General features: G+C 42.6%; 1 pseudogene; it reads left to right on the plus strand.

Annotated features, from left to right (window-relative positions):
• The first annotated feature begins 20,753 nt into the window (after nucleotides 1-20,753).
• Nucleotides 20,754-47,794, plus strand: LOC139569751 (general transcription factor II-I repeat domain-containing protein 2A-like; annotated as a pseudogene).
• Nucleotides 47,795-72,089: the final 24,295 nt, after the last annotated feature.

Raw genomic sequence — 72,089 nt, forward strand, 5'->3', positions numbered from 1 at the left:
GGGTGTCCCAGTCTGGGCCAGGTATAGAGGGCTGTCCCAGTCTGTGCCCAGTATAGAGGGTTGTCCCAGTCTAGGCCCAGTATAGAGGGATGTTCCAGTCTGGGCCAGGTATAGAGGGGTGTCCCAGTCTGGGCCCAGTATAGAGGGGTGTCCCAGTCTGGGCCCAGTATAGAGGAGTGTCCCAGTCTAGGCCCAGTATATAGGGGCGTCCCAGTCCGGGCCCAGTATAGAGAGGTGTCCCAGTCTGGGCCCAGTATAGAGGGGCGTCCCAGCCAGAAGGCTGCTAGATTGAGAAGATATTACAGTGATTAGGCTTCATTGGATGCTTCCAGCGCCACAGCCACCACTGTCATTATGCAGCCAATTGCCCAGATGATAGCTGTAATATGAAATAAGTGCCAGTGAAAGAGATTAGTCCTGAGTGTACTGTACTGCTCCCTCTATGACGCAGGGAACCCAGCCAGTAGGGAGGGACCACAGCAGAGGGACTGAGGGAGGTGGTTTAAACTTGCCCAAACAGTGGTTCCTCAACTAAAACTTTTGAGATTATGCCGCGGGATTTAGAGGTAATTTGTGGTTTAGTACCGTACCCTGCGTCACTGCTTCAATGCTCCAGACCAGCGCAAAGGGGAGTTAGAGCGCTGATTATGCTTTTGAAAGCTGGAAAAATATATATATATATTCCATGACATTCTTAAGATATACAGTGGAAGGCTGAAGTTTACATACACCTTAGCCAAATAGATTTAATCCCAGTTTTTCACCATTCCTGACATTTAATCCTAGTAAAAATTCCCTGTCTTAGGTCAGTTAGGATAACCACTTTATTTTAAGAATGTGAAATGTCAGAATAATAGTAGAGAGAACGATTTATTTCAGCTTTTATTTCTTTCATCACATCCCCAGTGGGTCAGAAGTTTACATACACTCAATTAGCATTTGGTAGTATTGCCTTTAAATTGTTTAACTTGGGACAAACGTTTCGGGCCTCCATGCTCGCACACGCTTTTTCAGTTCGGTCCACAAATTTTCTATAGGATTGAGGTCAGGGCTTTGTGATGGGCACTCCAATACCTTGAATTTGTTGTCCTTAAGACATTTTGCCACAACTTTGGAAGTGTGCTTGGGGTCATTGTCCTTTGGAAGACGCATTTGTGACCAAGCTTTAACTTCATGACTGATGTCTTGAGATGTTACTTCAATATATCCACATAATTTCCCTCCTCATGATGCCATCAATTTTGTGAAGTGCACCAGTCCGTCCTGCAGAAAAGCACCCCCACAACATGATGCTGCCACCCCCGTGCTTCACGGTTGGGATGGTGTTCTTCGGCTTGCAAGCGTCCCCTTTTTTCCTCCAAACACAACGATGGTCATTATGACCAAACAGTTATATTTTTGTTTCATCAACTCAGAGGAGATTTCTCCCCAAAAATCTTTGTCCCAGTTGTGCAGTTGTAAACTGTAGTCTGGCTTTTTTTATGGCAGCTTTGGAGTAGTGGCTTCTGCCTTGTCTTCCAGGTTATGTTGATATAGGACTAGTGTTTTTTTTACCCCCTTTTTCTCACCAATTGTCTTGTCTCATCACTACAAAGAGGCGAAGGTTGAGAGCCATGCGTCTTCCGAAACACAACCCAACCAAGCCGCATTGCTTCTTAACACAGCGCAGATCCAACCCGGAAGCCAGCCGCATGTGTCAGAGGAAACACCGTACACCTAACGACCTGGTCAGCGTGCACTGCGCCCAGCCCGCCACAGGAGTCGCTAGTGCGCGATGAGACAAGGCTCTCCCTTACCCGGACGACGCTAGGCCAATTGTGCGCCGCCCCATTGGTCTCCCGGTTGCGGCCGGCTGTGGTCCATGGTGGGGCCCCGATATAGGACTTGTTTTACTGGGGATATAGATACTTTTGTACCTGTTTCCTCCAGCATCTTCATGAGGTCCTTTTCTGTTGTTCTGGGATTGATTTGCACTTTTCGCACCAAAGTACGTTCATCTATAGGAGACAGAACACGTCTCCTTCCTGAGCGGTATGATGGCTGCGTGGTCCCATGGTGTTTATACTTTATACTTTATACATCGGTACAAACTGTTGTGTGTACCGGTGAACGTGGTACCTTCAGGCATTTGGAAATTGCTCCCAAGGATGAACCAGACTTGTGGAGGTCTACAATTTTTTTTCTGAGGTCTTGGCTGATATCTTTTGATTTTCCCATAATGTCAAGCAAAGTGGCACTGAGTTTGATGGTAGGCATTGAAATACATCCACAGGTACTCCTCCAATTGACTCAAATGATGTCAATTAGCCTATCAGAAGCTTCTAAAGCCATGACATAATTTTCTTGAATTTTCAACAGTCAACAGTTCAACAGTTGAACAGTCAACTTAGTGTATGTAAACTTCTGACCTACTGGAATTGTGATGCTGTCAATTATAAGTGAAATAATCCGTCTGTAAACAATTGTTGAAAAAATTACTTATGATGTCTTAACTGACTTGCCAAAACTATAGTTTGTTAAGAAGAAATTTGTGGAGTGGTTAAAAAACGAGTTTGACTCCAACCTAAGTGTATGTAAACTTCCGACTTCAACTGTGTGTGTTGACTGAATATAAGCAGCAAGTGATGTTTGCTAAATTAGGAAGTTGATGGCGCAGTCAAATAGCAATGGCACCTACATAAAGCTGAGTGACTCACTCATTTATGGCTTTGGATCAAAATAAATAAGTACCATAAGTACAATATGGCCTTTTGGTTTCTGAAACTTGTCCTTAGCTATATGGCCTTATGGTTTCTGAAACTTGTCCTTAGCTACACGGCCTTATGGCTTCTGAAACCTGTCCTTAGCTATATGGCCTTATGGCTTCTGAAACCTTCTTTGCTTATTGTAGTGAGTTAAGCTAGTGCCAGTACAGTCTTCATTCATGCACTACTCTATCTTCCTGTCACACACATACAGTAACTCATATGTGCCCTGGATGTATCTGATGTGGAGAGGAGTTTTCTTCCTGTCTGTCTGTTGAGGTCTCCCAGCTGATTATAGTGTGTGACACAACATGTTGAGGTCATCCAGCTGATTACAGTGTTTGACACAACATGTGGAGGTCATCCAGCTGATTAAAGTGTTTGACAACAGATGTTGAGGTCTCCCAGCTGAATAGAGTGTTTTACACCACATGTTAAGGTCATCCAGCTGATTAGAGTGTTGGACACAACATGTTGAGGTCATCCAGCTGATTAAAGTGTTTGACACCACATGTTGAGGTCATCCAGCTGATTAGGGCACTCACACCATCCCACAAGTCCAGAGATATGAGAGAGTCTAGATGTTGAAGGGCAGAGACAGAGATGTTGCTCTCTGCCACTGCTTGAGGGAGACTGCAAGTACTGCGTGACCTGCAGAGTCAAAAGGATGCGCAGATGTCCGGACCCCTAGTAACCTCCCTAGCAATCTATCAGGGCAAAGGTCACACAGGTCAGGGAAATTTTGAGAGGCAGGTATATGGTTACCCCCAAGTCATTCTCACTTTCCAGAGAAAGGATTACCAACAAAGCGATGGATTTTTTCCATGGACTCTAAACTCTGAACCATCCCTCGCGTGGTGTGAATGAGTACAGTTCGGTCTCACGACCACATATTGAGTGTCTTAGTCTTGTCAAGGTGTCAGATACATTTTTACTCGGTCTGGACTCGGTCTCGGACAATGAAAACTTCCCGAGACCTGCAGAGTAAAAAACTCATAATTATCAGCTCCCATTCAGTCAGCGCATAAAACTGCTTGGTCAGGCCAATGTCCACACTCATTTCATGACAAATAAATATCTTATCTCCTATTGAACCTTTGCTTCTTACTTTACTTGTAACATTACTGTCCTTTTTATTCAATGAAAAATATCCTCAAACTGTCACACTCGTCAGAAAGTATTGTGCTCACTATTATTTGGGTGACCGTGGGGAGTTGGAACATATTTTGTCTCTCTATCTATTATAGACATGTTTGGGTTAGTAATCATTTGTAGATTGGCTCTCTATTTGCCCTCAGCATGCAATTCTTCACCATTCTGAATGTCTAAAGAATCCGTATGTTCTTCTGAAATATGAACACAGAAATGCATTTTGAACTGATTATGGTGGCGATTTGACACAATTACAATCATGGTCTTGAATTGGACTTATATTTTTCTGGTCTTGGTCTTGACTCGGTCTCGCACCCCTCGCCCCCTCCTGGTTTTGGTCTTGAATCAGTCTTGCTTTAAGTGGTCTCGAACACAACACTGCTGACTCAACTCTTTTTAATGACTCTGGTCTTTTGACTCGTTCAGTCAAAAGAACAAATCTTTGGACTAATTTTGTTCCTTCGATTGATTAATGTTCCTGAGCACACAGGACCCCGACGAACGATGAACTGAAAGAGTCATGATTCTACAAGCTTCTCGTTCTCATGTCGTTCACCATAAGGGGCTTATTGGAGCTGTCATTTGTGACCGAGTCTTGTAAAAGGGTGCTTTAAACTATGTACATTTATTGATTGCTAGTCATACAAACAATATTCTTTTCTTGATACATTTGAAACGAGGTCTAGTTGTGGCCGCAACCGGACTAGATTGTGAACGACTCTTTGCGGAAAGCATTTCTTGACTGCCGTGAAGGTGATAAGCACAATATCGTTCGCGAAATGCAGCACCCAGGCAGCATCCCCAAATTATTTGTTCTCGAGTTTGGGTTTGTTCTTTAGAGGCTGTGTGTGTTTTGATTCTACAAAGCTCTGTCCATCGTAACATTCTATAATCAATTAATTCCAGTCATTCTTGCACCATGCAATCAATTATCAGTTCTAAACTTGTATTTTTCTTCTCTGTGCTGCCTGCCTGCAGCACAATCTATTTGCGTGCATATACGGTATGACAGACAGTTTTTGGTCAGAGCCGCTGAGCTGGAGGAGCACGTATTTATCCTGCTGTACAATTCATTGCGGCCTGCAGGGCAAAATAACTACAAAAAATGAATGACAAACTCAGAAAAATTCATCATGACTCTCGAGTCAGTGAAAAGAGTCATTAAAAAAGAATGAATCGTTCACGAACCGCACATCACTAATCATTGTACTTCAGTAGACGCTTAAAGGGCAACCGTTTCTATGTACTGTGGTTTAAAAGATAAGAATAAAGAGCCTAAAAAAGTCTAACTCAATTACATTGTTGGTTAGGTTAAAAAAACAAAAAAACGGTGATTTTTAAACCTGCTATGAGTTTCTAGCCAGGGGAGGGCATTTTCCTTCTCCCCACTTCACCTCAACTCTCAATGTTTGAAAATCACTGTTTTTAAAATGTTATTTTTGATGATATCATCAAATTGCACTTTTTAATAGCTTCCCTTTTTTTATGTAGAAATGCACCGTTTTCAATATGTCCATATTGGTATAGCGCTGGAGATAATGAATATTAGGTTGAAAAGTGGGCAGTTGTAAAAATTTTTTTATTTTTTTTATTTTTTATTTAACCTTTATTTAACCAGGTAGGCAAATTGAGAACACGTTCTCATTTACAATTGCGACCTGGCCAAGATAAAGCAAAGCAGTTCGACACATACAACAACACATAGTTACACATGGAGTAAAACAAACATATAGTCAATAATACAGTGAAAAAAAAAAATAAGTCTATATACAATGTGAGCAAGTGAGGTGAGATAAGGGAGGTGAAGGCAAACAAATATATGTATAAATAAATAAAAATATAAAAGGCCATGGAGGCGAAGTGAGTACAACACAGCAAGCAAAAAAAAAAAAATAAAATAAATAAAATAAAATAAAAAAAATAAAAAATAAAATGGGGGAGACACAACATTCATTAAAACAATACCACCCCATACTGTTGCAGTACCCTAGCCCCCACCACACCCTCTACACCCAGGCCACACCCCCTAGCCCCAGGTCACACCCCCTACACCCAGGTGAGGGCTAGTGGGTGTGACCTGGGTATAGGGGTGTCCCAATTAAAAAAGTGAACATTGGCTGTTGATTACATCATTCTTTTTTACATGGTGAGGTCATGAATATTTTTTTATATCAAAATGGGATCACGGGCCAAAATAGTTTTGGAACCCCTTTGGGAACCACTGCCCTACACCCAGGTCACAGAGTGACTGCTCTGTGATGCTGAGAATCGTGCAACAATGTCAGATACGGCATTTCCCATTTCGAGAGGCCTGTACATATTCTGTACCCATTCACCAAACCACACAAGGCCAGCGCCCATTAATATTGAAACAAAGTTACATTGTCAACAAAGATTCAAACCTTTGGAGAGAGTACATAAAGCTTTGTTAAATAATGCAGGAATTTAATCATTCAACAATGGGGCTTCGACACTTGTGCCTCTCTAGCTAGCTAGCTACACCGCAATGAGGTAATTATTAATGTCTTTATTCAACTTTAAGTCTATAAACAGTGGTAGCGGTTTCTCTCCCCACTCCTTCTTCATAATGTTCAGAGAACATCCAAGTAACCTTGACATTTTCTCTATGACGTTAGTCGTATACGGTAGAGGTTTATATCTCATGTTGAAGCACAGCACAGAGGTATGGTGCTGAGTGACTTAAGGCTGGAACATCCCCACCTGGTCTAATTAGAAATAGGGATTCCATACTGTTCCCAGAAACCAATGTGTGTCTTCTGACCCAAACCAGTTTTGAACTGAACTTTGCATGTGCCCCATATTGGTTTGAATCGCATACATGTAGCAGGTTTACTATCAACGCAGCAAAAGTGTTGTCAGTATGTATGCAGATCAAGCACCGTCCCTGTAGTACAGTATAACCCTCTTTCTCACGACAGAATCATTCAATGCAACCCAGCAGACACAAGCTAATGTAAGTGGATCAGGAATGTGTTAGCGAGAGTGTCGACACACAGCGACCATACATGTCACACATCAGAGGAGAGGACACATACATCTCACACCAACTGGGCTAACTACCGTAGCACCAAGGCTAACTAACTAGACAGTTGCTATGGCGACCAGTGTCTTTTGTCACAATAATACTGTAGTAATCAGGCCTCTGTTCTGACAGTGAGCTAGCACTCTAGCGAGCTCCTCTTCACTCGGTTTGAGGGTTCCAAGTCACATGGATGTGAAGTCATTTACACATGCAGCTAGTGGGAAGGTCTCGACTCCACTTGGGGAATGAGAAAAAAAAGAGATGAACAGAAAAATAACACACACGAACGCATCTTTGGAGCCTAAGAATAAGTCAGTGGAAATTATTGAACAAAAAATGGAAACGGGTTGGGTGCTATATGCAATTATAGAAAAATAGAGGGGATGGGAAGGGAGGAGAGGAAGGCAGGAGAGGAGAAAGTGCTGCTTATGGCACACATACCGTAAGTGTGGAACTCAGCACTGAATGTAAGTGGTGTCGGTGTTAGGAAGACTAGGCATGGTGTTGTATTTCTCAGGAATACAATTTTTTCAAGATTATAAATAATTACTTAGAGTAAAATATGAGTTCAACTGTAAAAAATTTGCATGGAGCCGTAGACAGCATAGAGAAAGTGTGGTGTTTCAACCACCTCTATTCATTGGCATACTGAATATTACTCACATTTTAACATGTTTACTTGCTGCGACACCTCCCTCGGACAAATAACATGTGACAGGTTGGCACAGGTTAAAGAATCGCATGTCTATTGATGTTCTGTATTATGTTTCATGTTTTGTGTGGACCCCAGGAAGAGTAGCTGCTGCTTTTGCAACAGCTAATGGGGATCCTAATAATATACCAAATACCAAAACATTCAACATCAAAACAAAACCATTCGGGATTACGGAATATTACTCCTCATTACTCTTCCTAATAATGTAAACAGGAATAAATCAATCACATCTGAAACGACTTCCAACAGGTGTTTTGGAAAGTTCTCAGTCATGTTTTATCAGTGTAGCTCTCTCAGTGGCAGACTCACAGTTGTATGGGCGCTCTCAGTGTGAATCCAAAGCCCCCTGAAAGCACGCATGGGGCTATATTGGCAGGAGAAAACACCCCTCAGCGGTCAAATAGGCCTACAAACACAGCTGCAGGAGGGGCAGATGAGGGGGCTCTGGCTTACCTCAGCTCCCCTGGTAGTATGGATGCTGTAGGTGTGTAAAATTGACGTTTCACTTAACCCCGCCCCCCTTGGTTACTGTTGCAACCTCAGTCAACATTTTCCCGGGAAGCCCATTTCCCCATACGAACCTCTGGCAAAATCCCCTCACAGTGATCTCAATTGTATATATAATACACAATGAAATTTAACACAGCGTACCCCTTGCTAATCAGGAGACTCTTGGGTATGTTGTTGTGGACTGTCATCACAATTGCTTCACGGGAACATGGTAAAATGTCTGGTGTCCAATCAAAAATGTATATTTTGACCAATGGGTAAAATATTATGTTAATTGTGTAGATAATCGTCTAAGAAAACCAATGGTCCAAACCAATAGAGGCTGGTGGGAGGAGCTATAGGAGGAAGGGCTCATTGTAAAGACAAGAATGGAATCAATGGAACAGTATCAAACAAATGGAATGTTTGACTCCATTCCATTAGTGCCATACCAGCCATTACAACGAGCACGTCCTCCTATAGCTCCTCCCACCGGTTTCCCCTGGGCCAAACCTCATACAGTGGGGAGAACAAGTATTTGATACACTGCCAATTTTGCAGGTTTTCCTACTTACAAAGCATGTAGAGGTCTGTAATTTTTATCATAGGTACACTTCAACTATGAGAGACGGAATCTAAAACAAAAATCCAGAAAATCACATTGTATGATTTTTAAGTAATTAATTTGCATTTTATTGCATGACATAAGTATTTGATCACCTACCAACCAGTAAGAATTCCGGCTCTCACAGACCTGTTAGTTTTTCTTTAAGAAGCCCTCCTGTTCTCCACTCATTACCTGTATTAACTGCACCTGTTTGAACTCGTTACCTGTATAAAAGACACCTGTCCACACACTCAATCAAACAGACTCCAACCTCTCCACAATGGCCAAGACCAGAGAGCTGTGTAAGGACATCAGGGATAAATTGTAGACCTGTACAAGGCTGGGATGGGCTACAGGACAATAGCCAAGCAGCTTGGTGAGAAGGCAACAACTGTTGGCACAATTATTAGAAAATGGAAGAAGTTCAAGATGACGGTCAATCACCCTCGGTCTGGGGCTCCATGCAAGATCTCACCTCGTGGGGCATCAATGATCATGAGGAATGTGAGGGATCAGCCCAGAACTACACGGCAGGACCTGGTCAATGACCTGAAGAGAGCTGGGACCACAGTCTCAAAGAAAACCATTAGTAACACACTACGCCGTCATGGATTAAAATCCTGCAGCGCACGCAAGGTCCCCCTGCTCAAGCCAGCGCATGTCCAGGCCCGTCTGAAGTTTGCCAATGACCATCTGGATGATCCAGAGGAGGAATGGGAGAAGGTCATGTGGTCTGATGAGACAAAAATAGAGCTTTTTGCTCTAAACTCCACTCGCCGTGTTTGGAGGAATAGAAGGATGAGTACAACCCCAAGAACACCATCCCAACCGTGAAGCATGGAGGTGGAAACATCATTCTTTGGGGATGCTTTTCTGCAAAGGGGACAGGACGACTGCACCGTATTGAGGGGAGGATGGATGGGGCCATGTATCGCGAGATCTTGACCAACAACCTCCTTCCCTCAGTAAGAGCATTGAAGATGGGTCGTGGCTGGGTCTTCCAGCATGACAACGACCCGAAACACACAGCCAGGGCAACTAAGGAGTGGCTCCGTAAGAAGCATCTCAAGGTCCTGGAGTGGCCTAGCCAGTCTCCAGACCTGAACCCAATAGAAAATCTTTGGAGGGAGCCGAAAGTCCGTATTGCCCAGCGACAGCCCCGAAACCTGAAGGATCTGGAGAAGGTCTGTATGGAGGAGTGGGCCAAAATCCCTGCTGCAGTGTGTGCAAACCTGGTCAAGAACTACAGGAAACGTATGATCTCTGTAATTGCAAACTAAGGTTTCTGTACCAAATATTCAGTTCTGCTTTTCTGATGTATCAAATACTTATGTCATGCAATAAAATGCAAATTAATTACTTAAAAATCATACAATGTGATTTTCTGGATTTTTGTTTTAGATTCCGTCTCTCACAGTTGAAGTGTACCTATGATAAAAATTACAGACCTCTACATGCTTTGTAAGTAGGAAAACCTGCAAAATTGTCAGTGTATCAAATACTTGTTCTCCCCACTGTATCATAATCCGTTTAAATCTTATAGGATGGCAAAAATAAGGTTGACTAAATAAGGCCAGAGAAAAAAAGTGGTGAAAAGAAGGACATTTGCACAGCATCGCTTCAGCGAGGCTAGATGCTGTGTCAGAATGAAGGCTACCTGACAGGCTCACTTTCCCATTGAACTCGTCATCTTTCTTCTCGAATCCGCAGGATAAAAAACAATATAGAAATGAAGATAGATATCAATTTTGAGACATGACATACAGTATTTTCATATTTCAGTATAAGATTTTTATATTAATGCCACATTTCTGTTAATTTTCAAAGATTTCTCACATGAACAAGTGTATCTCTGCGAAATGTCAACAGAGTACTGAGTGTACCGCAAGCATTGTACTTTCAAAGTCTTTAACATTTAATTCAGCTCGTATCATGCTAATTTCGCTTTTTTGCCACCCGCGGAAACAACTTTGAAGACGACCACCACAACATGTAAAATCCTTAAAGGTTTATGCGAGAAAGCCGCACCGCTCTGTCAACTTTATGGATATGAAATGTTCGAAAAAAGACCCCACTGAACCAATCAGAATCAGAATATTCATATTTTCGTGTTGGTAACATTTATTTTATAACATAAGGAAGTGAAATATCATCACCAAAGTGTATTTTTCTGGGCAGAGTGGGTGGACACCCTATAAAATGAAGGTGGTAGTGTGTCTAGCCACTGGATGTCTCTGAATGCACTGTTAACCACTTTTGGAGCTAACTAGTGATCTCAAATCGTGTCCTGATGTCGACAGCAGATGAAAGTTGTATTCATAAGATGGCTAACTTAGCTAGTTAACATACTTTTAGAAAACACATTGTCATATTAGCTGGCTAGCTAGCTAAAGTTAGCAACATTTGGTGGTCAAGGAGATTGACAGCTAACCAGTTAAACTAGCATACAATGAAACAAAAGTATAATTTCAGATTCAAAAAATACTCCAAGAGAATCTGCATTTCAGGAATCACAGTAGCAAGTACTCCTGGTGCACTTCTCCAAGTATTTAGCCATTCAAACATTTAGTAGTTGGGTAAACATATTTTTGTTGTCATGCCCTCAATGGCTTCCAATGCGTTTAAAATGTGAGCTTGGCTGAGGTGCCGGACTCGACAACAGATGCTATCCATTGGAGTGCTGCGATTGGTTGTCCCAAATTAGGGGGCGGGGCTTAGCGAAGGGTCAATTACAATGAGAGGAACATTACAGTTCCATGCTATGCACTGTATTTAGTTATGGCTCGATGTGGCTCTGGTCACAAGTAGTAGAATTAGTTCCCAATCTAGGGTGGGTGTAGTGGCAGCGATACTAGATGTACAGTTTGGAATGTTTGACCTGTTGATGTCACATCATAGTTGGAGTTTTATTGCATTATGTACGCCGTACGTGGCATCTAAAAGCTGAATTGCAGTACACAGCACATACAAGGTATTAAACAAGTAAGCAAAAACAGTTAAAAGTAGGTCTACATGTAGCCGGTGTGCTGCGCCTATGTGTGATGGTGCTCATAAGAAGAGTCGTGCTGAGGGTCTGGCGGTCGGCTTTATTCTGACAAAAGGGACATCAGATGGACTGGACATCCGCTGAATACGTTAGCTGTGCCTCCCCTCTCATTCAGTTGGAAACAGCTCTGTATACACAGTATTGTAGAAACAAATATTCTACATAGGTATAGTAAATACCAATAGAATAGGACAGACGTTACAAAAAGTGAGGTTCATTATTGTTATTATGTTTCAGTTTTGTACAATGTCTATGGATGTGGTCCTAGAGTGCCTGTGGTTGGGTGTATACAGGCTTCTGTGGTCAAGTTCAGCCAGATTAGATTGAGTTACAGGGACCTGATGGATTTCCTGGCTGTGTTAAAGATGAATATGGCTAATTAAGTCATAGCTAAAAGCAGTCAGAATTTGAAATTATAGGACAGTAAATTGCTAGTGTAGCATGTGAAAGCTAACATGTAAAACTTAAATGTTACATCTTAAAATATTATACCATCCCCCACACATTTTTATAACAAAGTAATATTTGGCTACTCATAAACTGTTATAAATGAATATGCATCTGACAGTCTACTGTCTGTACTGTAGCTATGTATCTACTTGATTTACATATCGGTGTAGCATGGTGAATGAGGTCTCTATAGGCCAGAGCCTTACAAATGTATGGCAGCAGGTAGACTAGTGGTTAAGAGGGTATGTCTAGTTACCAAAAGGTTGCTGGTTTGAATCCCCAAACTGACCAGTTGCAAAATCTGCCTGTGTCCTTGAGCAAGGCACTTAACCTTAGTTGCTCTGGATAAGAAAGTCAGCTAACTGACAAGAAAATAACATACCTGCAAAAATTACAGCATTTGATCATGTAGTTAACTATCATAACTTTGCTAGATAGTGCAAATAACACATTGCTGCTGAAGTTGTTTGGTTTCCTTAGCAGAGGTGAAGGGCAGGCCAAGCATGCTTTTTAATTAGTCAGAGGAAGAACAGCTGCTGAGGTTTGCAGGAAAACAATTTTTAAAAAGTCCCTCGCTTTTCAACACCCTCGGTAGGGAGGGGGGAGAATTGTACACACACACACACACACACACACACACACACACACACACACACACACACACACACACACACACACACACACACACACACACACACACACACACACACACACACACACACACACACACACACACAAAATCAGAGGCATTGAGTTAGATATAATGATGTTGTTATAAATAATCAATTTATCGTCCTACCAGAGAGAGTGTCTCAGTAGAACATTTCCTTTGTCTCGGCTCATAGACGAAAGTAAGCACGACAAGTCACTAACCTATTTGGTTCTGAAATGTAGTTTGTTTTTCAAATGTTTCGACAAACTGGCAATCAAAGCCTACAGTCTTTGGCTAGATACACTGACATTATTACAGCTCAAGTTGTGGCAGGCCTTGTATATGTATATACCAGGAAGTTTAAACAGCCATAGAAAGTGAACTAAAGTTGAAGTCGGAAGTTTACATACACCTCAGCCAAATACATTTAAACTCAGTTTTTCACCATTGCTGAAATTTAAACCAAGTAAAAATTCCCTGTCTTAGGTCAGTTAGGATAACCACTTTATTTTAAGAATGTGAAATGTCAGAATAATAGTAGAGAGAAGGATTTATTTCAGCTTTTATTTCTTTCATCACATTCCCAGTGGGTCAGAAGTTTACATACACTCAATTAGCATTTGGTAGCATTGCCTTTAAATTGTTTAACTTGGGTCAAACGTGTCGGGTAGCCTTCCACAAGCTTCCCACAATAAGTTGGGTGAATTTTGGCCCATTCCTCCTGACAGAGCTGGTGTAACGGAGTCAGGTTTGTAGGCCTCCTTGCTCACACACGCTTTTTCAGTTCTGCCCACAAATTTTCTATAGGATTGAGGTCAGGGCTTTGTGATGGCCACTCCAATACCTTGACTTTGTTGTCCTTAAGCCATGTTGCCACAACTTTGAAAGTATGCCTGGGGTCATTGTCCATTTGGAAGACCCATTTGCGACCAAGCTTTAACTTCCTGATTGATGTCTTGAGATGTTGCTTCATTATATCCACATAAATTCCCTTACTCATGATGCCATCTATTTTGTGAAGTGCACCAATCCCTCTTGCAGCAAAGCACCCCCACAACATGATGCTGCCACCCCCATGCTTCACGGTTGGGATGGTGTTCTTCGGCTTGCAAGCCTCCCCTTTTTTCTCCAAACATAACGATGGTCATTATGGCCAAACTGTTATATTTTTGTTTCAACATACCAGAGGACATTTATCCAAAAAGTACGATCTTTGTCCCCATGCGCAGTTGCAAACCGTAGTCTGGCTTTTTTATGGTGGTTTTGGAGCAGTGGCTTCTTCCTTGCTGAGCAGCCTTTCAGGTTGTGTCGATATAGGACTCGTTTTACTGTGGATATACACTGCTCCAAAAAAAAAAGGGACCACTAAAATAACACATCCTAGATCTAAATGAATGAAATATTCTTATTAAATACTTTTTTCTTTACATAGTTGAATGTGCTGACAACAAAATCACACAAAAATTATCAATGGAAATCAAATTTATCAACCCATGGACGTCTGGATTTGGAGTCACACTCAAAATTAAAGTGGAAAACCACACTACAGGCTGATCCAACTTTGATGTAATGTCCTTAAAACAAGTCAAAATGAGGCTCAGTAGTGTGTGTGGCCTCCACGTGCCTGTATGACCTCCCTACAACGCCTGGGCATGCTCCTGATGAGGTGGCGGATGGTCTCCTGAGGGATCTCCTCCCAGACCTGGACTAAAGCATCCGCCAACTCCTGGACAGTCTGTGGTGCAACGTGGCATTGGTGGATGGAGCGAGACATGATGTCCCAGATGTGCTCAATTGGATTCAGGTCTGCGGAACGGGCGGGCCAGTCCATAGCATCAATGCCTTCCTTTTGCAGGAACTGCTGACACACTCCAGCCACATGAGGTCTAGCATTGTCTTGCATTAGGAGGAACCCAGGGCCAACCGCACCAGCATATGTTCTCACAAGGGGTCTGAGGATCTCATCTCGGTACCTAATGGCAGTCAGGCTACCTCTGGCGAGCACATGGAGGGCTGTGCGGCCCCCCAAAGAAATGCCACCCCACACCATGACTGACCCACCGCCAAACCGGTCATGCTGGAGGATGTTGCAGGCAGCAGAACGTTCTCCACGGCGTCTCCAGACTCTGTCACGTCTGTCACATGTGCTCAGTGTGAACCTGCTTTCATCTGTGAAGAGCACAGGGCGCCAGTGGCGAATTTGCCAATCTTGGTGTTCTCTGGCAAATGCCAAACGTCCTGCACGGTGTTGGGATGTAAGCACAACCCCCACCTGTGGACGTCGGGCCCTCATACCACCCTCATGGAGTCTGTTTCTGACCGTTTGAGCAGACACATGCACATTTGTGGCCTGCTGGAGGTCATTTTGCAGGGCTCTGGCAGTGCTCCTCCTGCTCCTCCTTGCACAAAGGCGGAGGTAGCGGTCCTGCTGCTGGGTTGTTGCCCTCCTACGGCCTCCTCCACATCTCCTGATGTACTGGCCTGTCTCCTGGTAGCGCCTCCATGCTCTGGACACTACGCTGACAGACACAGCAAACCTTCTTGCCACAGCTCGCATTGATGTGCCATCCTGGATGAGCTGCACTACCTGAGCCACTTGTGTGGGTTGTAGACTCCGTCTCATGCTACCACTAGAGTGAAAGCACCGCCAGCATTCAAAAGTGACCAAAACATCAGCCAGGAAGCATAGGAACTGAGAAGTGGTCTGTGTTCACCACCTGCAGAACCACTCCTTTATTGGGAGTGTCTTGCTAATTGCCTATAATTTCCACCTGTTGTCTATTCCATTTGCACAACAGCATGTGAAATGTATTGTCAATCAGTGTTGCTTCCTAAGTGGACAGTTTGATTTCACAGAAGTGTGATTGACTTGGAGTTACATTGTGTTGTTTAAGTGTTCCCTTTATTTTTTGAGCAGTGTAGATACTTTAGTACCTGTTTCCACCAGCATCTTAACAAGGTCCTTTGCTGTTGTTCTGGGATTGATTTGCACATTTCACACCAAAGTATGTTCATCTCTAGGGGACAGAACGCGTCTCCTTCCTGAGCAATATGATGGCTGTGTGGTCCCATAGTGTTTATACTTCCGTATTATTGTTTGTACAGATGAACGTGATACCTTCAGGCGTTTTGGAAATTGCTCCCAAGGATGAACCAGACTTATGGAGGTCTACAATTTTTCTTCTGAGGTCCTGGCTGATATCTTTTGATTTCCCCATGATGTCAAGCAAAGAGGCACTGCGTTTTCAAGGTAGGCCTTGAAATACATCCACAGGTACACCTCAATTGACTCAAATCATGTCAATTACCCTATCAGAAGCTTCTAAAGCCATGACATCAAGTTATTTTTAAGGCACAGTCAACTTAGTGTATGTTAACTTCTGAGCCACCGGAATTGTGATACAGTGAATTATAAGTGACATAATCTGCCTGTAAATAGTTTTTGGAAAAATGACTTCTGTCAAAACTATAGTTTGTTAACAAGAAATTTGTGGAGTGGTTGAAAAACGAGTTTTAATGATTCCAACCTAAGTGTATGTAAACTTCCGACTTCAACTGTATATTCATACATGAAGTGAACAATAGTAATCAAAGGTCAACTCAGGACACTTCTAGTGGTTCTGTCATCTTTCTTGTTGAATTTGTGTGGAGTGAGGGGGATGTGATAATCCCACCTGTGGCCACATGATATCGAGCTGCCTGCAGACTTTGTGTGAACCAGTGCACATGACAGGCATGAGATGGCACAGCACATAGAGAAACCATCTGTTGATTATCTACAGCTCAGAAACTGAAGCTCCCTCCTGGCATTCCGAGGTCTTGGCTCCAACACCTAAACAGCCCAGGGAGATACTGCAGTCTGTCTGTCAGTTGATCACTGCCCAAGTGGAGCCAATGATCCCACACACAATACCCTGATCACAACTCACCTGGTGATCATGTTGAATCAGCTGTGTCGCTCAGTTTCTCAAAGTCGTGTTTGTGCCAGCTAAAGACAGCAGTGAGACTGGAGAGTCTTGCCACAGAGATCGGAAAGGAGGGTGAAACTTCCAGGTTATGAAGTTTAGTAGATAACTTGTGGAGCTGCCGAACTGCCTAACATTAATTACAAAAAACATTGAGACTTATACCATTTAACTTTAGTTGCTATTGCAATGCCTTACTGACCATTCTAAATTGGTCACCAACTGAATAATTCTCAATATCTTCTAGACCAGGGTTTCCCAAACTCAGTCCTGGGCCCCCCCTGGTTTTGGCCCTAGCACTACACAGCAGTTTGATGATGAGTTGGTTATTTGAGTTTGGGAAACCATGTGCTCGACGACAAGCGACTGTAGCTCCTGTCTCTCCCTCGAACATTCAAAATGTTCAAAATCATTTCCCTGGTATGTCTGGTTGTCTTTTCACTTTGTTTGTTCACATAATTTTCAGTAAATTCACCCCTGCTTACTTCCCGAGAGAGAGAGAGAGAGAGAGAGAGAGAGAGAGAGAGAGAGAGAGAGAGAGAGAGAGAGAGAGAGAGAGAGAGAGAGAGAGAGAGAGAGAGAGAGAGAGAGAGAGAGAGAGAGAGAGAGAGAGAGAGAGAGAGAGAGAGAGAGAGAGAGAGAGAGAGAGAGAGAGAGAGAGAGAGAGAGAGAGAGAGAGAGAGAGAGATGGAAGAAAAACAACTGCCTTTTTCCAGATGCATCTCATTTTGTAGTTCTGGCTGTTACATCCCATCTACTCAAGACCAACAATGGGTAATAGCCCTGCTGGAGTAGCAGGATGTATTTCCCTGTTCCCGTGCCAGCTCCACCACAGGCCAATTGATATAAACATCTCCATTGCATGGTTGTAGGTTTCAGTTACTGTTAACATTCATTCTGTGGTTCAGGCTCAGGTTGCTGTGTCTCTATGCTGGGGTCTGTAGGTTGTTCATTGTTATTTTAGACATTGCATCTGTTCCCTCTCCCATTCAAAACACATTCTACTCTACATACCCCTATACTAGACTAGAACAATTATATTTACTGGCCTGAGGTAGCAAACAGCTACCCGAGGTTGCATCACTGTTCCAGGCCCCCTCAGTTGGTAGAGCACGGCACTTGCAACGCCAGGGTTATGGGTTCGATTCCCACTGGGGACCAGTGTAAAAAATTTAAAAGTATGCACTCACTACTGTAAATTGGTCCAGAGTGTCTCTTAAAACTAAACTATCTTGATAAACTGTCATCTTCAGGCAAGTCTGTCTTTAGAAGTGATATAAGTAATAAAACATGCACTCTTATCCAGAGCAACTTACAGAAGCAATTAGGGTTAAGTGCGTTACTCAACATCACATTAACAGCGGTTTCATCTAGTCAAACCAGCAACCTTTCAGTAACTGGCCCAACACTCTATACCGATAGGCTACCTGTCGACCTTGAACACGTGTGTTGTTTTTTGTCTCAGCCTAAAGCGTGCAGATTAGATTGTGCATGCAGTGTTGCTATTGGCAGGTGGCACAGTGCCTCTGCGGGCAGTCCAATCACATTTGCTTACAGAAAGTGTTGCTCAGCTAGCCAATGAGTTCCATAGTAGAATGGTCCAGAACCTTTGAGTTCCAGAACCGTAGCGCAAAAAATGCTCAGCGCCAAAAAGCTCCATAACATTCCACTGTCGGCCAGACCAACCATCTCTACCAGGACAATAACAAGGGAGGAGGATGAAAGCTTCTACACACAATAACTATGGAATAAAACAGGACAATCACCAACAAGAGACCCATTAGAGAAGGCCTGGGTAAAGGCCGGCCCAGGGCCCGCGATCTGAATCAATACGGCCCCTGGAATCATGCTCAGATCACATTCAGAATTTGCGATAGTAAAGTTTTGAAAAACGTATTTGTTATTCAAATTAAAAGCCAAATGAATACTTGCCTTTGTGTAATGATTTAACTCCCACCGCTTCTGGGATATTTATTTTGAAGGCACGTATAAATAACAACTGCATGAGGACAGAGAGTGACTGACAGGCTGACACACACGTCACAGTTACAAATAGTATCCAGCTAGAAATTGCGCAGAAATGTGTTTTTCAAAGACTTCAAAGAAAAGGAAAGTACAGTATACTATGAATGTAGGGTGATCCAGCAAGAGTGGACATTGAAATATGTATTTTATGAGGTACAGTTGAAGTCGGAAGGTTACGTACACTTAGGTTGGAGTCATTAAAACTCGTTTTTCAACCACTCCACAAATTTCTTGTTAACAAACTATTGTTTTGTGTAAGACACAAGTCATTTTTCCAACTATTGTTTACAGACAGATTATTTAACTTATAATTCACTGTATCACAATTCCAGTGGGTCAGAAGTTTACATAGACCTGTGGATGTATTTCAAGGCCTACCTTCAAACTCAGTGCCTCTTTTCTTGACATCATGGGAAAATCAAAAGAAATCAGCCAAGACCTCAGAAAAAAAATTGTAGACCTCCACAAGTCTGGTTCATCCTTGGGAGCAATTTCCAAACGCCTGAAGGTATCACGTTCATCAGTACAAACAATTGTACACAAGTATAAACACCATGGGACCACGCAGCCGTCATACCGCTCCGGAAGGAGACGCGTTCTGTCTCCTAGAGATGAACGTACATTGGTGCGAAACGTGCAAATCAATCCCAGAACAACAGCAAAGGACCTTGTGAAGGTGCTGGAGGAAACAGGTACAAAAGTATCTACATCCACAGTAAAACGAGTCCTATATCGACATAACCTGAAAGGCCGCTCAGCAAGGAAGAAGCCACTGCTCCAAAACCACCACAAGAATGACAGACTACGGTTTGCATCCCAACCGTGAAGCACGGGGCTGGCAGCATCATTTTGTGGGGGTGCTTTGCTGCAGGAGGGACTGGTGCACTTCACAAAATAGATGGCAAAATGAGGAAGGAAAATTATGTGGATATATTGAAGCAACATCTCAAAACATCAGTCAGGAAGCTTGGTCGCAAATGGGTCTTCCAAATGAACAATGACCCCAAGCATACTTCCAAAGTTGTTGCAAAATAGCTTAAGGACAACAAAGTCAAGGTATTGGAGTGGCCATCACAAAGCCCTGACCTCAATCCTGTAGAAAATTTGTGGGCAGAACTGAAAAAGTGTGTGAGCAAGGAGGCCTACAAACCTGACTCCGTTACACCAGCTCTGTCAGGTGGAATGGGCCAAAATTCACCAAACTTATTGTGGGAAGCTTGTGGAAGGCTACCCAAAACGTTTGACCTAAGTTAAACAATTTAAAGGCAATGCTTCCCAATACATTTTAAGTGTATGTAAACTTCTGACCCACTGGGAATGTGAATAAATAAATAAAAGTTGAAATAAGTAATTCTCTCTACTATTATTCTGACATTTCACGTTCTTAAAATAAAGTGGTGATCCTAACTGGCCTAAGACAGGGCGTTTTTATTAGGATTAAATGTCAGGAATGGTGAAAAACTGAGTTTAAATGAATTTGGCTAAGGTGTATGTAAACTTCCAACTTCAACTGTATCAGGGATAGCTGTGTGCTAGTATGCAAAGAGATAATCTCTGTCTTGAAAGACTACGACTTGTCCCCACACTTCCAGACGAAGCATGCAGAGAAATATAGGAATATGTCTTCTGAGCACAGGGCAAATTCTTCGAAAGAGTTGCTTTCTCAGCTGCAAAAGCAGCAAGGACTTTTCACAAAACAGCATTCAACAAGCGACGGAATTGCGAGAGCTAGCTATGTACTGTCCTACAAAATTTCTAAACAATGCAAGCCATTCGCTGAGGGCCCCAACAAGAAAGAGCTGTTTCAAAATGTTTCCCTGTCAAGATGAACAGTGACACGGCGTGTTGAGGACATCACAGAGAATATGGAACAACAGTTGAAAGACAAGGTAAAGTATTTCACCTATTTCTCCTTGGCTCTGGATGTGAGCAGTGATGCACGTGACACAGCGCAGTTGTTGATATTCTTATGAGGCATAACCCCAGACGTTGAAATTACAGAGGAGCTTCAGTGCAGTCAATGAAGAGCACAACCACAGGGAAATAAGTGTGTGGCAAAGCTGGGACTGAGTTTTGAAAAGTTATCCAGTGGGACCACAGATGGGCGCACAAACTTGACAGGAAAAAACGTTGGCCTTTTGAAAAGGATATAAGATCAAGTTGCTGAGCTGAACCCAGATCAGAAAATGATTTTCCTGCGTTGCATTATTCATCAGGAGGTGCTCTGTAAATGTGTTCTGAAAATGAGTCATGTTGTGGATACAGTCACTAAAGTGATAAACTTCATAAGACCTACATCTTTAAACCACAGGCAGTTTGTCTCACTGTTTGAAGAGACAGAGTCAGGTCATGCAGATCTCCCCTACCTCACAAACATGAGATGGCTGAGTTTGGGGAAGGTGCTTAAAAGGGTGTGGGACCTGAAGTCAGAGATTGCTGAGTTTTTGCATATTAAAGTAAAATATGTGGATTTTCCTCAACTGCAAGATAAAGAATGGTTGGCTGATTTTGCCTTTACCGTGGACGTCATGGCCCTCATGAATGAACTGAATTGCAAACTACAAGGGAAGGGCATTTTTGCACATCAGATGTACAGTCTTGTCAAAGCCTTCAAGGGAAAATTACTCCCCCTGACCTGCCAAGTAGAAGCTAACAATTTAACACACCTTCTGACACTACTAGTCTGTTCCCTATAAGATGACCAGTGGGAGAAGTATACAACGCTGCTGCGTGCTTTGAACTGTGAGTTTTCTTGTCGTTTTAAGGATTTCAAAGTGTTGGAAAACGACATGCTGTTGGTTTCCTCTCCTTTCACCTTCAATATGGATAACACTCCCACTGACCTGCAACTTGAGCTTATCGATCTTCAGTCTGATGCAGTGATTGAAGAACTATTCAAAACAATGTCACTGACAAGGTTCTATGCATCTCTCGATGAACAACATTTTCCAAAGATTAGGAGTCATGCTCAGAAGATGTTTGTACTGTTTGGGTCAACCAATGTATGTGAACAGACATTTTCAGTGATGAAATATGACAAGTCAAGCCACAGATAATTTCTTACTGACTCTCACCTCTCAGCAATCCTACGCATAGCGACGTCAGAAACTATACCTGACTTCACTGCTTTAGTCAATGCCCATCAGAGACTTCACTCCTCACACTGATTGACTAGTTTAAATGTAATGTTGAGCTCTCTCTCTTTCTTGAGTTTTTGTGCATACCTGTTAACAAGAGTTCTGTCTGTGATGCTAAATGCACAGTGTACTTTTCCCTCCGTGTAGTTCATGGCATGTTTCATAATGAAATCTCCTACCAAAAGGAGAACATGGATGTGGTTTATTTCTGTGCATGTTAAAAAAGTAAAATAAGTAGCATATCTGGATGTGATTTACAGTAGATATACAGTGGGGAGAACAAGTATTTGATACACTGCCGATTTTGCAGGTTTTCCTACTTACAAAGCATGTAGAGGTCTGCCATTTTTATCATAGGTACACTTCAACTGTGAGAGACGGAATCTAAAACAAAAATCCAGAAAATCACATTGTATGATTTTTAAATAATTAATTTGCATTTTATTGCATGACATAAGTATTTGATCACCTACCAACCAGTAAGAATTCCGGCTCTCACAGACCTGTTAGTTTTTCTTTAAGAAGCCCTCCTGTTCTCCACTCATTACCTGTATTAACTGCACCTGTTTGAACTCGTTACCTGTATAAAAGACACCTGTCCACACACTCAATCAAACAGATTCCAACCTCTCCACAATGGCCAAGACCAGAGAGCTGTGTAAGGACATCAGGGATAAAATTGTAGACCTGCACAAGGCTGGGATGGGCTACAGGACAATAGCCAAGCAGCTTGGTGAGAAGGAAACAACTGTTGGCGCAATTATTAGAAAATGGAAGAAGTTCAAGATGACGGTCAATCACCCTCGGTCTGGGGCTCCATGCAAGATTTCACCTCGTGGGGCATCAATGATCATGAGGAAGGTGAGGGATCAGCCCAGAACTACACGGCAGGACCTGGTCAATGACCTGAAGAGAGCTGGGACCACAGTCTCAAAGAAAACCATTAGTAACACACTACGCCGTCATGGATTAAAATCCTGCAGCGCACGCAAGGTCCCCCTGCTTAAGCCAGTGCATGTCCAGGCCCGTCTGAAGTTTGCCAATGACCATCTGGATGATCCAGAGGAGGAATGGGAGAAGGTCATGTGGTCTGATGAGACAAAAATAGAGCTTTTTGGTCTAACTCCACTCGCCGTGTTTGGAGGAAGAAGAAGTATGAGTACAACCCCAAGAACACCATCCCAACCGTGAAGCATGGAGGTGGAAACATCATTCTTTGGGGATGCTTTTCTGCAAAGGGGACAGGACGACTGCACCGTATTGAGGGGAGGATGGATGGGGCCATGTATCGCGAGATCTTGGCCAACAACCTCCTTCCCTCAGTAAGAGCATTGAAGATGGGTCGTGGCTGGGTCTTCCAGCATGACAACGACACGAAGCACACAGCCATGGCAACTAAGGAGTGGCTCCGTAAGAAGCATCTCAAGGTCCTGGAGTGGCCTAGCCAGTCTCCAGACCTGAACCCAATAGAAAATCTTTGGAGGGAGCTGAAAGTCCGTATTGCCCAGCGACAGCCCCGAAACCTGAAGGATCTGGAGAAGATCTGTAGGGAGGAGTGGGCCAAAATCCCTGCTGCAGTGTGTGCAAACCTAGTCAAGAACTACAGGAAACGTATGATCTCTGTAATTGCAAACAAAGGTTTCTGTACCAAATATTAAGTTCTGCTTTTCTGATGTATCAAATACTTATGTCATGCAATAAAATGCAAATTAATTACTTAAAAATCATACAATGTGATTTTCTGGATTTTTGTTTTAGATTCCGTCTCTCACAGTTGAAGTGTACCTATGATAAAAATTACAGACCTCTACATGCTTTGTAAGTAGGAAAACCTTCAAAATCGGCAGTGTATCAAATACTTGTTCTCCCCACTGTATCTGTCAACACAGTCATACACATGATGTATAATCCTGTAATATGATTCTGGCTCGCGATGGAAAAAATATATTCTAATGTGGCCCTCCATGGAAAATAATTGCCCAGGCATGCATTAAATTACACATACAGTGCATACAGAAAGTATTCAGACCCCTTGACTTTTTCCACATTTTGTTACGTTACAGCCTTATACTAAAATGGATTAAATAGTTTTTTCCCCCTCATCAATCTACACACAATACCCCATGATGACGAAGCAAAAACAGTTTTTAGACACTTTAGCAAATGTATTAAAAAAAAATACAGATATCACATTTACAAAAGTATTCAGACCCTTCGATATAAGACTCGAACTTAAGCTCAGGTGCATCCTGTTTCCATTGATCATCCTTGAGATGTTTCTACAATTTCCGAATGCACTGTAAATGATTCGTGGTAGGTTATCACAGCGTGTTTACATTGACATGTAGGAGCTACTGTATCTTGTTTTTGTGTAGTTGCTGCTCATTGGTTGTCACTTGACTCCAGAGGAAAGGGAAGATAATGTAAGACTGTTGCACACAAGCATTAGATGAAAAAACTATGCAGAGAGAAAAAGGGGAGAGAGAGAGAGAGATCCATTAAAGATTAATATCATGAGGCAGAGATGGGAATATCTCAGCTCAGAAAACAGAAAAAACACTATCGGTATTAAGGATTTTCCATCCCTCTAAATGCTTTTGAATTGCAGATTGTGGGCGAGGAGGAGAGGTAGACTGTCAGAGAGAAAACAGGAGCTCATATTAGACTGTGGGATTATCTGGGCACTGATTGGTCCCTCTGAGATTTCCCAGAGAGATAGAGAGCACAAAGAAACTTCTCGCCCTGTAAACTCACTCATAATGTTAAGGGATAAGAGAGAGCCTGGAGCAAGAGCTGAGGGAGGGCAGGCGGGAGGGTTATGATTGAGTAGCTGATGTTTTCTAGTTAGCCTATTTTTCTTTTTAGAGGTGTGTTTTTGCATGGATCTAGTGATTTAGTCGTCCGGTTGGACTTGTGAGGTTTAATTTGGCAATACTGCTGTTTTTGGTGGATACAACAGAGATTTAACACGTGCACATCGTTACGTACACACACACACACAAATGCACGCACACTGGCCAGACAAAACTGACCAGCTGGCTAACCAACTGTGAGCCCCTGAACATGCCCACAGCGTGAGTTGCGTCTGCAAGGCAATCATTATGCTAACAGTTAGTTATCTGCTGAGGGCTGTCATACTGCTTGATTGATGTCTTTTATTTGCATCTGAGTGATGAAGAAAAATAGAGATAGGGGCCTATTCCAGCGATGTGATTGAATGTGCCGGCAACCATAACCGTGTCGCTCCCCTGCATGCAATGCATGTCTATATTCACTTGATAAATTTGCCCTGTATCTCGGAGGAGCGAGCAAGATCGTTCATCTGCTGCCATGTTAAATGCAGATTGGCATTTATTGGGATGACTCATGTACTGGAGGCAACTCAGGGTAGTCTAGCTGGCACAGCCACAAAGTAATACAATCTGTTTTATAAACCTAACCACAGGAGGTTGGTGGCACCTTAATTGGGGAAGACAGGCTCATGGTAATGGCTGGACCGGAATGGGTGGAATGGTATCAAATACATCAAACACATGGTTTCCATGCAAAATCAAATCAAATAAAATTGTATTGGTCACATACACATGGTTAGCAGATGTTAATGCGAGTGTAGCGAAATGCTTGTGCTTCTAGTTCCGACCGTGCAGTAATATCTAACAAGTAATCTAACAATTTCACAGCAACTACCTTATACACACAAGTGTAAAGGAATGAATAAGAATATGTACATATAAATATATGGATGAGCGATGGCCGAACGACATAGGCAAGATGCAGTAGATGGTATAGAGTACAGTATATACATATGAGATGAGTAATGTAGGGTATGTAAACATTATATAAAGTGGCATTGTTTAAAGTGGCTAGTGATGCATTTATTACATCCATTTTTTTATTATTAACTGGCTGGAGATTTGAGTCAGTATGTTGGCAGCAGCCACTTAATGTTAGTGATGGATGTTTAACAGTCTGATGGCCTTGAGATAGAAGCTGTTTCTCAGTCTCTCGGTCCCTGCTTTGATGCACCTGTACTGACCTCGCCTTCTGGATGATAGCGGGGTGAACATGCATTGGCTCAGGTGGTTGTTGTCCTTGATGATCTTTTTGGCCTTCCTGTGACATCGGGTGGTGTAGTTGTCCTGGTGGTCAGGTAGTTTGCCCCCGGTGATTCGTTGTGCAGACCTCACTACCCTCTGGAGAGCCTTGCGGTTGTGGGCGGAGCAGTTGCCGTACCAGGTGGTGATACAGCCCGACAGGATGCTCTCGATTGTGCATCTGTAAAAGTTTGTGAGTGTTTTTGGTGACAAGCCAAATTTCTTCAGCCTCCTGAATGCCATTCCATTCACTCCGTTCCAGGCATTATTATGAACTGTTCTCTGAATTTTAGTTTAGTTTATTAATTCGACCATTTAAAAAAAAAGCACGCATAAAACTTAAAAGCCATACATGCACATGAATAAAATCATCGAGGATAACACACAATAAAGTCTGGGACTTATTTCCATTATGGTCCTCAATCTATCCCTAACCTTAACCACACTGCTAATCTTATGCCTAACCCTAACCCTAACCAAATGCACATTTGTGTTTTCATACATTTTTACTATATAGGCCTAAGCAAATGTTTTCTTTGCAGCTCGCCCATCTAGTGCAAAACGCTCAGCGCTGCCTCCAGGAAAAGATTCATCCCAATAAATGTTGACTTGTAAAATAGCGATGGTGTAATTCCTCAGCATGAGCAGCATAGGGGAACTTTAATCTAGTTTACAGTGAAGTGGGAGAGTCGAGTGTGGGAATTTACATATTGAACCTGCAGAGGAGGAGAGCGATGTGTACAGTATCTCAGAAACATTTGAATCTACTACCAGGCATGTAATGTAGATGGCTGCTATCATACACACAATGTACACAGTCATACAGTGCGTACAAGAATGCATAGGTATTTGTATTTCTTGGGGATCCCCATTAGCTGTTGCCAAGGCAGCAGCTACTCTTCCTGGGGTCCAAACACATTAAGGCACAGTACATTTTTAACATTGTTACACCACTACATATCAACAATACAGAATGTATAACACCACGATACAACAATGCGTGTGTCTGTACCTGCGTGTGTCTGTACCTGCGTGTGTCTGTACCTGCGTGTGTGTTTCTTCACAGTCGCCACAGTTCCATAAGATGTATTATCATTCAGTTTTTTTTACGACTGCTTGCATCAGTTACCTGATGTGGAATAGAGTTCCATGTAGCCATGGCTCTCTGTAGTACTGTGCGCCTCCCATTAGTCTGTTCTGGATTTGGGGATTTTAAAAATATATATATATATTTTACCCTTATTTAACTGGGCAAGTCAATTAATGAACAAATTCTTATTTTCAATGATGGCCTATGAACAGTGGGTTAACTACCTTGTTCAGGGGCAGAACAACAGATTGTTACCTTGTCAGCTTGTCAGCTTGTCAGGATTCAATCTTGCAACCTTTCGGTTACAAGACCAACACTTTAACCACTAGGCTACCTGCCGCCCCATTGTGAAGAGATCTCTGGTGGCATGTCTTGTGGGGTATGCATAGGTTTCCGAGTTGTGTGCTAGTAGTTTAAACAGATATTTTATTTTATTTCACCTTTATTTAACTAGGCAAGTCAGTTAAGAACAAATTGTTATTTACAATGACGGCCTACCAAAAGGCAGAAGGCCTCCTGCGGGGACGAGGGCTGGGATTAAAAATAAATAAAACAATTAAAAGATAGGACAAAACACACATCACGACAAGAGAGACAACACAACACTACATAAAGAGAGACCTAAGACAACAGCCCAGCAAGCCAGAAACACATGACAACAACATAGTAACAAGACAACATGGTAGCAGCACAACATTGTAGCAGCACAAAACATGGTACAAACATTATTGGGCACAGACAACATCACAAAGTGCAAGAAGGTAGAGACAACAATACATCAGATAGCTTGGTGCATTCAGCTTGTCAACACTTCTTACAAAAACAAGTTGTGATGAAGGTATCGGTAGGATACTATGGTAAACACTGATGATAGAGAGCACTGAACAGACCTGTAATTGTGTATGGGCTGTACAAATACCTACATTGCAGAGGAATTGGCTTTCTTTGCTATTATAACATAACTTAGACAGCAACTTCATAAATGATCAATCCATTGATGCTATCCATTGCATTCAAGCACATTTTGAATAGGAATACTAACAATTTACATTTTTTTTTAAATACACTTTTACATACTACATAAAACTCACGATCAGTCTTTGATTATTTACATTTACATTTTTAGTCATTTAGCAGACGCTCTTATCCAGAGCGACTTACAGTAGAGTGCATACATTTTATTACATTTTACATACTGAGACAAGGATATCCCTACCGGCCAAACCCTCCCTAACCCGGACGACGCTATGCCAATTGTGCGTCGCCCCACGGACCTCCCGGTTGCGGCCGGCTGCGACAGAGCCTGGGCGTGAACCCAGAGACTCTGGTGGCGCAGCTAGCACTGCGATGCAGTGCCCTAGACCACTGCGCCACCCGGGAGATCAAATCAAATGCCTTCTTCTTTCTTTTCTAACTGGAAGTCACATGGTCAGTACTCACATGGTCAGTACTCACATGGTCAGTACTCACATAGGATTCAGCAGCAACAGGCTCTCTGACGTCACCTCACGTGCCTCTCGGTAGGTCCCATTGGCAGTAAAACGTCCCCCTTGCTGCGTTCGATAAGTGATTTATTTGGAATCTGCTATCCAATAAATTCCTCAAACGTTTTATCATATAGTCTGAATGTTATTCCACTCATTTATAGCTGTATATTCTGGTTGTTATTCCACTCATTTATAGCTGTATAGTCTGAATGTTATCCCACTCATTTATAGCTGTATAGTCTGAATGTTATTCCACTCATTTATAGCTGTATATTCTGGTTGTTATTCCACTCATTTATAGCTGTATAGTCTGAATGTTATTCCACTCATTTATAGCTGTATATTCTGGTTGTTATTCCACTCATTTATAGCTGTATATTCTGGTTGTTATTCCACTAATTTATAGCTGTATAGTCGGGTTGTTATTCCACTCATTTATAGCTGTATAGTCTGGTTGTTATTCCACTCATTTATAGCTGTATAGTCGGAATGTTATTCCACTCATTTATAGCTGTATAGTCGGAATGTTATTCCACTCATTTATAGCTGTATAGTCTGGTTGTTAATCCACTCATTTATAGCTGTATATTCTGGTTGTTATTCCACTCACTTATAGCTGTATAGTCTGTTTGTTAGTTTTGTTGTTGGTCTTGACTAGCTAGCATTAATGCCGGGCTGGCTGTTAGCTTCACAGTTCCTATAAACTAGCTGGCTAGCTAATGTTGCAAAATGGAACACAAAGTTCGTAATTTCTGTTAAAAGTTCTGTTCACCAGCTGCTGCCACAATTTATATAAGGCGTGGATATTAAGATAAGAAACTTCTCTCTACAAAGACGAATATTACATATCCAACCTATAGCTTCACAAACAAACATGTGACTTCCAAGGCCAGTGCAAGGAGCCAATAAGGTGTAATTGCAGACCGCAGTTCACGGCATTTCTTGATGTGGGCGTTCCTTGATATCAGGATACGCACATTGGTGCCAGCCATTGGTCAGTTTCTGTGTTAAGAGACTGATGGTTTTCTACACGGATGATTTGTTTGCACAGCAGGTTAAGTAAATTAGCGTGGCAGGTTAGGATAATGAGGTTAAGGTTAGGAAAAGGGTTAGGGTTAGGCTGAGCAACAATTATACAGTTGTCAACAACTGTTGTCCCTGACGCGAAAGAAACGGCCATGGACAAATGACGAGCATCAATAGGTATAACTTGACATTAAGAAAGGCTGATATCAGAAAATACCACTAATTGCAGTCTGCTATTACACCCTTCTCCAAGGAGCACACATTGGCTCAGTTTGAATCGGGGCTCGACCCAAATCCGCCCATTGTTTCCCATCAGCCAATCAAATTCTAAATAATATTGTTTCATTTTGCCTTCTTCGTAGCTTAAAATAGGTAACATTGCATCTAATTACTGTTTCACATCAATTAGCCACGAAATCCCAAGTTTGAAAGCAACTTTTTTTTCTGGAAGCTTTGCTGCGCCATTTTCCTTACATTAATTTGGGTTCAACCAATGAGCTTCAGCCCCTCGCAATATGAGTGACAGCTAGCACCCACTGAAGAGTGAGAGAGAGTGCTGACATGGTACACATATCTGCACATAAGTGACATAGTACAGAATTTTTAGGGACCAGTTTAGTACTGCTGGCTAAAAAATATACAAAAGTACCTGAGAATACCTTGAATATAAGCTACACTAATTTGCTGGTGAGCTATTATTTTACATTAGCTAATTTAGCTAGCTACTGCTGGCTATTTAGCTAATGTTTTCATTTACTAATGTTACTAGCCGGTTAGCTAGCTATTTTCTCTGGAGCAACGAGCTAACAGTAAGCTGCATATAAACTGGCTGGTTAGGTAGTGCTATCTTATTATCTAACTACGTAACACAATGCAGGCTGGTCAGTGCTGCAAATCTCCTTTACAGGATGGGATAGGCTAGATAACGAAGGTTCCTCTCAGGGTTCAGGCTTCAGCGTTCAGCGACAACCCCGAAACATGCATGAACCCCAATAACCTTTTCCCCAGGTCAAGTATCCCCCAACGTGATTACGTCCTCTCATGGAAAAGAGACATTTAAAGTAAATCACCTTTTGCAGAGGCCCAAAACAACAAGGCGGAGAACCATCGAGACTAAGCTCCAACAGTCTCAGCGGAGTGGTGGAGAATATGGCAAGAGACAGACAAGTGGAGAGCCTTTGTTGCTCCCCTTATGCACCAGTCGGTGTGTGAGTGACCTATATAACTATGCCCGTAATAAAGCGCTGCTCTGCTTTTCTTGACATCGCTATCAACAAAACAAGTTGTACAGGCCCTTTCTTTATTGTACCTGGACTTTGTCATATGGTCAAGTGCCACAAAGAAGAGACATAGGCAAATTACAGTTGGACCAGAACAGAGCAGCACGTCTGGCCCTTAAATGTACAAATCAATAACATGCATGTCAAACTCTCCTGGCTCAAAGTAGAGGAGAGATTAACTGCATCACTACTTGCTTTTTGTGAGAAGTATTGACATGCTGAAAGCGCTGAGCTGTCTGTTCAAACGACCAGCACATAGTTTAGACACCCATGCATACCCCACAAGATATGCCACAAGGGGTCTCTTCACCGTCCCCAATTCCAGAAAAGACTGTGGAAAATGCGAAGTCATACATAGAGCCATGACTACATGGGACTCGATTCAACGTTAAATAACTCAAGCAAGCAGTAAAATCCCCCCAAAAACGGATAAAACAACACCTTATGGAACAATGCGGATTGTGAAAGGAGACACACACACACAGGCTAAAACATGCACACTACACAGATGTATACTGTAATGTTGTAGTATTGTTTTATTGTGGAATTATACATTTTGTATTGTAGATACACTATATATACTTAAGTATTTTGAAACCCCTTCAAATTAGTGGATTCAGCTATTTCAGCTACACCCGTTGCTGACATGTGTAGAAAATCGAGCACAGAGTCATGCAATCTCCATAGACAAACATTGGCAGGAGAATGGCCTTACTGCAGCGCTCAGTAACTTTCAATATGGCACCGTCATAGCATGCCACCTTTCCAACAAGTCAGTTCTTCAAATCTCTGCCCTGCTAGAGCTGCCACAGTTAACTGTAAGGGATGTTATTGTGAAGTGGAAACGTCTAGGGGCAAAACCAGCTCAGCCACGTAGTAGTAGGCCACAAAAGCTCACAGAGCACGACCGCCGAGGGCTGAAGTGCGTAGCACCTAAAAATTGTCTGTCCTCAGTTGCAACACTCACCACCAAGTTCCAAACGGTCTCTGGAAGCAACGTGCAGCCTAAGATCACCATGCACAATGCCATGCGTCAGCTTGAGTGGTGTAAACTCGCTGCCATTGGACTCTGAAGCAGTGAAAACATGTTCTCTGGAGTCATGAATCACGCATTTCCATCTGGCAGTCCGACGGACTAATCTGGGTTTGGCAGATGCCAACCTGCCCCAATTCATAGTACCAACTGTAAAGCTTGGTGGAGGAGGAATAAGTGCTGTTGGTTTTATAAGAGGTTGTATCACTGCCAATACTTTCCAACATTGACAGTATGTGGGTTTGCAATGTATTAATGGTAATACATGATGCAATCAGCAGTATGATCCATTTCAAACTCTTTTTGTTATAAGTTCCACTCTGACTATCATTCATAAGTGATTGAGTTTTCACAACTGCAATGCTTTTTTAAACTGTTAAAATATCACCCCATGCAATCTCACAGTAGAGCTGTGAAGTAAAGTAAAAATGTCTTGATGGTGTACTGTGTTCTTCCCTGTAGAGCTGCCCAGAGTGTTCACCTTAATTAACACCCTGTGCAAGTCTCTGTGGGACTGGTGGGATTTTTTTCAGTTCACAGTGTGGAATGAAGTTCCACCAGGCAGCGTCCCAGGTGGAGCAGCCTGCAATATTATAGAGTTGGAAGAAGTTGTATCCACACTCTAATCCAGTTTTGGATTGTTGTATTTTACTGACACACACACACACACACACACACACACACACACACACACACACACACACACACACACACACACACACACACACACACACACACACACACACACACACACACACACATTCACACACACACACACACACACACACACACACACACACACACACACACACACACACACACACACACACACACACACACACACACACACACACATACATACACATACACACACACACACCCACACACAGATATACACACACACACACACACATTCCCCTCCAACCACAAATACACAAACACACCAGACAACACCAGTGAACATAAGAAAGAAGAGAGAAGAAGACAAGAGGAAGTAAAACCCACGTTAGAGCAGCTCATGTGGAGTGTGGTTGGAGGGGAATTCCAGGAAAGGTCTTATTGAGCCTGAATCCTCCATAGAGCTCGGGGGAGCTGTATCCATACAAGGATAGTTAATAACAGAAACAGGGGCCAGACCCTGGCCAGCCCAGGGTTAAACATGGTGAGAGCCATTAGGGACCCAGGAGGCTCTGGTTGCATCTGTGGGAAAAAATAAATACATTATTAAATGGCCTGAACTTTGATAGAGGTCTCTCTCGAACACACACAGAGGCATGTATACACACACACACACACACACACACACACACACACACACACACACACACACACACACACACACACACACACACACACACACACACACACACACACACACACACACACACACACACACACACACACACACACACACACACACACACATAGGAAAACATGTACACATACACACACAGATTCTATGTGGTACGCATGAACGCACACATATACTGTATACACACTGGTCGCGTTCGAGTGGATCGCTTTTGTCAAGTCGATTCATACAGTGGATACAAATTAAAGTCATATTCAAGGCTCTCTCTCACTAATTGATTATACAATGTACACACACATATGATCTCAGTTGTTGAGATATTGGGGTTTATTTCGACATAAAAAATAAACACTTTTGATAAACAATGGCATCACTGCCATGTTGACCTGAGCCTTGCTGTTGGACTTTCAGCTGTTGTAGATGCACCTGCCCCGACCTCCCTCCTCAACAGTCTGTTGCTTTAGCCTTATCACTCAAACACACCCACTCTCTAACTCTTACACACAAAGCTAATTATGCAGTGTTAAAAGATAAATAAATAGAGTGTTAAATCAACACCGAAAGTGTTGAGTCTGTGATATCGGAACATTGTTATATATAGATTATATATACTGTAGATACTTGAACAGTGTTAAATTGACACTGCTTATTGTAAAGCCTGACTAAAATATTTCCCAGAGTGCCATGCCTTTTGACTAAATCGTAGAGTTACCACCCATGACTGTGTTTGTTAGTGACAGAGTCATGGTTGTTGCAGTCATCCACTTATTGACATGTGGAGTTCCCCAAGTAAGTTGCTAAGTAATTATGTTATTCAAATTCTATATATTTAAGCTAATGAAGTGTGGAAATCATGATAATTGGATGAAACCAGATCAATGTATGAAAAATGGCTTGTTTTTCTGCATTGATAAAGTTTCATCGTGAAGTCACTGGATCCCTCCCCTGTGTTAAACACCTGGATTCAGGAGGTGGGATTATTCAGGGACTAGAGTGACATCACCCTAACGCTCTCAGTAGCTACTCTACTGGTGCCAACATTTTACTGTCGGGTTTCAGAAAATGTAATTAAAAGTTGAACCTATTAATCTATCTCAAAGATACTTATATGTTTCCCCTTTCATCTGTGTCTGGAGTTAGCTAGTTACTGCCTAGCTTGGTATTCAGGCAGCATGGAACAAAAAGGGGGGAAGGGTCATTCAAAACTCTGACACAGTTTGTATTTGTATTTATTATTAAGAAACTCCATTAGCTGCAGGCAGCATTCACAGATTTCAGAACACACTGTGCGCCCTCAGGCCCCTACTCCACCACTACCACATATATACAATACTAAATGAATGTGTAAGTGTGTGTATAGTGCAGTTGTCAAGTCAACACATCCACCAGTCAACACAGTGCTGCTGTGAGAGACACACGAGCTGTCAGTCAAGGCAAGCTCATTAATGTAAATTCCCACCCACTCAGCCTGTCTTTTCATACTTCCTGGTAGTTATAAATGAGAGAAATGTCTGATAATTTATATCCAAAGTAAATATTATGGGTGATATTTTAGTCACTCAAAAGGCTATTTTACATGGGAATCAGGATGACTGGGACCTTTAACACAATAACATACGTATTCATATGGCCTTATTTTGAAGTTCTTGTTTTACCCTAACACAGGAACCTGAAACTCATACACATTCACTTTCAACCAAAACCACGCCCCTCATTATCATATTTCCCAGGATGCTCTAATGGTGTTGATTTTCTTTAATTGTTTGTTTCATTATCTATGTTTGTGCATGTACATTGATTGATTGATTAATCTCATGCCACACAAAAATAAATAAGAAATGTTTTTTTCATCTTATCCAAAAATTCATTCGATTTTTTTTTTGCACCCAATACTCAAATGTTTGTTACAGTTGAAGTCTTTAGAGTCGATAAGATATTTGTAGTAGGGTGCTAAACTGATTTATGGAATTGTCTTAAGATGGTGATTGTATGGTTCTAAACAATTGTATTGTTAGCTATTTGGTTTTGCATTTTTTGATCTCTTAAAGGTATCCCAAAAATATACAAAGAAAGTGTTTTATAAATATTGGTTTTGGCCTTCGCTACTAAACCCATAGAAATGCATTGAATAACAACATCTTTAATGGCAAAAAGGACAGTAAGCAAATACATCACAAGAAAAGGTTGTGATGTGTCTGTCCTAAATCTACTAGACATAAAAATAACTTGTTTTACACATATTTAACCCCTTTCTTTGGGAATGCACAAAACTACCTCCATACTTCCATTCTTTTTTTCTAAAGTCCCGTGTCACATGTGGGGGATGTAGAGCAAAACTGAGAACAACGTTGTGTTCGAGAAAATGTCCCCTTTCCACATTTGGGGTCCCATTAGTTTGTAGCCCAAATGGTTCATACGCTACCAAACAGATATTGGCACATTGACGGTACCGACTTCAAAAGACTCTCCAGACTAGGGGGTTAAATGCCTTAGGTAGAAGTTCCACTGGAAACTGAAGCAAGAATTCTGAAATCCTTCAAACAGGTCACCAGAAATGTGCAACCCTACTTGCCGTTCTGAGGAAGCCTGAGGTATGAACTGGGGTACAATTATTTACTTACAGTGGGGAGAACAAGTATTTGATACACTGCCGATTTTGCAGGATTTCCTACTTACAAAGCATGTAGAGGTCTGTAATTTTTATCATAGGTACACTTCAACTGTGAGAGACGGAATCTAAAACAAAAATCCAGAAAATCACATTTTATGATTTTTAAGTAATTGATTTGCATTTTATTGCATGACATAAGTATTTGATTACCTACCAACCAGTAAGAATTCCGGCTCTCACAGACCTGTTAGTTTTTCTTTAAGAAGCCCTCCTGTTCTCCACTCATTACCTGTATTAACTGCACCTGTTTGAACTCGTTACCTGTATAAAAGACACCTGTCCACACACTCAATCAAACAGACACCAACCTCTCCACAATGGCCAAGACCAGAGAGCTGTGTAAGGACATCAGGGCTAAAATTGTAGACCTGCACAAGGCTGGGATGGGCTACAGGACAATAGGCAAGCAGCTTGGTGAGAAGGCAACAACTGTTGGCGCAATTATTAGAAAATGGAAGAAGTTCAAGATGACGGTCAATCACCCTCGGTCTGGGGCTCCATGCAAGATCTCACCTCGTGGGGCATCAATGATCATGAGGAAGGTGAGGGATCAGCCCAGAACTACACGGCAGGACCTGGTCAATGACCTGAAGAGAGCTGGGACCACAGTCTCAAAGAAAACCATTAGTAACACACTACGCCGTCATGGATTAAAATCCTGCAGCGCACGCAAGGTCCCCCTGCTCAAGCCAGCGCATGTCCAGGCCCATCTGAAGTTTGCCAATGACCATCTGGATGATCCAGAGGAGGAATGGGAGAAGGTCATGTGGTCTGATGAGACAAAAATAGAGCTTTTTGGTCTAAACTTCACTCGCCGTGTTTGGAGGAAGAAGAAGGATGAGTACAACCCCAAGAACACCATCCCAACCGTGAAGCATGGAGGTGGAAACATCATTCTTTGGGGATGCTTTTCTGCAAAGGGGACAGGACGACTGCACCGTATCGAGGGGAGGATGAATGGTACCATGTATCATGAGATCTTGGCCAACAACCTCCTTCCCTCAGTAAGAGCATTGAAGATGGGTCGTGGCTGGGTCTTCCAGCATGGCAACGACCCAAAACACACAGCCAGGGCAACTAAGGAGTGGCTCCGTAAGAAGCATCTCAAGGTCCTGGAGTGGCCTAGCCGGTCTCCAGACCTGAACCCAATAGAAAATCTTTGGAGGGAGCTGAAAGTCCGTATTGCCCAGCGAAAGCCCCGAAACCTGAAAGATCTGGAGAAGGTCTGTATGGAGGAGTGGGCCAACATCCCTGCTGCAGTGTGTGCAAACCTGGTCAAGAACTACAGGAAACGTATGATCTCTGTAATTGCAAACAAAGGTTTCTGTACCAAATATTAAGTTCTGTTTATCTGATGTATCAAATACTTATGTCATGCAATAAAATGCAAATTAATTACTTAAAAATCATACAATGTGATTTTCTGGATTTTTGTTTTAGATTCCGTCTCTTACAGTTGAAGTGTACCTATGATAACAATTACAGACCTCTACATGCTTTGTAAGTAGGAAAACCTGCAAAATCGGCAGTGTATCAAATACTTGTTATCCCCACTGTATATCTAAAGGTACAAATCAAAACCTGAAACTCATGGTTCACAGAGCACATCAAGACTGCAAGCCACATTACAATGGTTTTTCAAGGTGATATGTAATTCTAATAGACAATGTGGAATACCTAACTCTTAATTGTTTTATCAACCTGTATTCAAAATGACTGCCAAGATCAGACATTCAACATTTTTGTGATTTTACTGAGTTGCAGTTCATGTAAGGAAATCAGTCAATTGAAATAAATTATTTTGGCCCTAATCTATGGATTTCATGACTGGGCAGGAGTGCAGCCATGGGTGGGCCTGGGAGGGCAGTGTGGAGTGCAATTGAGATTGTGTGGTCTATGGATCTGTTAGGAAGGTAAGCAAATTGGGGTGGGGCTAATGTGTGCCATAATAATGCAACCGCCGTGTCTGATTTCAAAAAAGCTTTACGGAAAAAGCAAACCATGCAATAATCTGAGTACGGCGCTCAGAGACCCATCAAGCCAAAAAGATATCCGCCATATTGTGGAGTCAACAAAGTTAGAAATAGCATTATAAATATTCACTTACCTTTGATGATCTTCATCAGAATGCTCTCCCAGGAATCCCAGTTCCACAATACATCCTTGATTTGTTCGATAATGTCCATAATTTATGTCCAAATAGCTACTTTTGTTAGTGCGTTTGGTAAACAAATCCAAAGTCAGGAAGCGCGTTCACTAAAAGCACTAGTTGCAGACGAAATGTCAAAAAGTTCTGTTACCATCCGTAGAAACATGTCAAACGATGTATAGAATCAATCTTTAGGATGTTTTTAACATAAATCTTCAATAATGTTCCAACCGGAGAATTCCTTCTTCCGTCTTCAGAAAAAGCCAATGGAACGGGACCTACCTCTCATCTGAATGCACGTGACCTGCTCCTGGCACTCTGCCAGACCTCGACTCAATCCCCTCTCATTCAGCCCCCCTTTACAGTAGAAGCCTCAAACAAGTTTCTAAAGACAGTTGAAGTCCAAAATGACCAATATCCCACTGTATCTTCAATTGGGGCTGAGTTGAAAATCGACCAACCTCAGATTTCCCACTTCCTGGTTGGATTTTTTCTCAGGTTTTTGCCTGCCATATGAGTTATGTTATACTCACAGACATCATTCAAACAGTTTTAGAAACTTCAGAGTGTATTCTATCCAAATATACTAATAATATGCATATATTAGCAACTGGGACTGAGGAGCAGGCAGTTTACTCTGGGCACCTCTGGGCACCTTATTCATCCAAGCTACTCAATACTGCCCCCAGCCAGAAGAAGATAACCAGTCTCTCAAAGCACTTCATGATTACAGATGTGAGAGCTGCAGGGTGATAGTCATTGTGGCATGAAGCCTTAGAGTTCTTAGGAACAGAAATGATAGTAGTCATTTCAAGACGTGGGGATTACAGACTGGGACAAGGAGAGGTTGAAAGTTACAGTGAATAATTATGGCTTAGGCTATCACTTGGTGAAGTCCATAGGGCCGAAACAGGATGAATGCATCAACCAGATCGCTGTCACTAACAAATACTCTACAGTTTACATGAAAAGCAAGGCACTCTGTTTAAATAACTGTTCCGGTGTCTATATGGGTCCACAGACTCAACACTCAAAGCGTTAATTATAATTTTTAATTATAATTATAATTTTTTACACAAGAATTTGCTGTGCACATATAATTACAGTCTTGTTTAACTAACCTTGTGGGGACACACAATTCAAAATCCTACTTTTCCTAACCTTAGCCTTAACCCTAACACTAAAACCTAACCTTAACCCTAGCTCCTAACCCTAAACCTAATTCTAAACCCCACCCCAATTCACCTTAAGCCCAAACCCTGTAGAAATAGCACTTTACATTGTGGGGACTAACACAATGTCCCCAGTTGGTCAATTTTTTGCTTGTTTACTCCCTCTCATGTGTCATGGCCACAGGATGCTGTCATAATCCCCCAGGTCTACAGTAAAAAATGAACCAGGAATAGACCATATGTTTTACATCTCTCATCGTTGTAAAACCCACTTCTCATCAGCCGTAATGGATCCTGGTCAGAGATGTTAAATGGTGTTATTGACCCGGCACAGGGGACAGAGACAGTAAAGAACACACATTTATTGTTATCCAATAGCCTTGTTTTTACATCAGAAGAGAATGCTGTCTGGTTTCCAGAAATCTACTTTACTATAATTTAAAATAAAAAGAAGGGGGAATTAGTGTGTTTGTCTATACACAATTATATGCACACAAAGGACACACACCTAGTTAAATTAAAGTGTGACATCATAAACCAAAATATCTCTCTCGTTCTCTCTCTTACACACACACGCACATACGCGCACACGCGCACACGCGTGTCTCTTTCTCTTTAAGAGAAAGAGACACAGAGATACTTTTTCTAAAATGTTTTATGTGTTGGAGAACACAGTGGGAGGGATCTTGGACCATTCCACCCTACAGAATACTTGTGTAATCCTTGATATCCTTTGTCTGCACTTATTGACTGCCCTCTTCAACAACAAAAAAATGAAAACACCTGAAGTTTGTTAAACATTATTGGCACTTGGATTAGAACCGCTGCTTTGGGCAGATGACTTGACAATAGAGCTATTTGGCCACGCATACCTGTAGTGGGTTTGGCATCGAAATCAAATCAAATCAAATGTTATTTGTCACATACACATGGTTAGCAGATGTTAATGCGAGTGTAGCGAAATGCTTGTGCTTCTAGTTCCAACAATGCAGTAATATCCAACGAGTAATCTAACCTAACAATTTCACAACAATTACCTTATACACACAAGTGTAAATTAATGAATAAGAATATGTACATAAAATAAATATATGAATGAGTGACGGTATAGAACGGCATAGGCAAGATGCAGTAGATGGTATAGAGTACAGTATATACATATGAGATGAGTAATGTAGGATATGTAAACATATAAAAGTGGCAAATGAGAACGCATGACCAGAAAAGAACCCCATACCTACTTTAAAATATGGTGGTGGAGCTTTGATGTTATTGGGATACTTTGCTTCCACTGGTCCTGGGGCCTTGTTAAGGTCAACGGCATCATCAACTTTACCCAGTATCAGGATATTTTACCCAAACACCTGGTTGCTTCTGCCAGGACGCTGAAACTTGGCTGCAAGTGGATCTTCCAGCAAGACAATAACACCAAGCACACATCAAAATCCACAAAGAAATGGTTAATTGGCCACAAAATCATAAGTCTCCAGACTTGAAACCCATTGAAAACCTGTGGTTTGAATTGAAGAGCAGATGAAGATTATCAAGGATCTGGAAAGATTCTGTATGGATGAATGGTCTCAGATCCCTCCCAATGTGTTCTCCAATCTCATAAAACATTTAGGAAAAAGGCTCAGTGCCGCAGGTGAGCTATTATACAGCTAGATGACTCCTGGTATCTCCAGGAGTGAGAAGTATAATTTGTGTCTTTATATGTTGCCTAGTACTGTTTATTTGTTAGCTAGGGCCATCTACTTTAACTTCTCTGCGCTACGGATCCCTTTTACGGGATCATTTTCCTAAACAACCGCTGAATTGCAGGGCGCAAAATATTACTAAAAATATTTATAATCATGCAATCACAAGTGAAATATACCAAAACACAGCTTAGCTTGTTGTTAATCCACCTATCGTGTCAGATTTTGAAAATATGCTTTACAGAGAAAGACATCCAAGCTTTTGTGAGTGTATCAATCAATGCTAGAACAGCTAGCCCACAATTAGCATGGTCACGAACGTCAGAAAAGCAATACAATTTATCGCTTACCTTTGATAATCTTCGGATGTTTGCACTCACGAGACTGCCAGTTACACAATAAATGTTATTTTTGTTCGATAAATATTACTTTTATAACAAAAAAACGCCATTTGGGTTGCGCGTTATGTTCAGAAAACTACAGCCTCGTTCCGGTCCTGAAAGGCAGAAGAAAATTCCCGAACGTATCAAATTCAAAAATATTACTAAAATATTTATAATCATGCAATCACAAGTGAAATATACCAAAACACAGTTTAGCTTGTTGTTAATCCACCTATCGTGTCAGACTTTGAAAATATGCTTTGCAGCGAAAGCAATCTAAGCTTTTGTGAGTGTATCAATCAATGCTAGAACAGTTAGCCTTATACTAGCTTGGTTAGCTTGGTCACGAAAGTCAGAAAAGCAATAAAATTAATCGCTTGCCTTTGATAATCTTCGGATGTTTGCACTCACGAGACTCCCAGTTACACAACAAATGTTCTTTTTGTTCGATAAATATTACTTTTATAACAAATAAACGCCATTTGAGTTGCGCGTTATGTTCAGAAAACCAAAGCCTCGTTCCGTTCGCCGAAAATTCCAAAAAGTATCCGTAATGGTCGTAGAAACATGTCAAATGTTTTTTATAATCAATCCTCAGGTTGTTTTTAACAAACATAATCAATAATATTTCAACCGGACCGTAACCTATTCAATAAGAGAGAAAAAGAAAATGGAGAGCTACCCTCTCGCATGCAGGAACTAATCAGAGGACACCTGACTAGTTTTGAAAAATCTCGCAAATTTTTCAAAATAAAAGCCTGAAACTATGTCTAAAGCCTAGTCACAGCATGAGGAAGCCATTGGAAAAGGAATCTGGTTGATACCCCTTTACATGGAAGAAAGACGGGCCAGGAAACACAGATAAATACATTTAAAAAATCACTTCCGGGTTAGATTTTCTCAGGTTTTCGCCTGCAGAATCAGTTTTGTTATACTCACAGACAATATTTTGACAGTTTTGGAAACTTTGGAGAGTTTTCTATCCTAATCGGTAAATTATATGCATATTCTACTATCTGGACCTGAGAAATAGTCCGTTTACCTTGGGAACGTTATTTAAAAAAAATTATAATAATCTGACCCCTAGCGTCAATAGGTTAAGTGCTTCCTGTCTTCCTAGTGTGTGAACTGCTGACGGCTCATAACTTGCCGATGATTGTTGGCAATTTGTGACTTGTTTTGGTAATCAGCGGCTGTATTGGAGGGGGAGTGGTCTCTCCTCTCCTAGGCAATCAGTAATTAGTACAGGGAAGGGTGCTATTCACCTCTGCTAGGCAATTAGCAATTAGTGTTAGTACTTCTGATCTGAGGTCAAGAACGCTGTGTTCATTTCAGCTTTTTCTGCCCTTCAGTCCCTTGACTTTTTGGCCCTGACGGAGACATGAATCACCCCAGAGAACACTGCTGCTCCAGCTGCCCACTCTTAACCAAACTACATGTTCTCTCATAGTCCGAGAGCATCTGGTCATTGAGGTGGTGACGCAGGGCTACTCATTTCTCCTAGTGGAGATGTTCTCCTTTCTCCCTCTCTCACCTGTCCATCTGCTCATATGAATTTCATGCTGTCATTGTCACTTGTTCACTCAAGCTTAACATTGTCCACTATGCCCTTGTAGAGTTCCTCAATGAGCTTGACACCTTAATAAGCACATTTCCTCCCGAAGTATGCCTTAGATGAATTTCTTTCCAACTCTCTCTTTCCCCTCCTTGACTCTTGAGCTCCCTCTTTCCCAATCCCCTGCAACTCACAAGGCAGGCAATATGCTTGACCTCATCTTTACTAGTCTGTTCGCCTACTAATCTCACTGCAACCCCTCTTTAGCTGACCACTACTTTGTTTCCTTTTCCGGTCTCCCTTCCCTCCAACCCTAGCCACTCAGCCCCTATCCAGATGGTCAGGTGCCAGTGCAATCTTTGCTCTCTTTCTCCCACTACTCTCTCCTCTTCTATTATCTCTCCCGTCTGATAAATCCTTTTCCCTCCTGACTCCTGATTTTGCCTCTACGACCCTACTCTTCTCCCTTTCCGCATCCTATGACTCACACTGTCCCCTTTCCTACAGGCCAGCTAATCCCTCCCCTCCTGCTCCGTGGCTGAGTGACTCATTGCGAGTTTACAGAACATGGCTGTGGGCAACTGAGTGAAAATGGAGGAAAACTAAACTTCTGGAGGACCTATCATCCTTTCACTCCCTCCTCTCCACCTTCTTTTCCTTCCTCTGTATCTACTGCTAAAGCCACTTTCTATCACTCTAAATTTCAAGCATCTGCCTCTAACTTTAGGAAACTCATTCCAACTGATCCTCCTTCCTTATTCCTCCACCTCCTACCGATCTTCAGACAATTTTCTCAACCACTTTGAAAAGATGGTTGATGACATCCACTCTTCATTCACTCAGCATATTGAGTCCACTGGTTCCACTCACCCAGAACTTCCCTACTCCTCTTTCTCCCCTCTCTCTCCAGATGAAATACTGCAACTAGTGAGGTCTGGCTGCCCGACAACCTGTCATCTTGACCCCATCCCCTCCTCCCTTCTCCAGACCATCTCTGGAGACCATCTCCCATCCTCACTTCCCTCATCAACTCATCCCTGACCACTGGCTGAGTCCCTTCTTACTTCAAAATGGTCCCGAGTCGCTGCCCTCCTTAAGAAACCAACACTCGACTCTTCTGACATCAAAAACTATAGACCTGTATCCCTTCTTTCTAAAACACTTGAGCGTGCTGTCTCTGATCAACTCTTATTTAGCAGATGCTCTTATCCAGAGCAATTAGGGTTAAGAGCCTTGCTTAAAGACATATCAACAGATTTTTCACCTAGTTGGCTCAGAGATTCAAACCAGTGACTTTTCGGGTACTAGTCCATCTTTCTTATCCGCTAGGCTACCTACCTTCAACACCGTGAACCATCAGATCCTCTTCTCCACCCTCTCAGGCCTGGGTGTCTCAGCCTCTGCCCACGCTTGGATTGCATCCTACCTGGCAGGCCGCTCCTACCAGGTGACATGGAGAGGATCTGTGTCTGCACCACATACTCTCACTACTGGTGTCCCAAAGGGCTCGGGTTCTAGGCCTTCTCCTCTTCTCTCTACACACCAAATCACCAGTAGCGGTGCAGGGGTAAAATCACAGGGGAAGCCAAACCAGGGGGAAAAAGCCATATTACAACTTATGTGTTGTGATAATTGCGTTGTTTGCTCTATAACCTGTTAGTTCATATGCCTTGAGGCACAATGTATGAATTTATGGATTTTGAATTTATGGTTGCCGTTATAATCAATGGCCAGTATGGAGGATTAAGTAAAACCACCAGTCCAAATCCCTATCTCCATCCATGGCTAATTTAGGAAAGAGACACTTTTTGCTTCTGTAGCTACCTAGCCACCGGAGGACAATAACACAATGAGATGCGACAATTCCAGTTGTTTCTGTCAATGACGTATTTCTCTTGAAGCGACGTGATCATAATGAAGCCAAATCCAAACTGCCTTCCCTTGACACTTTTTTGTTGTTGCGCAAGGACCATTCACCATTGCGCTCACTCAGTTTAGCTCAATGCTGATTGCCTATCATTTGTAACTTTTTTTATCAAGGGAGGCCAAATGTTCACTGGCTTCCCTTGCATTCAACGTGCAGGGCAGCAACAATGACATACTGTTTATTACCAGACAGCATCAGATATATGGCCTACACATACAGAGAGAGAGGGGTGCTTTTTCACTGACGTATTTCTCTTGAAGCGATGCTTTCTCCATGAGATATATTCAGCCTCTTGCGAATTGAAGGAAAATAATAAAAGCACAGAGAGAGGAAAAATACATTATTTAATCATTTTTCTTGGTGAATTTTTGGGGAAGCCAGGCTTCCCTTGGCCACATGAATATATACCACTGCAAATCACTCGGCTACGTCATATCCTCACATGTTCTCTCCCATCATTGCTATGCGGATGACACTCAACTACTTTTCTACTTCCCCCTTTCTGACACCTAAAATTGAATACAGTAGAGATTACTGTAGAATACAGAGAAAAAACAAACATATGTTGAGGTGTGTCTTTTAACAGTTGGAGGGAGTGCTGTACCAATTTAACTTCTTTGGGGTAGGGGGCAGTATTTTCACGTCTGGATGAAAAGCGTGCCCAGAGTAAACTGCCTGCTAATCAGGCCCAGATGCTAGGATATGCATATTATTAGTAGATTTGGATAGAAAACACTCTGAAGTTTCTAAAACTGTTTGAATGATGTCTGTGAGCATAACAGAACTCATATGGCAGGCAAAAACCTGAGTAAAAATCCAACCAGGAAGTGGGAAATCTGAGGTTTGTAGTTTTTCAACTCTTTGCTTATCCAAGATACAGCGGAAATGGGGTCATATTGCACTTCCTAAGGCTTCCGCTAGATGTCAACAGTCTTTAGAACCTTGTTTGAGGCTTCTACTGTGAAGTGGGGGCGAATGAGAGGGGAATGAGTCAGAGGTCTGCCAGAGAGCCATGAGCTGACCATGCGCATTCATGTGAGAGAGTTAGCTTGCGTTCCATTGCATTTCTGAAGACAAAGGAATTCTCCGGTTGGAACATTATTGAAGACTTATGTTAAAAACATCCTAAAGATTGATTCTATACATCGTTTGACATGTTTCTACGGACTGTAACGGAACCTTTTGACTTTTCGTCTGAAACTAGTGATTGCGCGTCATGAATTTTGTTTACTGGGCTAAACGCGCAAACAAAAAGGATGTATTTGGACATAAATGATGGACTTCATCGAACAAAACAAACATTTATTGTGGAACTGGGATTCCTGGGAGTACATTCTGATGAAGATCATCAAAGGTTAGTGAATATTTATAATGCTATTCGGACATCTGTTGACTACACAACATGGCGGATATCTGTTGGGTTGTGTTGGTCTCTGAGCGCTGTACTCAGATTATTGCATGGTGTGCTTTTTCCATAAAGCTTTTTTGAAATCTGACACAGCGGTTGCATTAAGGAGAAGTCTATCTAAAATTCCATGCATAACAGTTGTATCTTTAAGCAATGTTTATTATGAGTATTTCTGTAAATTGATGTGGCTCTCTGCAAAATCACCGGATGTTTTGGAACTACAGAACATAGCGCGCCAATGTAAACTCAGGTGTGGATATAAATATGAACTTTACCGAACAAAACATACATGTATTGTGTAACATGAAGTCCTATGAGTGTCATCTGATGAAGATCATCAAAGGTAAGTGATTAATTTAATCTCTATTTCTGCTTTTTGTGACTCCTCTCTTTGGCTGGAAAAATGGTTGTGTTTTTCTGTGACTTGGCTCTGACCTAACATAATCGTTTGGTGTGCTTTCGTCGTAAAGCCTTTTTGAAATCGGACACTGTGGCTGGATTTACAACAAGTGTATCTTTAAAATGGTGTAAAATACTTGTATGTTTGAGGAATTTTAATTATGGGATTTCTGTTGTTTTGAATTTGGCGCCCTGCAGTTTCACTGGCTGTTGACGAGGTGAGACGCTACCGTCCCACATTCCCTAGAGAGGTTAAGTGATATGTGGTAGTGGTTCCCTAACAATTACGGCTATATACTGTAGAGAACAGATCAGTGGCAGCAAGTATCAAACCTTTAACACACTCAGAACACAAGGACTTTCTTCAGAAGGCTGTTCATAGTTGCCTCCCCACGAGGGAATCCATCCATAGATGAAACAAGGTACATACAGAGAACTGCCTACACAGAGGCACTCACACTGAACAAAAATACCAACTGTTGGTGAGTGCTCCGAGTCCAGGTGTGTCTGGGCCCGGTTTGTTCCCTCTGTCCTCCAGTGCCTGCCGATGGACATACCCCCTGCTCCCTCTCCATCCCATTCCTCCCTCTACTCTTATCCCCTCACAGAGCCAAACCAGAACCAGGAACCATTCATCGCCACACCAGAAGAGGCAAGAAGTAAGGACCAATGCACTAGACCTTCACTGAGACTGAGCAGACTACAAGGGAGTACCACCATTGACCTCTGGGTGTAGGACTTTCTTGTCTGTCTGTCTGCTTGCTCCTCAGGTTGTCTTTCCTCCCCTCTACAGAACCAGAACCAGCCCCAGTTCCCAGTTCTGGGTTCCCGATTCCTGTTTTTTCCCAGGTTGCCAACACCAGACCCAGCACCAACCTCTGGTGCCAGCACCAACCCAGGTTTTACTGGTCCCAGCTCCAACACCAGCGCCAACCTTTGACACAGCACCGACCAACCACAACTGCCACCTCCATCCAGCAACTGCCAGGCCAGACCTCGCCCCTTCCCCTCCCCCAACACAAACACACCGTCAACCACTCCACCAGACCAACCAAGAAAGAAAGACTCCAAACCTATGCGACTTGAACAAAAATATAATTGCAACATCCAACCATTTAAAATTATTTTACAGAGTTGCAGTGCCTATAAGGAAATCAGTCTATTGAAATCAATTAATTAGGCCTTAATATTTGGTTTTCACATTACTGGGCAGGGGTGCTGTCATGGGTGGGCCTGGGAGTGAACAGTAATATTATTATTAATATTTACCCACGCCCATTTGATCTGTTTATCCCTGTAATCAAGGCAAGTTTGGAAGCCTTGGTTTAGGGCTCTAGAAGTGCAAGTGATATTAAAAAAATACTGTATAAATGTTTTTCTTACAGTTTAATAGTTACTTTTACTGTATTGTGTTTCATTGTTCGGACATCAGGTTATTGTGAATACCTCAATATTGTTTTGTCACTATCCAGATATAGTCAAAGATATATTATTATTTGTATTACCTTTATTTAACTAGGCAAGTCAGTTAAGAACAAATTCTTATTTTCAGTGACAGCCTAGGAACACTGGGTTAACTGCCTTGTTCAGGGCCAGAAAAACATATTTTTACCTTGTCAGCTCGGGGATTCGATCTTGCAACCTTTCAGTTACTAGTCCAACGCTCTAACCACTAGGCTACCTACCGCCCCAAGATATAACAAGATATAATAATTGAATTACAATTACTTTAAAGACCAATGTACAGTATCCTTAACTACAACAACATTGTCAGTAACGGTTACAGAAACGTTTCACTTGCTATGGCTGTGATATGTTTTTCTAATGAACCTTTGTTGAATGCACAGCCTGGTTCCTCTCTAGGTTACTTCCTAGGGTTCCGGCCTTTCTAGGGAGTTTTTCCTAGCCACCGTGCTTCTAAACCTGCATTGCTTGCTGTTTAGGTTTTTATCCTGGGTTTCTGTGCAGCACTTTGTGACATCAACTGATGTAAGAAGGACTTAATAAATACATTTGATTGATTGATTGAGTAACCCTGGATTGTAAACTGTATTGGTCAAAACATGTTGATATAACAGTAGCTAAGATGTGGAGAAGTCTGTCCATAATAAAGCTCTGTTCTGCCTTCTTAAGACCACTATCAACAAGGCAGGTCCTACAGGCTCTAGTTTCTTCGCACCTTGACTACTGTTCAGTCGTGTGGTCAGGTGGCACAAAGAGGGACTTAATTTAAACTTGCAAAGAATACTGGGTAATATGCAGCTGCATGGGTCATTCCAGTAAAATGTTACTGTAAATTAGATTACAGTAACATTTTTAGTACCGTAGAATGGATTACCATAAAATGATTACAGGAGCTGTACTGTAAAATAAATTACCGTAAATTACTGGCCAATTTCTGCCAGTAAGTTACTGTAACTTTTACAGGAAATGTTTTACAGTGCACTGTATGTGCATACACATTTGTGTCTGTGTGCGTGCGTGTGTGTGTAATTATTTTTGTCTTGTAAAGGTCATGCATCATGCAGACGACCAGCCAGCCACTCGTTATCTCCGTCCCTGTCAACCAGAACTAGAGAGGGGCCAGAGGGGCATGTTTGAACCCAGGAAACCAGTCCCTCTCCCTGGACCTGTTTCCTCAGACAACCCCTGTGAGGGGTGGAAGAGATGGAGGGGGTTGTGTGTGTGTGTGTGTGTGTGTGTGTGTGTGTGTGTGTGTGTGTGTGTGTGTGTGTGTGTGTGTGTGTGTGTGTGTGTGTGTGTGTGTGTGTGTGTGTATTTATATGTGTGTGTTACCTGAGGCTGTGTTTATCATTCCATCCCTCTGAGCCAGGCCGCCTGCACACCATTCATCTTCCCACTCAGTCGAGGAGGAAAACTTATCTTGAGTCCCCGGTTACTTGATAAATGGCAGATGATCAGTTTCAATATCACCACCACCCCTTCTCTCCTCCCTCCATCCCTCTCTCCCTGCCTCCTGGCACAGAACACACATTCACTCACTCTCATTCTCCGATGCACACTTAGTAGATATACCCAGACCCATCTCTCTCTCTCACTCTCTCTCTCACTCTCTCTCACCTCATTCCCTCTCAATTGCTCCTCTGTTTTTGCCTCCCTCAGCAATCATTTGAATATTAATGTGTATTCTATTTTGTCTTCTCTGTAATCTCAGGTCAATGTGTACTCCGTTATTGTACCTGGTCACATAGGAGTTTCAGTAAATTAATAATTAACCCACAATGGAATTTACACACTGCCCACCCTCCAGGACATCTACAGCACTCAGTGTCACAGGAAGGCCAAGAAAATCATCAAGGACCTCAGCGACCTGAGCCATGGACTGTTCACCCCTCTACCATCTTGAAGGGGAGACAGTATAGGTGCTTCAAAACTGGGACCGAGAGACTTCAGCTTCTATCTCCAGGCCATCAGACGGTTAAATAGTCACCACTAGCTGGTCTCCGCTCAGTACCCTGCCCTGAACATTAGTCAGTGTTCTAGCTGGTCTCAGCCCAGTACCCTGCCCTGAACATTAGTCAGTGTTCTAGCTGGTCTCCGCTCAGTACCCTGCCCTGAACATTAGTCAGTGTTCTAGCTGGCCTCCGCTCAGTACCCTGCCCTGAACATTAGTCAGTGTTCTAGCTGGTCTCAGATCAGTACCCTGCCCTGAACATTAGTCAGTGTTCTAGCTGGCCTCCGCTCAGTACCCTGCCCTGAACATTAGTCAGTGTTCTAGCTGGCCTCCGCTCAGTACCCTGCCCTGAACATTAGTCAGTGTTCTAGCTGGCCTCCACTCAGTACCCTGCCCTGAACATTAGTCAGTGTTCTAGCTGGCCTCCGCTCAGTACCCTGCCCTGAACATTATTCAGTGTTCTAGCTGGTCTCAGATCAGTACCCTGCCCTGAACATTAGTCAGTGTTCTAGCTGGTCTCAGCCCAGTACCCTGCCCTGAACCTTAGTCAGTGTTCTAGCTGGCCTCCACTCAGTACCCTGCCCTGAACATTAGTCAGTGTTCTAGCTGGCCTCCGCTCAGTACCCTGCCCTGAACATTATTCAGTGTTCTAGCTGGTCTCAGATCAGTACCCTGCCCTGAACATTAGTCAGTGTTCTAGCTGGCCTCCGCTCAGTACCCTGCCCTGAACATTAGTCAGTGTTCTAGCTGGCCTCCACTCAGTACCCTGCCCTGAACATTAGTCAGTGTTCTAGCTGGTCTCAGATCAGTACCCTGCCCTGAACTTTAGTCAGTGTTCTAGCTGGCCTCTGCCCAGTACCCTGCCCTGAACATTAGTCAGTGTTCTAGCTGGTCTCAGATCAGTACCCTTCCCTGAACTTTAGTCAGTGTTCTAGCTGGCCTCCGCTCAGTACCCTGCCCTGAACATTAGTCAGTGTTCTAGCTGGCCTTCGCTCAGTACCCTGCCCTGAACATTAGTCAGTGTTCTAGCTGGTCTCCGCTCAGTACCCTGCCCTGAACATTAGTCAGTGTTCTAGCTGGCCTCCGCTCAGTACCCTGCCCTGAACATTAGTCAGTGTTCTAGCTGGCCTCCGCTCAGTACCCTGCCCACAACATTAGTCAGTGTTCTAGCTGGTCTCAGATCAGTACCCTGCCCTGAACATTAGTCAGTGTTCTAGCTGGCCTCCGCTCAGTACCCTGCCCTGAACATTAGTCAGTGTTCTAGCTGGCCTCCGCTCAGTACCCTGCCCTGAACATTAGTCAGTGTTCTAGCTGGTCTCAGCCCAGTACCCTGCCCTGAACATTAGTCAGTGTTCTAGCTGGCCTCCACTCAGTACCCTGCCCTGAACATTAGTCAGTGTTCTAGCTGGCCTCCGCTCAGTACCCTGCCCTGAACATTATTCAGTGTTCTAGCTGGTCTCAGATCAGTACCCTGCCCTGAACATTAGTCAGTGTTCTAGCTGGCCTCCACTCAGTACCCTGCCCTGAACATTAGTCAGTGTTCTAGCTGGTCTCAGCCCAGTACCCTGCCCTGAACATTAGTCAGTGTTCTAGCTGGTCTCAGCCTAGTACCCTGCCCTGAACATTAGTCAGTGTTCTAGCTGGCCTCAGCCCAGTACCCTGCCCTGAACATTAGTCAGTGTTCTAGCTGGCCTCAGCTCAGTACCCTGCCCTGAACATTAGTCAGTGTTCTAGCTGGTCTCAGCCTAGTACCCTGCCCTGAACATTAGTCAGTGTTCTAGCTGGTCTCAGATCAGTACCCTGCCCTGAACCTTAGTCAGTGTTCTAGCTGGTCTCAGATCAGTACCCTGCCCTGAACTTTAGTCAGTGTTCTAGCTGGCCCCCGCTCAGTACCCTGCCTTGAACATTAGTCAGTGTTCTAGTTGGTCTCAGATCAGTACCCTGCCCTGAACTTTAGTCAGTGTTCTAGCTGGTCTCAGATCAGTACCCTGCCCTGAACTTTAGTCAGTGTTCTAGCTGGCCTCCGCTCAGTACCCTGCCCTGAACATTAGTCAGTGTTCTAGCTGGTCTCAGATCAGTACCCTGCCCTGAACTTTAGTCAGTGTTCTAGCTGGCCTCCACTCAGTACCCTGCCCTGAACATTAGTCAGTGTTCTAGCTGGTCTCAGCCCAGTACCCTGCCCTGAACATTAGTCAGTGTTCTAGCTGGCCTCCGCCCAGTACCCTGCCCTAAACCTTAGTCAGTGTTCTAGCCAGCTACCAGCCGGTACTCTGCCCTGAACATTAGAGACTACTTTTTCATATGCACATAGAGTAACTGAACACAGCTAGGCTAGCGGTTAAGAGTGTTGGGCTATTAGCCAAAAGGTCGCTGTTTTGAATCCCCAAGCTGGCAAGGTGTAAAAATATGCTGTTCTGCCCTTGAGCAAGGCAGTTAACTTAACCCCCAACAACTTCTCCCCGGGCAAAGATGATGTGTTCTTTGCAAAGGGGTTGGGTAAATGCGGAAGACACATTTCAGTTGAAATGCATTTAGTTGTTCAACTGAGTAGATATCTACTGTTTGCATACTGTTTTACGCACTTTATATGTATATACTGTATTCTAGTCATGGCTCATCCTATATACTGTAACTACTTATGCACACACCTTTTCTACTTATATACTGTCCATACTGTAAATACACACCATTATATACTGTAAATAAACTGCATTATATACTGTATATACACACCATTATATACTGTAAATACACACCATTATATACTGTATATACACACCATTATATACTGTATATACATGCCATTATATACTGTATACACACACCATTATATACTGCATATACACACCATTATATACTGTAAATACACACCATTATATACTGTAAATCCACTGCATTATATACTGTATATACACACCATTATATACTGTATACACACACCATTATACACGGTATATACACACCATTATACACTGTACATACACACCATTATATACTGTTAATACACACCATTATATACTGTAAATACACACCAGTATATACTGTATATACATACCATTATATACTGTATATACACACCATTATATACTGTAAATACACACCATTATATACTGTATATACGCACCATTATATACTGTAAATACACACCATTATGTACTGTATACACACACCATTATATACTGTATATACATACCACTATATACTGTATATACATACCACTATATACTGTATATACATACCATTATATACTGTAAATACACACCATTATATACTGTAAATACACACCATTATATACTGTATACACACCATTATATACTGTAAATACACTGCATTATATAATGTATATACACACCATTATATACTGTAAATAGACACCATGATATACTGTAAATACACACCATTATATACTGTATACACACACCATTATATACTGTATATACATACCAGTATATACTGTAAATACACACCATTATATACTGTATACACACCATTATATACTGTAAATACACACCATTATATACTGTATACATACACCATTATATACTATATACACACACCATTATATACTGTATATACATACCATTATATACTGTATATACACACCATTATATACTGTAAATACACACCATTATATATTGTAAATACACATCATTATATACATTATACACACACCATTATATACTATATATACACACCGTTATATACTGTAAATACACACCATTATGTACTGTATACACACACACCATTATATACTGTATATACATACCGTTATATACTGTATATACATACCATTATATACTGTATATACATACCACTATATACTGTATATATATACCATTATATACTGTATATTCCAGACTCTGACATTGCTCATTCTGATATTTTTTTTTATTTTTTTACTGCGTATTGTTTTGTATTGCAACACTGTTAGTTGTTTTTGTGATTTTATCAGTAACTTACCTTATTAATCAACAGTATGATACTGTATAAACTGTATATAGAATGACAATGACATACAGGATACATACACGTCGACAGGGGCCAAACTATCAAACATGTTTTAGTGAACTATTTTGCATGCAACAAAGCTATATTTTCAAATAAATATTGATAATATATTTTGAAATATAGTACACACACACACACACACACACACACACACACACACACACACACACACACACACACACACACACACACACACACACACACACACACACACACACACACACACACACACACACACACACACACACAGACAGAGCAGAGGCTGCCCCTGTATGTTTCCGTGCAGGCCATGTCTTTCATCTGTGACTCCAGGCAGATGGTTTGGTATGAGAAGCACATCACTGACACACAGCTCTCTGCTCAGCTTTCTGCTCACATACATACACACAGCCAGCCAACAGCACCAGGGTGAGGGTGCAGGAGACCAGGCAGGCAGCAGATACACACTCATTCACTCTCTATACCACCGAGACGTGTGTGTGTGTTGGTGGGAGAAACAAGAGAGAAGAACACACAAACATAAACAAAGACATTTACACAAATTGGACACGTACTACACGTACATCTTCCCAAACACGTACAGTAGCTACTCTCAACAAACATCCTTGGAGCTAACTATCGAAAACAATAGTAGGGAAACCATTATTTCATTCCTCTGCGAGAAAAGAGATGATAACATTAAAATATTATGTTTTTCCATAATTGCTCAAATTGGCGCTGTAAGTGACAACATCTAATTGTTTGGTGTAATTGTTCTAGAAGGAAAGTGTTAGGTTGTTGTTGTGTTTGGGGACTATGTGGCTTGGTGGAGAGATTAGACCATCATTAATTATGTTTGCTACAGTTTTAAGACAGATGCAGTGTAAATACTAACCTAACTGGGCTTCTGCGACAGGCTTGGTAGACGTAAGGTGTTTTGAGACCCTTGGGGGGAAAAAACAAATGAATCTCATACTTAATCATCAATAATGTATTATCAGACGGATGTTTGTAACCCACAAGGCTCCATGGTTCTTTGAGATGTGTATAGCCTGTGGGCTCCGCGCCTGTCACACCCATAGTGACTTCCTGGTTTGAGAGACATACAGTAGGAAGTGGTTGTGTCAGTAAGGAGAGAAGCCACTTTAACTACATGTGGCAAGTGGTAACAGTGATGCTGAATATTTCTCATTCCATGTAAGTGAGAACTCTATCAAAGACTTGAGAGATAGTTTTCCTTTGTGGCATGTGGACTGTTGACTTCCAAGAACCAAAGCGGGGAAGGTTATTTTTAAGGCCTACTTAAACAAGACTACATGACCAAAAGTATGTGGACACCTGCTCATCGAAAATCTCATTCCAAAATCATTAATATGGAGTTGGTCCCCCCTTTGCTACTATAACAGCCTCCACTCTTCTGGGAAGGCTTTCCACTAGATGTTGGAACATTGCTGCGGTGACTTGATTCCATTCAGCCACAAGAGCATTAGTGAGGTCGGGCACTGATGTTGGACGATTCGGCCTGACTCGCAGTCAGCATTCCAATTCATCCCAAAGATGTTCGATGCTTTGTGCACGGGGGCATTGTCATGCTGAAACAGGAAAGGGCCTTCCCCAAACTGTTTCCACGAAGTTGGAAGCACAGAATTGTCTAAAATGTCATTGTATGCTGTAGCGTTAAGATTTCCATTCAATTGAACTAAGGGGCCTAGCCCGAACCATGAAAAACAGCCCCAGGCCATTATTCCTCCTCCACCAAACTTTACAGTTGGCACTATGTTTTGAAGCAGGTGGCGGTCTCCTAGCATCCGCCAAACCCAGATTAATCCGTCGGACTGCCAGATGGTGAAGCGTGATTCATCATTCCAGAGAACGCGTTTCCACTGCTCCAGGGTCCAAGGCAGCGAGCTTTACAACACTGAACTCGGTATTGAGTGTTGCAACCGAGGACAAACGATTTTTACATTTTACGTGTCAGCAATCAGCGGTCCCCTTCTCTCAGCTTATGTGGCCTACCACTTCGCAGCTGAGCCGTTGTTGCTCCTGAGCCGTAGTTACTCCTCCACCTTTCCACTTCACAATAACAGCACTTACAGGTGTAGTGTGCTGAGCGCAAACTCGAACGTTGTGAAAATTCTGTGTAACTTCCAGCGCGGGTTAACTGTGAACACTGAGTCTGTACCCGCTTTAAGTTACAGGTTTAACAGTGGCCAAGTAGGCTACTGTGGCTATTTGATCATAATATAGCCCTACCAGAGTGGCCTACCATTAAAAACAGTGGAGAAAATCCGTCCTATAACATTTTAACATTGAAATAGCTGTTCTATCATTCAGCCTACAGTAGCAGCCATGTGTGGTGTTCAATGTAGGTCTGTTTATCCACTTGTCCTTCAGAAAAGGTGGTTACGGAAAATGTTGTTGTGTTCTTTGATGCAAGAAACTACTTTACAAAATACTATGCATTATTATTCCCATACCATTTTTACAGAGAACTAGAACAATTATACTACCCTCTGCCTATTGGCTGCTTAGCTTATTCAAATCTCCTTTCAAAATACAGCCCCTTTAATAAGACAAAAAAAAAGAAGTCTAGAAATGAATACGTTTTGTGCTCTTGTAGGAAGCAATTCTTCCCATATTGCTGATTACATATTATTTACTGAATAACTCACTAACTAGCAAAGGATATTAACTAAATCTGCACACGCGGCAACATTACTCATGCTGCAGCATCATCTACTCATGCTGTAAACACAGTCTAGTTCAAAGTAAATGACACAAATCCATATATGGTGTTGGTCTATTTGCATATAGGCCTACTGCAGCTCTGATTGGTTATGCTGCACCGGTCTGTGTAGAGTACAGGCTGAGTAGTGCGTGTCAATATAATAGAATCCTACTCTGATGAGTTCTGCCTACAACAACATCTCTTGCATAGTTCTTTTTTTTTCGGTTTGTTGCATTGAAAGTGGCTAAAATTGCATAGATTCGATCACAATTGCCAAAGTAAAGGGAAACGTTGATAGTGTTAACAGGGAAAACTCTAGAACACTGGTCACCAACCTTGTCTGAGTCAAGATCACTTTGAGTCAAAATGCAAGCTAAGATCTACCGCTCATATTTTCTTTTGAAATGACTTAAAAATTATAAGTCTATGCAACATTAACCAATTAAAAACAGTTCTGTAGCAATGAGGTTTGTTCAGTATGGTATAGGCCCAATACATAATCACTGCATATTGGCTTTGCATTAATTGCCATGCCAATGCATTGTTGTTCGGGTCAAATTTGAGGTAGGCCTTATGATCACACCGGTAATAGACCAGTTGTTGGATTGCACAGCTGAGTGAGCATATATTTAAATCATTTGCTATTTATTTGTATTTTACTGGGTTGATGGTGCCTGCATCTGATGGTCAGTCTCAGCGGAGGGAGAGAGCAGCAGACTGAGGGTCGATCTCTCAACATCCCTCCGCTCTGCCTGTCCTCCACTGACACTGACCAAAAAGACACACTGTCTTCCAGCTGATGGGGAAACTCGGGTCGCACCACATTATTTCTGCCTCATGTATAAATGCATGTTGTTACTCTTATGAACAGAGAAAGTGAGATATGCCTTGATTAAAAAAAATACACAAGCAGCTAATAATAACAACAACGCAAAACTATAGCTCCACTTTCCTACTCATTCATTACTACTGTAGTGCTTGTTGTAGCACTGAGTGGAAATAGGAAGAATGTGCATTTTATGGCTTATAAAAGTGTTGAATTTCAAAGTCTTGACAGTGCTGAGTAAAAACGTATACATGAACTCACTCATAAAAATGGCATCTCTTTGCTGTATTCGTTGACAGTCTCTCTCTAGTCATGGTTTTAAACGTTAGAAATCTCACAGTATCAACTTTACTGTAGCTTTCTTTTATGCCTGCTACATTACTGCAGACACGGTCATCTGAACCATCCGATTGGCCAGCGGTAGGCCTATAGTGCACTTGATTCGCTCTCTGAATTTATACCTTCAGAGACATGAAATGGTTCAAAATGGCAACAGTTTGCCTACCCTACTTCCTGTTGAATCTGCAGACGTGTTGCTGTGCGTTTTGTTGCGTTTTGTTGCTGTGCGTTTTGCTGCCAACTTTACTTTGCTAGCTGACAACTTTACGTTTTTTGTTTTGTTTTTAATTACCATTTATATTTTTAGTTTTTCCATCGCAACTTTTTTCCCTCATTCAACTTTTTCACTCCGGACGCTTTATCTGGACATGGTTCGTCAACACCTTCAACAGCCGAAGCTAAGTAGTAACATTAACATGATGTCTTCTAATTGCAGTCGCTGTACTCATAATATACAGGAGAACGATCGCCTTACGGCGAGAATAGCTGTGCTACAAGCCCAGCTTCAGACGCAATCGTTAGGCAAGGGTAATTTCAGTGTAGGAAAGGAAGAAACAGCGTCTGTGCCACCAGTAAGTACAGATAGTAACGTTAATATAAATCCCCCCGCACAGTCCCCGCAGCCGGACAACTTTCTCATGGCTTCTGGAGGGAAATGCTGTTGGAATGCTCAACCGGTGTCGCTCATTCAGCCGGTTCTCCCCATTATGTAGCGAGTCGGAGTCTGAGTCTGAGTCTTCTCTTGTCTCTACTCCTCCCGTTACGGGGTCTGAGACGCCGAAGGCTCCCACCATTAGCTCTGACAAATTGAAAACCCTAGTCATTGGCGACTCCATTACCCGCAGTATTAGACTTAAAGCGAATCACCCAGCGATCATACACTGTTTACCAGGGGGCAGGGCTACCGACGTTAAGGCTAATCTAAAGATGGTGCTGGCTAAAGCTAAATCTGGCGAGTGTAGAGAGTATAGAGATATTGTTATCCACGTCGGCACCAACGATGTTAGGATGAAACAGTCAGAGGTCACCAAGTGCAACATAGCTTCAGCGTGTAAATCAGCTAGAAAGATGTGTCGGCATCGAGTAATTGTCTCTGGCCCCCTCCCAGTTAGGGGGAGTGACGAGCTCTACAGCAGAGTCTCAGCACTCAATCGCTGGTTGAAAACTGTTTTCTGCCCCTCCCAAAAGATAGAATTTGTAGATAACTGGCCCTCTTTCTGGGACTCACCCACAAACAGGACCAAGCCTGACCTGCTGAGGAGTGACGGACTCCATCCTAGCTGGAGGGGTGCTCTCATCTTATCTACCAACATAGATAGGGCTCTAACTCCTCTAGCCCCACAATGAAATAGGGTGCAGGCCAGGCAGCAGGCTGTTAGCCAACCTGCCAGCTTAGTGGAGTCTGCCAATAGCACAGTCAGTGTAGTCAGCTCAGCCATACCCATTGAGACTGTGTCTGTGCCTCGACCTAGGTTGGGCAAAACTAAACATGGCGGTGTTCGCCTTAGCAATCTTATTAGGATAAAGACCTCCTCCATTCCTGCCATTATTGAAAGAGATCGTGATACCTCACATCTCAAAATAGGGTTACTTAATGTTAGATCCCTCACTTCAAAGGCAGTCATAGTCAATTAACTAATCACTGATCATAATCTTGATGTGATTGGCCTGACTGAAACATGGCTTAAGCCTGATGAATTTACTGTGTTAAATGAGGCCTCACCTCCTGGTTACACTAGTGACCATATCCCCCGTGCATCCCGCAAAGGCGGAGGTGTTGCTAACATTTACGATAGAAAATTTCAATTTACCAAAAAAAAAATGGCGTTTTCGTCTTTTGAGCTTCTAGTCATGAAATCTATGCAGCCTACTCATTCACTTTTTATAGCTACTGTTTACAGGCCTCCTGGGCCATATACAGCGTTCCTCTCTGAGTTTCCTGAATTCCTATCAGACCTTGTAGTCATAGCAGATCATATTCTAATTTTTGGTGATTTTAATATTCACATGGAGAAGTCCACAGACCCACTCCAAAAGTCTTTCGGAGCCATCATCGACTCAGTGGGTTTTGTCCAACATGTCTCTGGACCTACTCACTGCCACAGTCATACTCTGGACCTAGTTTTGTCCCATGGAATAAATGTTGTAGATCTTAATGTTTTTCCACATAATCCTGGACTATCGGACCACCATTTTATTACGTTTGCAATCACAACAAATAATCTGCTCAGACCCCAACCAAGGAGCATCAAAAGTCGTGCTATAAATTCTCAGACAACACAAAAATTCCTTGATGCCCTTCCAGACTCCTTCTGCCTACCCAAGGACGTCAGAGGACAAAAATCAGTTAACCACCTAACTGAGGAACTCAATTTAACCTTGCGCAATACCCTAGATGCAGTTGCACCCCTAAAAACGAAAAACATTTGTCATAAGAAACTAGCTCCCTGGTATACAGAAAATACCCGAGCTTTGAAGCAAGCTTCCAGGAAATTGGAACGGAAATGGCGCCACACCAAACTGGAAGTCTTCCGACTAGCTTGGAAAGACAGTACCGTGCAGTACCAAAGAGCCCTCACTGCTGCTCGATCATCCTACTTTTCCAACTTAATCGAGGAAAATAAGAACAATCCAAAATTTCTTTTTGATACTGTTGCGAAACTAACTAAAAAGCAGCATTCCCCAAGAGAGGATGGCTTTCACTTCAGCAGTAATAAATTCATGAACTTCTTTGAGGAAAAGATCATGACCATTAGAAAGCAAATTACGGACTCCTCTTTGAATCTGCGTATTCCTCCGGGGCTTAGCTGTCCTGGATCTGCACAGCTCTGCGAGGGCCTGGGATCGGGAGAGACACTTAAGTGTTTTAGTACTATATCTCTTGACACAATGATGAAAATAATCATGGCCTCTAAACCTTCAAGCTACATACTGGATCCTATTCCTACTAAACTGCTGAAGGAGCTGCTTCCTGTGCTTGGCCCTCCTATGTTGAACATAATAAACAGCTCTCTATCCACCGGATGTGTACCAAACTCACTAAAAGTGGCAGTGATAAAGCCTCTCTTGAAAAAGCCAAACCTTGACCCGGAAAATATAAAAAACTATCGGCCTATATCGAATCTTCCATTCCTCTCAAAAAATTTTGAAAAAGCTGTTGCGCAGCAACTCACTGCCTTTCTGAAGACAAACAATGTATACGAAATGCTTCAGTCTGGTTTTAGACCCCATCATAGCACTGAGACTGCACTTGTGAAGGTGGTAAATGACCTTTTAATGGCGTCAGACCGAGGCTCTGCATCTGTCCTCGTGCTACTAGACCTTAGTGCTGCCTTTGACACCATCGATCACCACATTCTTTTGGAGAGACTGGAAACCCAAATTGGTCTACACGGACAAGTTCTGGCCTGGTTTAGATCTTACCTGTCGGAAAGATATCAGTTTGTCTCTGTGAATGGTCTGTCCTCTGACAAATCAACTGTACATTTCGGTGTTCCTCAAGGTTCCGTTTTAGGACCACTATTGTTTTCACTATATATTTTACCTCTTGGGGATGTTATTCGAAAACATAATGTTAACTTTCACTGCTATGCGGATGACACACAGCTGTACATTTCAATGAAACATGGTGAAGCCCCAAAATTGCCCTCGCTAGAAGCCTGTGTTTCAGACATAAGGAAGTGGATGGCTGAAAACTTTCTACTTTTAAACTCGGACAAAACAGAGATGCTTGTTCTAGGTCCCAAGAAACAAAGAGATCTTCTGTTAAATCTGACAATTCATCTTGATGGTTGTAAAGTCGTCTCAAATAAAACTGTGAAGGACCTCGGCGTTACTCTTGACCCTGATCTCTCTTTTGACGAACATATCAAGACTGTTTCAAGGACAGCTTTTTTCCATCTACGTAACATTGCAAAAATCAGAAATTTTCTGTCCAAAAATGATGCATAAAAATTAATCCATGCATTTGTTACTTCTAGGTTAGACTACTGCAATGCTCTACTTTCCGGCTACCCGGATAAAGCACTAAATAAACTTCAGTTAGTGCTAAATACGGCTGCTAGAATCCTGACTAGAACCAAGAAATTTGATCATATTACTCCAGTGCTAGCTTCCCTACACTGGCTTCCTGTTAAGGCAAGGGCTGATTTCAAGGTTTTACTGTTAACCTATAAAGCGTTACATGGGCTTGCTCCTACCTATCTTTCCGAGTTGGTCCTGCCGTACATACCAATACGTACGCTACGGTCACAAGACGCAGGCCTCCTAATTGTCCCTAGAATTTCTAAGCAAACAGCGGGAAGCAGGGCTTTCTCCTATAGATCTCCATTTTTATGGAACAGTCTGCCTACCCATGTGAGAGATGCAGATTCGGTCTCAACCTTTAAGTCTTTACTGAAGACTTATCTCTTCAGTAGGTCATATGATTGAGTGTAGTCTGGCCCAGGAGTGTGAAGGTGAACGGAAAGGCTCTGGAGCAACGAACCGCCCTTGCTGTCTCTGCCAGGCCGGTTCCCCTCTCTCCACTGGGATTCTCTGCCTCTAACCCTGTTACAGGGGCTGAGTCACTGGCTTGCTGGTCCTCTTTCATGCCGTCCCTAGGAGGGGTGCGTCACTTGAGTGGGTTGAGTTACTGACGTGATCTTCCTGTCTGGGTTGGCGCCCCCCCTTGGTTTGTGCTGTGGTGGAGACCTTTGTGGGCTATACTCGGCCTTGTCTCAGGATTGTAAGTTGGTGGTTGAGGATTTCCCTCTAGTGGTGCGGGGGCTGTGCTTTGGCAAAGTGGGTGGGGTTATATCCTTCCTGTTTGGCCCTGTCCGGGGGTTTCTTCGGATGGGGCCACAGTGTCTCCTGACCGCTCCTGTCTCAGCCTCCAGTATTTATGCTGCAGTAGTTTATGTGTCGGGGGGCTAGGGTCAGTTGGTTACCTGGAGTACTTCTCCTGTCTTATCCAGTGTCCTGTGTGAATTTAAGTATGCTCTCTCTAATTCTCTCGTTCTCTCTTTCTCTCTGAGAACCTGAGCCCTAGGACCATACGTCAGGACTACCGGGCATGATGACACCTTGCTGTCCCCAGTCCGCCTGGCCTTGCTGCTATTCCAGTTTCAACTGTTCTGCCTGCGGTTACGGAACCCCTACCTGTCCCAGACCTGCTGTTTTCAACTCTTAATGATCGGCTATGAAAAGCCAACTGAGATTTATTCCTGATTATTATTTGACCATGCTTGTCATTTATGAACATTTTGAAAATCTTGGCTCTCTCTAATTTTCTCCTTCTCTCTTTCTTTCTCTCGGAGGACCTGAGCCCTAGGACCATACGTCGGGACTACCGGCCGTGGTGACTCCTTGCTGTCCCCAGTCCGCCTGGCCTTACTGCTATTCCAGTTTCAACTGTTCTGCCTGCGGTTATGGAACCCCTACCTGTCCCAGACCTGCTGTTTTCAACTCTTAATGATCGGCTATGAAAAGCCAACTGAGATTTATTCCTGATTATTATTTGACCATGCTTGTCATTTATGAACATTTTGAAAATCTTGGCTCTCTCTAATTTTCTCCTTCTCTCTTTCTTTCTCTCGGAGGACCTGGGCCCTAGGACCATGCGTCGGGACTGCCGCCCGTGGTGACTCCTTGCTGTCCCCAGTCCGCCTGGCCTTGCTGCTATTCCAGTTTCAGCTGATCTGCCGGCGGTTATGGAACCGCTCCTGTCCCAGACCTGTTGTTTTTCAACTCTTGATGATCGGCTATGAAAAGCCAACTGAAAATTATTCATGATTATTATTTGACCATGCTTGTCACTTATGAACATTTTTGAACATCTTGGCATAGTTCTGTTATAATCTCCACCCGGCACAGCCAGAAGAGGACTGGCCACCCCTCATAGCCTGGTTCCTCTCTAGGTTTCTTCCTAGGTTTTGGCCTTTCTAGGGAGTTTTTCCTAGCCACCGTGCTTCTACACCTGCATTACTAGCTGTTTGGGGTTTTAGGCTGGGTGTCTCTACAGCACTTCGAGATATTAGCTGATGTACGAAGGGCTATATAAAATAAAATTGATTGATTGATTGATTGATACCCGGCGCGCAGGGCAGCTGAATAGGGATAACCTACCGCTAACAACCGAGACAAATACAACAAAAATAAGAACACAAGGCTTTATCGCTGGGTTTTTTACAGAAATGTTTGGCAATCGACTAAGAATGCCTTGGAGATCGACCAGTCAATCGTGATCGACCGGTTGGGGACCACTGTTATAGAAAGTTAAGTGAAGCTCAATCTCGTGCTTCTCTCTGTGGGCTATTTTTATCTGGCGCAGTTTAGATGGAACATTCTATATATAGTTTTGTATATATAGTGTATTTGGGGGCTTTCTCTGTGAAGTACTTTCCTTTCGATTATTACATAGACTAACAACTGAACCTGTAAAAGCTGCTGGATTAGACAAAATTACTCCTGATAGTTAAAGCACAAATTATTTGAGATTCACTTCTATGTGTGGGTGACAGCCAATGACTTTAAATCCAAAATCCATAATGTTTCACTTCCAATATAACGACATTTGTGTAACGTCCTGACCAGAGTTCTTATGCGTTTTGCTTGTTTAGTGTTGGTCAGGACGTGAGCTGGGTGGGAATTCTATGTTGTGTGTCTAGTTCGTCTGTTTCTGTGTCCAGCCTAATATGGTTCTCAATCAGAGGCAGCTGTCAATCGTTGTCCCTGATTGAGAATCATATATAGGTGGCTTGTTTTGTGTTGGGGATTGTGGGTGGTTGTTTCCTGTCTTTGTGTTTTGTCTGCACCAGCTAGGACTGTGACGGTTAGTTTGTTTTGTCATTTTGTATAGTGTCTTGTTTTGTGTTAATTAAATCATGGAAAATTACCACGCTGCACATTGGTCCTCAGATCCTTCTCGCCTCTCCTCGTCTGAGGAGGAGGACGACTTAGACTGCCGTTACAATTTGACAAGTTTATTAGGTTCTAACAGGTTCTAGCAATGCTATGGAGAGAGATATCACATCAAACCAACACACACTGACAAGAATGCTGCAAATTGATGTCGAAATCTGTCCATCAACCGTCACCTTTTCTGATATTTTTCTGTTGCTTTCTCTTTGACTTCTTAGTGTCTGTGTGAAAGGAGGTCTATGCGAGAGAGAGAGAGAGAGAGGGTTGAAGAGAAAGTGACTGACACGGTATCCAAATGATGCAGTATTGTGAAAGGTTGTGTGGCATACCTCTGCATGTCCATGCCTTGGGCTTGCATGCAGGTTCTGCTGTGTGTCCAAAGACAGGGATATCACAGTATCTACCGGGAACAGAGCATGTTGTGTTTGGTCACGCTACGTCCACTGCCGTTCCAAGACGGGCTCTAGCGAATGTTTGGTGGTGCTACACACACACACACACATGAGCAACCACACACACGCACACACACACACATGCGCACACACACACACACACGCATACACATATGCACACGCACACCAACACACACACACTGTCAAGCCAACCCTGATGGCAGCCTGAGCCATTCCGTGCTGCATTGTGTTGTGTTCATCTAACTGCCGGCATGGCGGCCGTTCTGCCAGAATCAAAATAGCTCGCAGCAGTGCCCAGTGGCACACAGACACACACACAGCTGAGCAGGCTTGCCACAGAGAATTGTATGACGTAGCTGCTCACTGTGTGTGCGTGTGCGTGTGCGTGTGCGTGTGTGTGTGTGTGGAGATGTGTTGATAGGAGAATATGACTCAGACATGCCTGGTCAAATAAATGTGTGGTCTGCTGTGGGTTCCTTGGGGACAGATAGGGAAACACTACAGAACTTATATTTCAAGTTGTCTAATAGTTTTAGAATATAACATTACTAATGAAAGCATATTGAGCTTGTGAAACCTTGTTGTGGGATCTGCTTAGATAGCAGTCCTGTTCGGTTATCAGTCGAAAGTTTTGGGGTGGTCTGACAGACATGTGGTGTATGTCACGTGCGTGAATAGGTTTCAGATTTGAGGTCTGCTCTTGCTGTCTATTTCTCTCTCCCTCTATCGTTCGCACTGTATCCGTCTCTCTCTCTCTCTGTCCTTCTGCCATCACTCTCTCTCTCTCTCTAGCTCACTCTTTTTCTCCATCTCTCTCCCTCTGTCGTTCGCACTGCATCTGTCTCTCTCTCTGTCCCTCTGCCATCACTCTCTCTATCCCTCTTTGTCTCTCTCTCTCTCTCTCTGTCCTTTCATCCCTCCCTCCATCTCTCTCTCCCTCGCCTTCGTCTCGTCCTTCTTTTCTGGCTCACTAGCACCAGCATTACACAGGCGATCATCTGTCAGTTCCATCAGTCTATTCCCCCCTCCTGTTTAGGCTTTTTAATGTCCTGTCAGAACAGTGCTTTCTTCTTCAAATCACTTGCCATCTGCTACTGAAAACAAACGGTCTCACAGAAAAACTTGTTACGCAGTGAGAGCTCTGTAAGTTGTTTTTGGTTCTCTGAATGAGAGGGGCAATCTGGTGAGATGTCTCCCTCATCTCCTTCAGAGAACCGGGGTTACATACCATAACCCTAAGTTCTCTCTCACTCTTTCATAACCCAAAGTTCTCTTTCAACATCTCACTATGGGACGCTTGCAAAACGCCCTGATCTTCAACTGTCCATTTCCTGAGAAGCAGGTTCTGGTACATATTAATGTACCTTATCGATCCTACTCAGCTCCAGCGCCGAGGACTGTGTAAGCCAGAGGGCGCTGTGACGTCCAGATGATAGAACCTCACAAAAGTGTGATGGGAAAGCCCAACTAGCCGCTGCACACATCTCAGAGAGAAGGGGATGGCCCTAAACTGTCCATGACTTAGAAACTCCTCTAATGGAATGCATCTGGACACCCAGGGGAGACTACAACCCCCGACAACTGTATTCCTTGGCAATAGCCTCCACTATACAGTGGGAGAGGCGTTGTTCAGACACCTCCCTAATGGCCCAGTCCTGTTCATGTAAAAAGACTCGTAGGGCGCGCAGCAACATAATGTGTTCAGGTGTCGCTTCTCTGGGGAAGAGAAGGGTTGAAGGGAAAGGAGTCAGCGGCTTGACGTCTATATGTCATGGGACTTTAGGAATGAATGTGCCTTGACGTCAATATGTCATGGGACTTTAGAAATGAATGTGCCTTGACGTCAATATGTCATGGGACTTTAGAAATGAATGTGCCTTGACGTCAATATGTCATGGGACTTTAGAAATGAATGTGCCCTGACGTCAATATGTCATGGGACTTTAGGAATGAATGTGCCTTGACGTCAATATGTCATGGGACTTTAGGAATGAATGTGGCTTGAGGTCTATATGTGATCACGTGTGAGCTTGTGTGATCTCATGTGGGACATAGGATACAACATTTCAACATGTGACACAATGAGATTACGTGGCAGCATTTGAGCACGTGTGAAAGCCGAGATATCAAATGTCATTTAGAATACTTTACTTTTAAAGACATCATTGACATGAATTTAAATTAAACAGTCATGGTCCCATACAAGCTTTGTCTAATTCGGTATATTCCAGGGACATCCCAAGGAAGTTTTTAGTTTTTAGGGGGTTCTCAGAATGTTGGTTCATGGTCCATTTAGTCTAGTTGTTGTGAAAATTCGGTAAATCTAATTACTGTATTTTTACTTTTTCTGTGGACCTATTGGGGTGGAAAGCAAATTTAAGTGGGTCTAGGGTGACAGGTAAGGTGGAGGTGATATGATCCTTGACTAGTCTCTCAAAGCACTTCATGATGACAGAAGTGAATGCTATGGGGCGACAGTCATTTAGTTACCTTTGCATTCTTGGGTAGAGGAACAATGGTGGCCATCTTGAAGCATGTGGGGACAGCAGACTGGGATAGGGAGAGATTGAATATGGGCCGGCAGCCTGCGAGGGTTAACACGTTTAAATATCTTACTCGCGTTGGCCACGGAGAAGGAGAGCCCAAAGTCCTTGGTAGCTGGCCACGTCGGTGGCACTGTGTAATCTTCTAAGCGGGCAAAGAACGTGTTTAGCTTGTCCGTTTACAAGACGTCGGTGTCCGCGACGTGGTTGGTTTTCGTTTTGTAGTCCGTGTTTGTCTGTAGACCCTGCCACATGCGTCTCGTGTCTGAGCTGTTGAATTGCGACTCCACTTTGTCTCTATACTGACGTTTTGCCTGTTTGATTTCCTTGCGGAGGGAATAAGTACTCTATTTGTACTCTGCCACATTCCCAGTCACTTTGCCTTGGTTAAATGCGGTGGTTTGCGCTTTCAGTTTTGTGCGAATGCTGCCATCTATCAACGGTTTCTGGTTAGGGTAGGTTTTAAAAGTCACAGTGGGTACAACATCTCCTATACACTTCTTGATAAACTCAGTAACCGTCTCAGTGTACACATCAGTATTTTTCTTGGAAGCTACACTGAACATTTCCCAGTCTGCGTGATCAAAACAATCTTGAAGCGTCAATTCTGATTGGTCAGACCAGCGTTGAATAGTCCTTAGCACGGGTACTTCCTGTTTTAGTTTCCGCCTATAGGAAGGGAGGAGCAAAATGGAGTTGTGGTCAGATTTGCCGAAAGGAGGGCGGGGGAGGGCCTTGTATGCGTCCCAGAAGTTGGAGTAACAATGGTCGAGTGTTTTTCGTGTGCGAGTACTACAGTCAATGTGCTAATAGAATTTAGTAGCCTTTTTCTCAAATATGCTTTGTTAAAATCCCCAGCTCGATTAAATGCAGCCTCAGGATATATGGTTTCCAGTTTGCATAAAGTCCAGTGAAGTTCCTTGAGGGCTGTCGTGGTATCGGCTTGAGGAGGGATATACACGGCTGTGACGTTAACCAAAGAGTCTTCTCTTGGGAGATAATACATTTGATTGTGAGGTATTCTAGGTTGGGTGAACAAAAATACTTGAGTTCCTGTATGTTGTTACAATTACACGATGAGTCGTTAATCATGATACTTCACGGTTTTCCTGTTGGTGAGATGAACTGAGAATCCAGATGGCTGGACCGACTACGACAGCATATCGAGAGAGAGCCATGTTTCCGTGAAACAGAGTATGTTACAATCGCTGATACCTCTCTGGAAAGAAACCCTTGCCCTGAGCTCGTCAACTTTGTTATCCAGGGACTGAACATTGGTGAGTAATATACTCGGAAGCGGTGGGTGGTGTGTGCGCCTCCTAAGTCTGACTAGGAGACCGCCTTGAATTCTTCTTCTCCGCCGGCGCTGTTTTGGGTCTGCCTCTGGAATCAGTTAAATTGCCCTGGGTGGTGCGAACAAAGGATCCGCTTTGGGAAAGTCGTATTCCTGGTCTTAATAATTGTAGTGCTAGTGAGTTACCGCCGCTCTGATATCGAATAGTTCTTCCCGGCTGTATGTAATAGCACATAACATTTTCTGGGCTAACAATGAAAGAAATAATACATAAAAAAAGTAAATACTGCAAAGTTTCCAAAAAACTAGAAGCGAGGCGACCCTCTCAGTCTGTGCCATCTCTGCTGAGTGACAGTATGAAGGTGTGATTTCTATAAAATAACAGTATGCTGCTATATTCTGATAAAAAATATTGTAAAATCTTATACTGTGAATCCCTAAATGGGACTTGAAATAATAACCCCTTGCCCACAATCAACTTGTAATGTCCAGCTACAGTGTGGCCACACCACCCGATCTGTGAGTGGAAATGAGAAATGGCCACAATATTGGCAAGAATGCATTTCTGCACTTTGCTCAAATCTGCCCAGAATCAAGTTAATATTTGTACAATTATCACCACCAATGTAAAACTAGCAGTGCTCATGGACACTTGACGTAGAAAATACAAAGATTATCATACAAAAAATACAAAGATTATATTATAAGAAAATCATACAATGTGATTTTCTGGATTTTCTTCTTAGATTCCGTCTCTCACAGTTGAAGTGTACCTATGATAAAAAATTACAGACCTCTACATGCTTTGTAAGTAGGAAAACCTGCAAAATCGGCAGTGTATCAAATACTTGTTCTCCCCATTGTATATAGTAACACACTATTATTGTAGAAATTCACCATAAAATGAAGAAAAAAAACACCAATAAATTAATAGCAATGTTGTTTCAAGTTATCACATGTTGAACCACATGATTTCGCATGTGGAAAATCACATGATTTCTCCCGACATGAAATCATGTTTTTTGTAGCATTTCACGTGACATTTCACATGTGAAACCCCTGTAGGAAGTAGAGAACTGCAGGGATGGAACACTGAAAGGGGACCGACTAGCGTCTCTCATATCACCTCTACTTCAGATCTAATGTCCTCTCGTGGAGTAAGCTCTGGCACTCTGAATTGTGCGACCACGTTCAGAGGCAAACCCACTCAGTCTGGCCTTTCCTCTGATGGGAGAGAGAGATGACTGGAGAGATGACGGGAGAGAGATTAAGCTGGTTACTGGGGAGTGAGAATGAGAGTGACGAAGAAAGATAGAGAGAGACAGAGAGAGAGGGAGGGTAGGGTGGAGCGAGAGAGACAGAGCGAGGGGGGAGAGTAGTTATGCATGGCAGAGGGACAGAGAGAGAGTCATACAGTGCGAACGACAGAAGGAGAGAGACACAAACAGGCAGCAAGAGCAGACCTCACATATGAAACTTATTCAAGCATATGACACACACCCAGGGCTCAAAATTAAGAGCGTCCCGTCGTCCCTGGGATGATAAAAAATATGTCTGGGACGGTTCAAAACAGACGGTGGGACAGTTGTGGGACGAAAGGCCAGAAAAATATAAAATGCTGACAACAGTGGCTGATGAAATAGATCACAATATTTAGCTTAAAAGTTGATAAACTATAAGTAATTCACATTACAAGCGTAGCAATGTGTTCACTCATCTCGGCCATATGCCAGAATGTTCCAGAATGCTGTTACAGTAGAACACCATTCTCAGACGTGCAACGGGCGCCGGCATTTTTTCTAATGCAACAGAGATGGATATACACAGTGGCGATTTTAGCATGTACATTTTTTTTACACAATTTTTTTTATGCAAAGCCATTACACGACACAACACTAAACAATACATTGATTGCACTATAACGATGACAAACGGTGCCCCCAAACTGTTAGGGTCTATATAAAGCTTTTCCAACAGCAGAGCTTTCTTTTCAGCGCCATGGACTGAATCCTTTCCACCGCTACAACTGGCTATCCCCAACACCTTACCACTGCTACACCTGGCTATCAGCGGAGCCATGTCTGGCAGCGAAACAGTTCACTCAGCCTCATTTACTGCCTTTAAAAAAAAACATAGCTGATATGGCTGACTTGCTTAAACAAATGTGGTTTCTACTGACAATTGAGATGTACAAACTATGGCATAAAGGAACAATGAGTGGATAATAGGCAATCCGTAATTTTGATTAAGACATTAATGAGCGATCTAGGACAGACGTAGTCAATATACTGTAACTATTTGTTCAGCACTTTTGAAATTTACAGCGAAATAATTCAGAACATGAGCCATTTTTTGGTCCCGTGTGGCTCAGTTGGTAGAGCATGGCGCTTGCAACGCCAGGGTTGTGGGTTCATTCCCCACGGGGGGACCAGGATGAATATGTATGAACTTTCCAATTTGTAAGTCGCTCTGGATAAGAGCGTCTGCTAAATGACTTAAATGTAAATGTAAATTTTTACAGCATTCTCTCTGTGCACCAAGTCAGAACCATAGAATAAATAAAGGCGGCATATAAGCAGACAACGATAGCCCTTACAATATTCGATGATGACATTTCTCTTAAACAGGCTATAGGCTACATGTGCACCACCAAGTCAGGACAGTAGGCTAAGTTATGAGGGGGAAAGGGACCAAATTATTAGCGTGAGGCACATTGGCTACTAACAGCTTGCTACATAACATACACTTAGAATTACTTTCTTAACTACAGTAGACATATCTCCCTGGCATATTACATAATTTATGCAGCAGGAAACAAGACATTTTGGGACTTACCTTGTTGTGCTGTGCTCACTTGAACAGGAGGGTGGGATGGCGGTCCTACTTGTCGGCAAATTTTGATATCAAACTTTGTCATCAAAGTCTGCCATTCTCTT

The sequence above is a fragment of the Salvelinus alpinus genome, chromosome 3, assembly GCF_045679555.1.
Source record: "Salvelinus alpinus chromosome 3, SLU_Salpinus.1, whole genome shotgun sequence".
Classification (NCBI taxonomy): domain Eukaryota; kingdom Metazoa; phylum Chordata; class Actinopteri; order Salmoniformes; family Salmonidae; genus Salvelinus; species Salvelinus alpinus.